We start from the raw sequence: 72089 nt of genomic DNA on the forward strand, positions 1-72089 counted from the left end.
CGCTAATTAAGGGTAGAAAGCAAGATGAGCAAGGTACAGATAGCCCTAGTGGGGGTGGGGTGAAGGAATCAAAAAAGGCTAAAAGGTAGAGATAAAACAATGGATGGAAATATATTTAAAAATCATGGAAATAGGTGGGAAAAGACAAATCTATATAAATTATTGGAAAAAACAAAAAGGAGGGGGGAAATCAGAAAGGGGGTGGGAATGGAGGAGAGAGTTCATGATCTAAAATTTTGAACTCAATATCCAGTCCGGAAGGCTGTAAAGTGCCGAGTCGGAAGATGAGGTGCTGCTCCTCCAGTTTGCGTTGAGCTTCACTGGAACAATGCAGCAAGCCAAGGACGGACATGTGGGCATGAGAGCAGGGAGGAGTGTTGAAATGGCAAGCAACAGGTAGGTTTGGGTAATACTTGCGGACAGATCGAAGGTGTTCTGCAAAGCAGTCACCCAGTCTGTGTTTGGTCTCTCCAATGTAGAGGAAACCGCATTGGGAGCAACGAATGCAGTAGACTAAGTTGAGGGAAGTGCAAGTGAAATGCTGCTTCACTTGAAAGGAGTGTTTGGGCCTTTGGACGGTGAGGAGAGGGGATGTAAAGGGGCAGGTGTTGCATCTTCTGCGGTTGCATGGGAAGGTGCTGTGGGAGGGGGTTGAGGTGTAGGGGGTGATGGAGGAGTGGACCAGGGTGTCCCGGAGGGAACGATCCCTGCGGAATGCCACGGGGGGAGGTGAAGTGAAGATGTGTTTGGTGGTGGCATCATGCTGGAGTTGGCGGAAATGGCAGAGGATGATCCTTTGAATCCGGAGGCTGGTGGAGTGATAAGTGAGGACAAGGGGGACCCTATCATGTTTCTGGGAGGGAGGAGAAGGTGTGAGGGCGGATGCGCGGGACATGGGCCGGACACGGTTGAGGGCCCTGTCAACGACTGTGGATGGAAAACCTCGGTTAAGGAAGAAGGAGGACATGTCAGAGGAACTGTTTTTGAAAGTGGCATCATCAGAACAGATGCGAAAGAAGCGAAGGAACTGAGAGAATGGGATGGACTCCTTACAGGAAGCAGGATGTGAGGAGCTGTAGCCGAGGTAGCTGTGGGAGTCGGTAGGCTTGTAATGAATATTGGTGGACAGTTTATCACCAGAGATTGAGACAGAGAGGTCAAGGAAGGGAAGGGAAGTGTCAGAGATGGACCATGTGAAAATGATGGAGGGGTGGAGATTGGAAGCAAAATTAATAACTTTTTCCAGGTCCAGACAAGAGCATGAAGCAGCACCGAAGTAATCATCGATGTACCGGAGAAAGAGTTGTGGAAGGGGGCCGGAGTAGGACTGGAACGAGGAATGTTCCACATACCCCATAAAGAGACAGGCATAGCTGGGGCCCATGCGGGTACCCATAGTCACACCTTTTATTTGGAGGAAGTGAGAGGAGTTTAAGGAGAAATTGTTCAGTGTGAGAACAAGTTCAGCCATATGGAGGAGAGCTGTGGTGGATGGGGATTGTTCGGGCCTCTGTTCGAGGAAGAAGCGGAGAGCCATCAGACCATCCTGGTGGGGGATGGAGGTGTAGAGGGATTGGACGTCCATGGTGAAGAGGAGGCGGTTGGGGCCAGGGAACTAGAAATTGTTGATATGATGTAGGATGTCAGAGGAATCACGGATGTGGGTGGGAAGGGACTGGACAAGGGGAAAGAGAATGGAGTCAAGTTAGCAAGAAATGAGTTCTGTGGGGCAGGAACAGGCTGACACGATCGGTCTGCTGGGACAGTCCTGTTTGTGGATTTTGGGTAGGAGGTAGAAGCGGGCCGTCCAAGGTTGGGAGACTATCAGGTTGGAAGCTGTGGAAGGAAGATCTCCAGAGGAGATGAGGTCAGTAACAGTCCTGGAAACAATGGCTTGATGTTCAGTGGTGGGGTCATGGTCCAGGGAGAGGTAGGAGGAAGTTTGTGACAGGAAACCAGCCTTTAAAAACCTGGTGGGCCCCACTTTGATCTGCTTACAAGTATTGTACATCTGCTTCATGCAAGCTTAAGTTACATTATGAAATCAGAGTTCCATTTGGTGACATCCTTCTGCCAGTGTTGCCTCTTTCCATGGGTTGATGCAGGAACAGTCAGAAATGGGGCAGAGACGTGAGGAAACTGGACCTTGCTCCAAAATGTTCCACACCTACCCAAATTACACCATGAAACTCACAGATTTTAAGGACCTGAATATTTAACTTCAAATCAACATAAAGTATATTATAACAGTTAATTGTTACAAGCCATACTTTATCAAAAAATGACTTTATAAAAATTTACTGGCTGAAAATCACTAAGTTGCAAAATGACTAATATAGAAAGCTATTAAGATGGCCACCGAACAAACATACGAACAAGGAGCAGGAGTTGGCCATTCAGCCCCTCAAGCCTGCTCTGACTTTTAATAAAATCATGACTGATCAGATAGTAACCCAAAATCTCACCTACCCCCTGATAACCTATCACTCCCTTACTTATCAAGAATCTATCCACCTCTGCCTTAAAGATATTCAAAGACTCTGCTTCCACTGCTTTTTCAGGAAGAGAATTCCAAAGAGTTGCTATCCTCTGAGTGAACAAAAATAGCCTCATCTCTGTTTTAAATGGACGATCCCTTATTTTTAAGCAGTGATCCCTAGTTCTAGATTCTTCCACAAGAGGAAACATGCTCTCTACATCCAGCCTGTCAAGATCCCTCAAGATCTTATATGTTCAATTAAGTCCCTCTTACTCTTCTAAACTCCAGCAGGTACAAGCCTAGCCTGTCCAACCTTTCCTCATAAGACAACCCATTCCAGGTATTAATCTGATAAACCTTCTCTGAACTGCATCCAACACATTTACATCCTTCCTTAAATAAGGTGACCAATACTGCACACAATACACCAGATGTGTTCTCACTGGTACAACTGAAGCACAACCTCCCTACTTTTGTATTCAGTTCCCCTCGCAATAAATTATAAAATGCTATTAGCTTTCCTAATTACTTGCTGTAGTTGCATTCTAGCCTTTTGTGATTCATGATGTGGGACACTCAGATCCCTCTGCACCTCAGAGCTCTGCAATCTCTCACCATTTAGATAATATGCTTCTCTATTATTCTTCCTGCCAAAATGGACAATTTCACATTTTCTCACATTATACTCCATCTGCCAGATCTTTGCCCACTTACTTAGCCTATCAATATCTGTTTGTAGCCTCTTTATGTCCTCTTTACAACTTATTTTCCTACCTATTTTTGTCTTATCAGCAAATTTTGCAACCATCCCTTCAATCCCTTCATCCAAGTCATTTATATAAATTGTAAACAGTTGAGGTCCCAACACTGACCTCTGTGGCACGCCACTCGTTACATCTTGCCAACCTGAAAAAGACCCATTTATGTCTACCCTCTGCTTCCTGTTAGCCAGCCAATCTTCTATCCATGCCTTATATTCTGTCCAATCTTTTGGCCTTCCACCTATCTTTGCACAATTATATGTTTTTTATTTAAGTTTGATACTACCTTTAACATTTCTAGTTAACCACAGATGGTGTGTCCATCCCTTGGAGTTCTTACTCATTATAATGTATCAATTCTTTAAATGTATCCCCTTTAAATATCTGCCACTGCATCTCTATTGACCTATTCCTTATCCTAATTTGCCAATTCACTTTAGCCAGCTAAGCTTTCAGGATCTCATAATTGCCCTTATTTAAGCTTAAAAACTTAGTCTCAGATCAATTCCTCTCTCCCTCAAACTGAATGTAAAATTCAACCATATTGTGGTTGCTGCTACCTAGGGGACCCTTCACTATGAGATCATTAATTACTCCCATCTCATTGCACAATACCAGTCTAGTATAGCCTGCTCTGTGATTGGCTCCAGAAGATGCTGTTCTAAGAAACTATCCTGAAACCATTCTATGAATTCCTCATCTAGGCTATCTTTGCCCATCTGACTTTTCCAGTCCATATGTAAATTAAAATCTCCAATAATTATCACGGTGTCTTTCTGACAAGCTCCATTATTTCTTCCTTTGTGCTCATCCCTACCATGTGGTTACTGTTAGGGGGCCTGTACATGACTCCCATAAGTAACTTCTTGCCTTTACAATTTCTCATCTCTACCCAAACCGTTTCCACATCTTGGTTTCCTGAACTTAGGTCCTTCTCTATTGTGTTAATACCGTCATTAACTAACAGAGCCACCCCTCCACTTTTTCCTCGCTTACTGTCCTTCTTAAATATCCTGTGACCTTCAATATTCAGGTCCCAATCCATGTCCTCCTATAGCTATGTCTCCATTATGGCTATCAAATTGTAGCATCAGGTGACTTTTGTGACTCAGGATGACCTCAAATCTATGAAAAGTTCTTAATTAAATTTCCCTGGGTGGGGTGCCCTTCCTTGAATTGATATGCTGAGACAAAGCTGTCTGTGGAATTCACATCTTCGATTGTCTATGGGCTTACCAAAACTTAAAATCCATGGACTCCCAGATTCACTGTCTCCAAACTTGAATTTTAACAAAGAGAGCTGTAGAGAAAGAGAGAGAGCTGTAGAAACCTGTAGGGATTAGACCACTGAAGGCGCAGCCATCAATGGTGAACTGATCAAAATAGAGGATGCTCAAGAGGCCAGCATTAAAGGAGCACAGATGTCTCAGAGGGATGTGCGGCTGGAGGAGATTGCAGAGATAGGGAAAGGTGGGGCCCTGATTGGATTTGAAAACAAGGAGGAGAGTTGTTAAATTGAAGCGCTGCTTAAATGGGAATGTTGGGTGAATGGAATTGATATGAATAAGGAAACAGCAGAAGAGTTTTGGATATGATCTGAAGTTTATGCAGGATGAAAGATGGGAGGCCGGCTAGGGATACATTAAAATAGTCACGTCTAGAGGTAGCAAAGGAATGAATATGAATTTCAGCAGCAGATGAACTGAAGCAGGAACAGAGTCACTCTTTCGGAGGTGGGCAAAGGCGGTCTTAGTAATGGCTTGAATATGTGGTCAGAAGCTCATCTCAAGGTCAAATATAGCACCAAGATTGTGAACAATCTGGTTCAGTCTCAGCCAGTTGCCAGGGGCAGGAATGAAGTCAGTGTTGGGGAGTGGAGTTTGTGACAGAGACTGAAGTCCTCCCAAGTTTAATTGGAGGAAATTTCTGCTCATTCAGTAATGGATGTCAGTTAAACATTCCGATAACTTAGAAACAATTAGAATGTTGAGCTGGTGCTGAGGTGGAGCTGGGTGTCATCAGCATATATGTGGAACCTGATATGTTGTCTCTGAGGGACATTATGTGGGTGAGAAATGGAGGGGTGGAGGCCAAAGGTAGATCCTTGGGGATACCAGAAACAATAATGCAGGAGCAGGAAGAGAAGGTATTGCAGGTGATTCTCTGTCTATGATTAAATAGATCAGAGTGGAACCAGGCGAGTGCAATCTCATCCAGGTGAATGACAGTGGAGAGGTGTTGGAGGAGGATAGTGTGGTCAACCATGTCAAAGTTTTAAAGAAAATTAAGAAGGACAAGGAGGGACAGTCTACCTTTGTGACAGTCGTGAAGGCTGTTTCGGTACCATGACAGAGGTGGAACCCTGATTGGAGAGTTTAAAACATGGAGTTCTGGAAAAGGTGGGTACAGATTTGAACCAACTTCCTGGAAATTCAACGACAAGAAGCCTTACAGCTTACTGAGAAACCTTCCATTACAAAACCTTCACCTCAATTAAAAGCATCAAATTATCTAAGAAACTACAGGGGTGCCATAAAAGAGAGACTGAGACAATTATACTTTGTAATTATATTGTTTTCTTCTTCATCTGGTGCCAATTTTTTGTCTGAGTGATAGTGTGGATGAATAGACTGAATGAGATATCACGCTTTTAAATCTCTGGGGCAAGTGTGTGATAATAAATATTAACTGGGTTGACTTATATAAATTATTATATTTTTAAAAATTGCAAAAAAACCTTGCTGCTGAAATTATTTAAATTGGGCCAATCATTTTGAGGGTAAGAGAATACACATACCTCACATACAGAACATACATCACAAGCAGTAGGAAAACACAAAACTCAGTCCGTGACAGCTGTCAGTATGGTTTGGGGAATTTACATGGAAGGAGTGATTAAGGGAGGATAGAAGGGCAATGATCTCAAAGGGCAGAGAACATGATGATTTGAGATGGAGGTTGATAACAGGTGATTTAAGAAGTTGCTTGGTGCCAAGGCTGAGGGAGAAAAGCAGGGAACTAAGCTCTGTGATAACAATGATTTTAAAATGAGATAAGTGGGGTGGATCAAGGTGAGGTGTTCAAAAGAGGAGAAAGTGCCAGAGGAGTAGGGGCACATTTCAAGGTGTGATTTGGTGATAAGCTTCACATCACGAACGTGATGATCTGGGTGAGGCCAGTGGTCGTAGCTATAGCCAGGGAGGTTTCAGTTAGGGGGAAAGTGCCATCAGCTCACAGCCAAGTTCCCATCAAGGCTCTACTGTTGCTGCAGTTACTCAGAATACAGTAAGCCCTCATTATAAGTCAACCCAGTTAAAGTCATTTTGCTTTCATGTTGTTTACTCTTTAGAACCTTTTTTTTGAATGACGTCACCTGCATTCTGGCCCTGTCCTCCCGCGTTGAACTCTGGGCCAGCCGCCACCATGTTCTCGGCTGTAGTTACCAAAGACCCAGGCTGCGGGGAGAGAGTGAGGCCCAAAATCCGGGAGCAAGATTACAGGGTAGGGACAGGAAACTGCCGGCTGCCAGTCAGATGATGAACTGTGCGCAACCTGGGGAGGGGGTGGGGGGCATGAGGGAGCAGTCCCCTGGCTTCTTCCATGGCCTCATCCCCTTCCCATGGTACCTCAACATGCAATCGCAGAAGGTGCAGCACCTGCCCCTTTACCTCCTCCCTCCTCACCATCCAAGGGCCCAAACACTCCTTTCAGGTGAAGCAGTGCTTCACTTGCACCTCCTTCAATTTGGTCTACTACATTCGTTACTCCCAATGCGGTCCCCTCCACATCAGGGAGACCAAACACAGAGTGGGTGACTGCTTTGTGGAACCTTCAGTTTGTCAGCAAACGTGACCCAGACCTTCCTGTCGCTTGCCATTTCAACACACCACCCTGCTCTCATGCCCACATAACTGTCCTTGGCTTGCTGCAATGTTCCAGTGAAGCTCAATGCAAACTGGAGGAGCAGCACCTCATTTTCTGACTAGGCACTTTACAGCCTTCTGGACTGAATATTGAGTTCAACAACTTCGGGCCATGAACTCTCTCCTCCATCCCCACCCCTTTTTTTTCTACATTCATTTTTATTTTTTTATTCATTTTTATTTTCATTCATTTATCTGTTTTATCCCCTTTTTTTAATCCCTCTTCTATCCCATTTTCTATCCTATTTTCCCCACCACTGTCCCCTATCCCCATCCCATTCACTACAGGGCCATCTGTTACTTGTTCCATGTTGTTCTTTCACACAATGCTACCCTTGTTCTGCTATTATAACATTCTGCTTTCTTACCTTTATGCTTCTATCAGCATTTTTTAACATTAACTACTACCTTTAACACTCTCTTTGTCCTTTAGTCCAAGATATCCTTGTCAATCACTCCTTTGTCCCCACTTATCGCTGGCCTTCTATTCAGCTCCAGCTGCTCTACCCCCACTTAAACAGTATAAATTTCAACTCATTTCCACTTCCCTTCAGCTCTGAAGAAGGGTCAAACGGACTTAAAACGTTAACTCTGTGTCTCACTCCACAGATGTTGCTAGACCTGCTGAGCTTTTGCAGCATTTTCTATTTTTCCTCCGTGGTCCCCAGCTCTGGCTTCTTCTGTGACACCCCCCACCCACCCCACTGCACAGGCTTCCTCTATGACCTCCCCCTACCCTGGTTTCTTCCATGCTGCCCCCACTGGCCTATTCTGTGGCACCTCATTGACACTGCAGGCTGTCAGGAATGGATCCAAGCTCTGGAGACAGAAAGACAGAGACAGAGTGGGAAAGGAGGGAAGGAGAGACAGAGTGTGAAAAGAGAGAGCGGGACAGAGTGAGAAAGGAGAGAGAGAAAAAGAGGGACACAGTGAGAAAGAGGAGAGACAGAGTGGGGAGAAAGGGAGAGAGAAACAATGGGAAGAGAGAGAGAGTTAGAGTGGGAAAGGGGAGAAAGAGAGAGAGAGAGACAGTGGGAAAGGAAAATAAGCAAAAAATTAAACTGAGTTTCAGGAGTGCTGTGGGCGAGTCACAGAAGCTGTGCTACCTGGGGCTTGTTTGGGTGATTTAGTGTTATCTAATTTCAATGTATATAGTATTTCTGTTATATTCAGTGATTTATTTCATTTTGCAATTTAATCTAGCTAGGACTCACTGTGCTGCAGTACAGTATTTCAACTTTTACATTTTTCTGGGCAAGAAATATCTGAAGGAACTTGACTCCGGTTTTAACATTGATTCCTAAGGGGACCTGTGATTCACATAAAGTCGTTTTGCTTAAAGTTGTGATTTTCAGGAACACAATCACAACTTTAATTGAGGACTTACTGCAAGCCTATGGATGGCAAAAGCTTTGCCCACAAGTGAATTGATATTCTGGAGTGAGGTGTAAATAGGGATGGTGTTAGTTGAGCCACTGGCAAAGTCCATAAGATGAGAACTCGGGGGGGGGGGGGGGATGGATTGGATGAGAGGGAGATTGGTGAGATTGGCAAGATCAAACCCGATGGAAAGATTGCTGAGAAAGTAGAATGGGGTGGTTGCGGTTGCTGCTCATAAGGAGTTAGCAACATGTGCCTTGATGGGCTCTTTGAAGGATGCCGAGAGAGGCAGAGAGGGAAGCTGAATGGAACTCAAGCCTGAGGCAACTGTCGGAGAGTAGGGCAGTTGAGCAGCATTGAAGAGTTGGGGATAGGGATTTGACAGGATAGAGTACCCTAGAGAAGTGAAATGCAGGGAGACATAACAACATGAGAGAAGAATCTAGGAGGGATAAAGAGAAAAGAAGTAAAAATGGGAATGGATGTCATGTACTCAGGTCCAGATCAGCAGCCAAAATGCACATATGAATGGACCCAGGGAAAATTCAAATTATAAAGGCCTAGTTATATAGTAGGCATTAGGATGCACATATCCTGGTAGTAAATGGGGAATAGTGAGTAAGCAATAAGAAGGACCGCAGAGTTAAAGTTAGAAATCCCAGAGTGAGATAAAATTGACATAGGTGGGGTTGACAAACTGTTGTTCAAGTTTGGAAACAGGTGTGCCAATAAGTGCTGAAGTTATTCAAAGATTAGAGTATTATTGAAGGATGCACTGATGGAGGTATTTCAGTCAGAATGAAGATCCAGGCCATGTGCTGAATCGGTTGCAGGGCAGAAAGATGAGGTGGAGAAATATAATTCAGCCCAGGAGAGTGGAACTCTGGCCAGGGACCATACTGTACCTGTAACTCAGGCGTGTCTCATGTAGCCTGAAGGCTGGATTATAGCCCCGTAGTCATTCTATGTGGCCCCGGACCCACTATTTATAATGCCGGAAAGACAGGTAAATGAGGTTGAAGATTCTGCAAGGGGTTGCTCCTCCAATCACCGGCCGTTATTCTCCCGCGCTTGCTGATAATAGGCTCACTAGTGGGACAGAAACAGTCTCTAATTGGATGAGCAGCAAACACCGGCAGAAGTAAGTGTGCTGGGGGGAGAGGGATTTGAAGGAGGCGTGGATAGAAGAGGCTCTGAAGCCTGGGAGAAAGAGGGAAGCTGTCTGGGCCAGGGGGACAGAGAGTCCGTGGGGCCCAGGGAGAGAAAGAAGATGCGGGGCCCGAGGGGGTTGGGGGTATTGCCGGGGCCAGCGGGGGGGCGGTGGGGAAGGGTTGTGTGAGAGAGAGAGGGAGAAAGAGTGTGTTTTGTGAGAAAGGGAAGGAGTGTGTGTGTGAGAGAGAGGGGGAGAGAATGTGTGTTGTGAGAAGGGGGCTGGGGGAGTGAGTTTGCGTGAGAGGGAGAGTGTGTATGTTGTGTGTGAGAGAGACAGAGAGAGTGAGTGAGTCAGTGTATGTCTGGCTCACTCCCAGGGCGGAATTTTCCCAGCCCGCTGGCAGCGGGTGTGATAAGTGACATGCGTGGAAAATATAGTGGGACCCACTTCACGACAGCGTTAAGGCAGGTCGCGATCTTCCACTCTGCCCCCCGGCGGCAGGACGCGTTTCCCGCCATCGATCAAAGGGGAGTTAATTCTAATACATTACATATAAATAAAAGGCCATCCCACCAGGCTCTTGGAACTCCACAGTATCGTCCGTCCATGTCGACGGGAAAGCACACCGTCTTGTTTCACAACAGCACGCAGGCCACGTGCACTTGGCGACCTTCACTTTGGGGGCACTGAGGTGAGTGAGCAGCAGTGTTCCCCACAGCTCACCTGTTGTTTACAAGTCTCAAGGACACCGGTGGGGGGGGGCGCAATTGATGCCTGGCCCTGCAGGCATACAATCTCCTCACCAAAGCTGGCCATGTAGCAGTCACTGCTGGAGGCGCTCACAGTCCCTTGCAATCTCAGCATCCTGGTTTGGACCAGTGTCCCCTATGTCGCAGGCTGACATGGAAAAATAGGTGGAAAGTAATTCCATCAATGTTTCTCCTTCATTGTGCTGCACTGGCTGATGAAACCCCACTGCTGCAGTACCTGAGGTGTTGCAATCAGAATCACATGCAAATAGGAGCTAATTGATGTCGAAATAATGAATGCTGCATTGATTGCTTTCTGCCCTTTAAATGAAGCAGCCACTACAAATACAATCATTGCAGGACCTGTATTCATGGGCAGAATGAATCATTTTTCTAATTTATGCAGTGCAAAATAATCATCAGAACTATGTATTATAATCTATATAATGAAATATTACACAACATATATTATTCCAATATATTTAAATATAAACTAATGAGAAATATATATTGTATGCTATGTAAAATATTAGGCTTGAAAATATAAACTTAATAAAATTTACACCCAAGTTACACTCTATATAATTCATAAATTATTAAATATTAATATGTAAGGAAATAAATATGTTAACATAGACCTAGAAATTTGAACAATCATTGCACCTAAACAAGTAGCCCCGAGATACTACGACTTGGCACTCATTACATCAGACCAGCCAACTGCAGATGTTTGCGATGTGTGCCTCAGCAGTTCCTCGGCAAAGACCACTGAATTTCAGGCCATTACATCGCCCTCAGGTAGGTGATCTGGTTCGGGATCAAACAGGGCCCAGAAGAGGGGGTGCACAAGGTGCAAAATACCAGTTTCTGGGGGCCAGGCTCATTATCACAAATGGTGTTCTTGTTGTTGTCTAGACTGAGCAGCCAAATTCAGACCTGACAGTCCAGCTTTACAAAAAATCAGAAATGTCAGCCTGACAGTTCTGATTTTTTTTAAGCTGATCTTTCAGATCAGTTTCACTGACAGTTGCTGCACTGCTGCCTCCGACCTTCGGGCCACTTCATGGTCCCAATTTTTTTTTAAAAGCCTGTCAGAAAACCACAAAGCTGCTCGAAGGTCAGAAGCAGTAGTCCGTACTCACAGCACCATCACAAAAGTGCTTTTGGTTGAAAATTGTAATAAATTTGTGTTGCACAGTAGACATTGAAAATATATAGTGAGAAACAGCAATCAGCAGAGCTTTCAGACTAACTGATCAAGAAAACACAGATACAATTGTGAACCATTCAGTCTTTTTTGTTCTCTGGCCTCTTAAAAGTTGTATTGCTCAGAGTCACCCTATGTTGTTCAATCATTCCACTTTGTTGATCAGGAGCCATTTGATCTTTCTAGTCTGAGATTACGGATAAAGTAGAATCCAAATAGTACACACCTTTTATGAAATAATTATATTGAATATCATGCATCCAGCCAGGAGAAAGTCTTCTATTTGTACTAAATGGAAAAGATTTTGTGCAGTTTAAGTAATCTGAATAATTTGGAAATCAATTGTCACTCAGTAGTGAATGAATACCATTAAGCTCTTACTATGCTCTGCAAAAGACCCCAATTTATACTTCATAACAAGGAATAGATTATGAATTAGACCAACCAGAACAGATTGCCAGGAGCATTCTGGGGTTTACCCCTCCAAAACTGACTTGCTGAAACAGAAAGATTTCTAAATGTGAGCAGATTAAGAAGGTCCTTATGCAAAGTGCAAAAATAGGACAGATGAGGCACCATGTGAAGGTAGAAAAATCTGTGTCAAAAAAGTATCTAGAAGTAACAGAACTTAAATAAGCTGCCATCCAAGGTCAACTGAGAACAAATGCTTAGAACATGACCCATCTAACTCCTTGAACTTCCAGAGGTATACGGAGCTTTAAAATATTCTCTCAGTAACAACCCTGACATCAACCAATCAGACATATCAGCTCCATTTTGCATGAAAAAATCTATTTCTTAAATAATGAGTCAAGCAAAAAGGATTACCATCTGTTATCAACTGCTCAAGAGACTATTATGAAACACACCATCAATATAGTAAAATGTGAGTTGCAATTTGTATAATACAATGTAATCAGTTTGCATTGCGTTTTTTGAGAGTGGTAAATGTTAGTGCAAAATCCTACAGTTAGAAAAGAAAGTATTGGATTTATATAACACCTTCCATGATCACAAAAAATCCCAAAGCATTTTGCCGTCAATGAGACTGCAATTAAACTGACAATTCCATTAAAAAAGGGTCAACCACAAAGCTGCTTGAAGATCTTTGCTGATCTCAATAACTGTCAGGTTTTTAAAAAAACATTAAGTTGCTGAGAGCGGGAACGGACAGCAGAGCAGTGATTGGAGGAGCAGTGGGTGTGGGTAAGACAGACCTTCTCCTCTAATCACAGACCCTGTCTCTCCCACACTGGATGTATACAAGTTAATTTCCTCCTTTGATTTCTTGTGGTTTGCTTGCCAAGCTGGTTTCCAGTCACTTTACATGGTGCCATTTTTTGTCTTTTCCTTTCTCCCTAATGTTGATTGGTCCATAAAAGTCATCTAGCAATGCACCTCATTTTGCATATGAAAAAGAAATGAACAAGTTATAATATATGAACAGATCTGCAGGTGTTAGTATACTGCTGAGGGCTTTCTTTTGAAGCTCTCATGTTATCTTCTCAGAAGTTTCCAAGGCCTGTTACATGCAATCTATTAGGAAAATCAATGAGTCAAGACTGTACATTCAGTGATTAGGCATTGCTCCAGTTCTTCGAATCACAGGTTCCCTCCCTCCCTCTTGCTCTTGCCACTCATCCAGAGACAAAATCGATGATTGGAGGGGCAGCAAGGACAGACGGGAGCCTATGATTGGATTGTTGGAGCGGTTATTTTGGTCGTTTCTACTGATCACCATGAAGAAGTCTTTCAGCTGCGCTTAACTCTTCGTGACAACATCTTTTAGGAGGCTGAGAAGAAACAGGAAATGAAAGAACAGGAGGGTGTCTCTGCTGATAACAAGGTTAGATCCGGGGTGGCTGTCAGTTAGCCTCACACCAGGTCGGACTTGGCCGAGCCACTCCCAGGAAACTGGAACCTTGCCCCTAGTGACACTGAGTTATCTTGAATGAGTTAAGTGAGTGCTGTCCAGTGTGTCCAGGGACGGAGGAGGGAGCTTAGACAGCAGCAAGTGAATGGGACTGTACCCTCTGCTCCTCCCCTCCCCCATGCTTTCGCTTCTGTAACTCTCCAACAGTGAAACAATGCAAACTGCAGCATGGATCTTTCTTTTCTGTCCAGGACAGGTAGTCAAAATATGTAAAAAACTTGAAAATTTTCTTGCAATCTGGGTTGCAAGTATTGAATCTTTCCCCCAAATATTAATTTACTGTGACTGCACCATGTGGATGCGATGTGCAGCGCATGTTAACGAGGGCTGAAACAGTCACCAAAGTCACTGTTATAAATAACTAATGGGATATTTTCCTTCAAATTAACAATATTACATAATGCTGCTAAAATTTGTACCCTGGTTTAATAGTCATGGTGGTATCATCTATGGGATGCACACAAACTAACATTGCATTATCATTTGGAATAAAATAAATGCATGATTGAGGGGGAGGGTTAAGATGGGGTGGTGGGGATATGAGGTCCAGAAATAGGAGAAGCACCAGGGTCTACGATTTCTCTCCTTGGCCCTGGGTCAAGGGAGCATTAAAACTATACTTACCTTCATTTAAAATTCAAATTTTTAAAACTGTTTGGCTACTTGGCATGGGGGGATGAGTTTTGACTATGTTGATTTGCATTCAAGCATTGCACAGCATCTGATCTTTTATAGGTGTAAAAAGGAGAAGTTATAGTTTATTATCTATGGTTTAATTATCATTCAATACAATTTTTCCCAATACTTTCTCAGATTAAAAACTGGTAGCCAAACAATTTCAAAAACGTGAATTTAAATAAAGGTAAGCATAGTTTTATTCTTTTCATTTCCATGGCTAATACACCAATGGAAGTTAATGGGGCTGGCTCTGAGGCTTCAACTGATGCTATTTGGAGCCAGCAACTTGGATATGTTCCAGAGCTGCCCAAGAATGACATTTCTCCCCTTCCTCCTGCATCGGAGCCTACATTTTGTTCAGTGATTTGCCGTAGGAATAAGGCTGAAATTGGGAACAAGAAGCTGCAAAGCCATATCCTACCACTCTGTGGCACTGCAGCACTATGCTACCCATTGGTGGTATAGTGAAATTGCTCATATTATGAAATAAAAGGATTTTGGTTGCAGGCAGAATATGAGTGCACTTGATACGGCGTTCAATTTCTATTGGATTTTGAACAATTTATTGCAAGATCTATGACTTAAAACATACAAATGTTATCAATTCACCAGAAGTTGGGCATTTAAAAATCGAGTGGTGCGCTGATGTAAGCCAAGAAGGTGGAATTTGACTCGGTCAATAAGGAACACAAAAATAAATTATTGCTCAAAGTGCCTGTTTACAGGAAAAAATTTAATTGTGCAAAAAAACATTCCATAAGGTTACAAATATGACTGTCCAGTTGAATCTAGTTATATTCAGAGCTACAACATTAAATCTTCAAACAATCTTAATGAAAATTAATGTAATTGACAATCGATACCATTGCTGACACATTCCAATTTTCATAACAAGTCTCTTTTAAACACAAAAAAGATGTAAATCGTTTTTAACAAAAATTGGACAATGCCAATACGTGTCAATGAAGATTGGAGTTCCATTATCAAGCTGTAGAACACTACTTTTGTATTTCCTTCCTTGAACTTAAAGGAAAGGTTTTGGATGAAATTACAAAAGATTTAATAAAAGTCGAAGTGTTTTATTCACAAGCTTAGGTTTACATATAATAACCAAATATTGAAAAGTTTTCCATACTTTTCACTTTAGTGAGAACTCACCCATTTCAAACATTATCAAGCAAAGAGAAGATACATCTCTACCGATTAAAAGCATCTTGAATGCTTAGATACAGTTCTAAAGTTTCTGTTATCCACATAATCTCATGGTCCTACAAGTTGGCTAAGACCAGGCAAAACAATCAATTCTGAATAATATTCATTTTTCATATTTTAAAAATGGTATTCAAAATGATGGCAAAGATTCACCTCAACGTTTTAAGGAATTTTCTGAGAACAACATTTGTGGAAGGAAGGCACAGAATAATTGATTTTTTAAAAGATTTTTCTGGCAGTATATAAAAGTAAACAGAAGATATGTACAAAAAGAAAGCAGCGTGCTACCCTGTGTAAATTCAATCCAATTAAAAATAGCAGCAGAGGCCAAAATGATAGCTCTTCCCTACAGAAGCAGAATGGAGCATATTCATCTCACTTGCACTGATGTGACAGCCATTTCACATAAGGGGTTCTGAACTTGGTTGCTGTTTTGAACAGACAAAATGATTCTCGGTAGCCAATAATTTTATGATAATTAGTCAATGATTCCTTCATCCTTTATATGCTGTGTCTAAATCATATATTTATCACAGTCCAGAACCATAGCTTTCTTTTTCTACAACATTTGTCACAAGTTATTGCATTCATAACCAGCTCTCAATATAAAAATAAACAAAATAGATGATAATCAATAACAGTGATAGCAGCTTCATAATTCAAACAAATCCATTGAATAGTCTGTTCATATAACTTTTTTAAGAAAAAGGGTGCTCCAATTTTTTCAGCCATCAATGAATTCCAAAGTAAACTTTTTAACTGGTTTCAAAAACAGCTATAAAGCATGCAGCTATTGCTGTAGCAGCCACTTTCAAAGAACCGATCAATTTAAGACATTTCTGACAGGGCTGGTAATATTCATCTCAAGGAAACAACTGGACTGGAAGTGACAACTGAAGCAGCATTCACCATAGTATAATTTCAGAGAATGCATTTCAAGAACATTTTATTCCACAATTGAGGTTACCAACAGTATCTACATTTTAATTATGTTTTTTTTTACAGATCCCATAAAATGTCAATAATATGACATGCAATACCAGCATACAACCAATATCATGCATAAATACAATATCTGCTCTTATTACCTAGTGCATTTTTCATCTCTAGATGCACAGTTTAAACTAAGTTTTCAAAAAATTCAAGTGAATCTAGCCCAAATACAATAGTGATTGTTTGAACCAAGTTTCGAAATTATAACAGCTGTTTGAAATCTCTACTTACTTTTGCAGAATGTTTCCAGTTAATGTTATTACATAACTTCCTATTTGAGAATTAGTAGACTTGCACATATTTACAGTATATATTTATTGTACAGATAAGTGTTCCAATAAGCCTTCATAGGAGAGTGAGAATAGCCTCCTGATACAGATCCACGACACTTTTATTCCTCCTTCCAGTGCTAAGATAGTTTGAGGTGAGCATCATGGCAATTTTACCACCTTTTGACATGCAGCTCAGAGTCAGTATACTGAAAGATTTGTAAGGCTTGTTCTATCCTGTGCAGTTCTACAAAGATGAAGTTACTTCAGGCGCTGAACAATGACTGCGTTAAGTAACTTGGCCTCTTGCAAAGTCTGCTCTTCATCCGTCAGCTGTCTATTTGGGAAAGTGGTCATCAATACAAAGGAGGAAGTAGCAAAGGTAGGGCGGTGTTGAATGATAAATTGACGAATATCACTAATTCTGTAATTAAAACAAAAACTTCTGATGAACACACCCTAAAGACTCCTGGCTGAGATTCAGAAACTCAAAAGGATTGAAGGAAAACAAGTGCTTCTTTGACTTCTAAAATAGCCATTATACCACAACTGTTTGACATTGAGGGCAAAGCAATTGGAATAGGGTTGTGTATTGTCTCTGTTCACCTTCAAGGCATTGATCTGAATTGTCAGAGTCCTCCCTGCCATCTCTTAGGGTCCTAAACAAGATATGTATTGCCAATCCTAATGGACCTCAAATTGCATGGGTCCATAGCACAAAACAATCCGTTTTCTTAATGGAACTCCATTCATTATATTGCGCAGGAGCAGGTAGGTCACATGGGTGACATTGCATATTAAAACACTATCCACGCTTAAATCACTCTCGTCGGAAGGTACATACAGGTGTCCACGTGACCAAACAAATTGCAGATGGCCACTTGAGCAAAGGAATCAAGACTGGTTACAGACACTTACTATACTGCATACTTCATTTTAAGGCATACTTGGTTTGGACCCTAAGAGTACCAATGTACCAAAGGCGTACTGTACATTTAGTACCCTACTAGATTCATAGCCTACTCCATTTTGTTTTTTTAAGCATTGTCACTATTTTGTGATCAAACATAATAGCCAATTTTCCTCCAGCCAGGTCCCACAAACGGCAAATGAGATATGACCAGTTAATCTGTTTATGTAGAGCTGATTAAAAGATAAATGTTAGCAAAGACATCAGAATTCCTTCTTCAAATAGGATTGTTATGTCTTCTGTTTCCCAAAAGTTTGAAATAACCACACTTTTAGATTCAAAATGCTGGAGCTTCATTGAGTAAATTTCTTACAGCTCTCCATGTGGCTGGTGGACTGATATTGTTGCTTCGCACCTGACTGCAATGCAGCAGCACATGTTGCACCCAGGATGTATATCTGCATAACAATTACTTCTTAGCTCCTAACGAATAATAGAATATAACATCTCTCTTTCTTTTAAAAAGATTTAATGCCTCTGTATCAATATAACTGTTCTAATCATTAAGTTCCCCTCCAAGCCAGACACCATCCTAACTTGGAAATATATCGCTGTTCTTTCACCGTCCTTGGTCAAAATCCTGGAACTCCCTCTCTAACAGCACTGTGGGTGTACCTACATGCACTGTAGTGCTTCAAGCAGACAGCTCACCACCACCTTCACAAGGGTAACTGGGGCAATAAATGCTGGCCTAGCCAGCGACATTCATCCTATGAATGAATAAAAAAGCTCAATGTTTTCATATTATATCTCACTAAAAGATGATTAACAATCAACTGTTATAATTAAACTGAACACTTTTAAAGTCTGTTATAGTTTGTTTTCTTCTCTCAACATATTATTCACAGTATTACTTAGGTGGTAGGATGTTGTTCCTCCATTTTAACAATTTAGCATTCATCACTCAGTGCTGAGTTGGCAGGTTGCACAGGCGGTGTGCACGTTGCTCCGGGCATGGTAGGAGTCATGCTTGATGTCAATAATGTTGTGTCACTTGCTGATGATGTTGCTGGTGTTGCTGATTATCTTTGCTGCTCTTCTAGCTCAGGTATAAGTCAAACATGGACTCAATTCCTTCTCATTTATTTACCGGTTTTGGTCTTGATGATGTATGACCTTGGGAGTCTCAGCTTCACCGACAACTTTTGCTGGGTTCCATAATTAGATCTTGTGCATGGACAGTTTGTCCTTTCAACAACTGAGGGAGGGATCTGTCATGCTTGTTGAAGTGTTGACCACTTCCTACCTGTGCATCACTGAGTTGCTGACTTACTCCCTTCCTGGTCATTTAGAGGAAATATCTTGCTTGTGAGAGTTGGCTTACATTCAATCACTCTGCAGATGATTTCATGTCTGCCCTGAGAGGTGTAGGCTGGAGTGACAGTAAGGTAAGGTTTGGGTCTTCCTTTGTCCCTCAGCATTTTGCAAGAGTTCTCTTGACTGTCTGTGTGCATCTTTCTATAAACCAGTGTCCCCTTGGGTAATGTGGGGATGGTGTTGAACCCATACTGCTGTTCAGCAAATCCCTTAAATTCTCTGGAGATGAATTGGATTTCATTGTCACAGGTTATTCTTTCAGGAATCCCTTGCTCAGTTAACAGAGCTTGCACTGTGAGATGATTGTTGTAGATCTAAAATCTTCAATCTTTTGGATAAAGGGAAACTTTGAGTAGTAGTCTGCAACTATGAGATGCCATTCCTAATTGTATGTGAATAAATTTACTCCCACAGCATGCCATGGTCTGGGTGGTACCTCAGTAGCTATCATCTCCTCTTTCTGCTTTGTATTTCTGTACTTCTGGCATACATTGTATGTAGACAGCATTCGTTCAATGTTTTTGTAGATGCCTATCCAGTAAATAGCTGATCTAGTTGTGAGCTTATATTTCTCTATTCCCATGTGGCCTTCACCTATCCTCTGGTGACGTTCTTTCTGCTTCATTTTGGGTATGACTATTCTGGATCCAGCCAATAGAACACCATCTTCTAGTGAGATGTCATTTCTGATAGACAAATACTGCTGTATTGCTGTCTTGCTGTGTCTTATCAGGTCATCCCTGGATCACTTGATGCAAATGCATCTGTAACTCTTCGTCTTTGTTGGTCTCTTCTCTAATTTGACCAGTTTTGGTGGAGCTATGTTCACTAGGCGATGGTTCTTTACACCTTGATCTTTTATCTTGTGTTTCTCACATGTAGACAATCAAGATAGGGTATCTGCTAGCATCATTTCTCTTTCTGACTTGTATGTCAGAGTGAAATTGTAACTCTGAAGCCTCAAGTGTAACCTCTGCAGCCTTGCTGGTGCTCTACACAGATTTTTCTTGTAGATCTGCACTAACGGACGATGATCACTCTCTATGAACGTTTTTCCATACAGATATGTATGAAATTTCTCACATTCTTACTGAGCTGCCAAAAGCTCTCTTTCTATGTTGGTATATCTGGTTTCAGCTGATGTTAGGGCTTTGGATGTAAATGTTACAGGTTTTCTGTCCTGCACCAGTGTTGCATCCAGTGTTTTTGTACTTGCAGAGTGACAGGTTGTAGTATGTCAAACGTATCTCCTTGCATACTACTTCTTAGAGCTTGTTGAATTTCCCCTCATGTGACACTGACCACTAGTCGTCAACGTCTTCTTTAATCAACTTTCATAGGTTTGCTGTGTGCTCTGATGCGTGAGGTATGAACTATATCAAGCCAAGGAAACTGCTCAACTCTATTTCTTGGAGCTTTCACCTCAGAGATGGTTATGACCTTTCCAGGACTCGGCTTGACTCTAGACCATTCCAAATAATTGGCATTCTGTCACCTTCACATCGCATTTGTCTGTGTTTAACTTGATCCCAGCTTTCCTGTTTCTCGCGAAGGCTTCAGGTAGGTGGTCATGATCTTGTGATCTTTTCCATCTATACCACAGATCTGGATATCATCAGCTATGCTGATTGCTCCTTTACATCCTCTATATGTTTTTTCTATTTTTGGATGGAATACATCCTGGCTCGCTTTCAGGCCAAAAGATTGACACACGGAATTTGTACTGACCAAAGGGTGACCTGAATATTGCCAACAGCAAAGATTCTTCATCAAGCTTCACGATCCAATAGCCAGTTCTGGATCAAGCTTGCTGAAAACTTTTGTCCCTGTCAGTCCTGGTATGATCACTTCCAGCGTTGTAATAGGGTGTGATTCCTCTTTATTGCTTGATTATATTTTTGGGATCCAAGCAAATTCTTAGCCGTTCATTTGGCCTCTCTCTTACCACAATGGAATTTATCCAATCTGCAGGTTCTGTGACTCTGGTGATCACTTTCTTTTCTTCCTTCTCTTGGAACTTTCAAGCTTTCCTTTTAATTCTATTGATACTTTACTGGTTTCTTTCGCTGGATCAATAGTAATGAGAGACTCAAAATCGACAAAGCATTCAACTGTCTCATTAAATCACTCTGAATGCATATATTTCAGATCTTCCTTGCTTCTGATTGGAGGGCACTTTTCAATGGCTATACTGCCTTCAACCCTCAGCGCTGCCTCCTTCATCTCATGGTTCAGTGAGATCAGCTGCAGTTCTTTGCAACTGCACAACCCCAGGATAGCAGGACCATTTGCTACAGTGATGTAGAACTTCCAACTAACATCTTTTCCTTTGTGTGGCCCTCTGATTTGATTGTTCGTAGCTACTTAATCTCAGTTCTCCCGTATGCCGTTAGCATAATGATGCTCAGTTTCAGAGCATCTTTCCTTGGGTAACTATTTTCTTTCAAATTTTCAGGAGAGATCTTCTGGTACAGTCTGAGTGGGATGATGTTACTATGTACTTCAATATCAATCTTGAGCTTCAGGTTTATGGCTATGGGTTTATTTGTCACTCTCTCCCTGATCTGAATGGTTGTTTGAATTTCTGTTCTCTGGGTACTGCTGCATCCAGACATTTCACGCAATTGTATGATTCCTATGCTTACTGCATTCTCAAACTCATTGTCATCTTCCAGGGCACGGATGTTCCGGTTTCTTTTCCCTTCTCATTCGCCCTATTTCTCTGTCTCTGAAAACTTGTTTCCTATCTTCTTTCTTTGTTCTGCACATTTTTTCCCAGTGATTTGGCTTTTCACAAGCTCTGCAATTTGATCTATATACAGGACATTTCCTTGTGTGTGTGAACTCATGTGGTCGTCTTCTGCTCTTGCATATCTTTGTCTGATGTGCATTCATTTGTTGCTGTTTCATTGCATCAACCTTGCTACCTTTCTCTTGACTTAACTGAAGGCTAGATGTTCGGGTAGTTAGCGTCTTCATCTGTCTCCTTGTGACTTCATGCGTTCTCAGTGTCTTAGGCTTGTGATATTGTGAGCTTGCCCTTTCCAATCAAATCTTTTTGTACTTTAGAGTGTGCAGAACACCAATTGAACTGATCTATCAGGCTTTCATCTGTTTCCTTGAAATTACATTTTCTGGCTGCATTTTTCCATCTCAAGAAATTGTCAACTGGCTCACACTGTGCCTGCTTCAGGCTTTGAAACTGACTGTGCTGAATTTTTCAAAAATTTTGTCTGGGCTTTTACTGTCATCCTTACTCTTCTCACTACTAAACAAATTTAACCGTTTCTCTCCTGCCCACAAAAGGATGTAGCGATCCTTTCTCTTCACTGGTGCCTTTTAAAAATCTATTGAATGTCAATCTGAACTTTAGTTTAAACTTACCAAACACTCCATGACATCAACTCCTTCCCAATTCATTGTGCCATGCATCATTGCTATGACAGTGGTCATTCGATTTTGCACAATTTACTTGTTTTTTTTTCTCTCTCTCCAGCACTAATTTGGGTTCATTTTTCTCAATCTAATTCAACATTAAATCCGTTTAAAATGTTCAAATCTTACTCAGACAGCTGCTCCCACCATGTTATGTCTTCTGGTTCGAAATAAACATACATTTAGACTTAAAATGCTAGAGCTTTATCAAGTGTATTTCATACAGATCTCTATGTGGCATGTGGGAGGTACATTGTTGCTTGGCACTTGAGTGCACTGCAGCAATAAATGTTGCATCCCAGATATACATCTGTATAACAATTAGTTCCTAGCTCTTTGTGAATAATGTAACAATATAATGGGGCTATAGGCTCTTCTACACACAGATAATGATGACGTTTCATGGCTGATTTGAAACTCATCAATGCAGAATTCCCTCAGTATTGTGGTAGGGTGTTATCTCGGATTAAGTGAAAATGTACTATAGTGTGGATTGAATCCATAACCTTAGTAGTGAAAGGGCGACCACTAAACTAACTTACAGATTGCTAAAATGCCGGCAGAGGCCCGAATCCGGAAGTCCCGCTTCTGAACCCAGCCTCCACCATTTTTGCAAAGGAGGGGGGAGCGATTGGGCAGATTCGAAATACCACATTCCTGGTTCATGGAGGCAGCTATCCATATAAATCAGCAGCTGCCTCCACTCGTGTGATTTGATGAGATAGGTGTCTTAAATCTGAAGTGTGCAGACTAGACCAGGCAAGAGCAGGTCTGAACCATGTGGATTCATTTGGATAGCCAGGATACCCTTTTGCAGATGTAAGGTACCCCTCTGGGTATGGTCCCAGAACGCCTCTGGGACAAGTCAGGTGCACTTTGGAAGAGGTAAGGCACCCTTTAGGAGTGTTAAAAGTAGGCATAATTAAGTGTAAAAAGTTTATAAACTCATTGGAACTGTCCAAGCTTTCTAGGGATTTAATGCCGCTGGACTTTAAATTAAAAAAAGTGTGGAAATTAAAAAAAAGTGCTTGATATTTCACTCTGTTGGTGTAAGCCTGAGGGTTATCATTATAGAATTTATGCTGCATGACTGATTTTACAACCTAATATTAGCACAGTGGGGTGCCTGTTAAGTGAGCAGTTGATTGACATCTCAAAGTGGTATAGAATAGAAATATTTGTTTGAATATGAGAGTAGTTGAATTTCAATGTATTGATTTTTTTTTAACCAATGAGAGTGTTTGTTTTAAAAATAGTGATGTCATCAATGGACATATTATTTTATATCAGCACGGCTCCTGAGGTTTGCCCATGGTGCATACAGGGTGAGTTAGCATAGCGTTGCAAGGGCAAAGGATGATGGCTGGGGTTATGGGTTGCATAAGGGTTGTAAAGGGTCAGGGGGATGAGTGGGGAGGATTGCGTTTGCATTGGGGGAATGAGGGGCCATGGGGGATGGGTAGAGGGGCATAGGGTGGCACTGAGGGCCATGGAGGGGTGGCTAGAATGGAATAGGGTGGCATTTGGGATATGAAGGACCCTGGGGGTGGGTGGAAGGGAATAGGATGGCACTGGGGTTAGAAGGGGCCAGTCAGTAGGTAGATGGGGGTAACATTGGGAATATGAGGGACCACGAGAGTTGGTTAGGACAGGAGTTAGCATGGATGGGGCATGGGGATTGTATGAGGGGTGAGGACTGGAGGAATGTTTTATGCTTTGTTCATTTTTTAAATAAAAGGCCAGCACACAGAGGAAGGTCTTCCGGCCAGCCCATCTCCGCATCCGGCAGCGCCTGCATTCATCCCGACTTCTAATGCACCCACCTTCCCAGAATGAAAATCCGACCTTCTGGGCCTCTTTCTACCAAGTCTGATTCATAGAGACAGGAAATGTCCCATCTCCGTGCTCCCAAACCGCAAGGGAAAACCTAGGCTTAAGTCCCACAGCTACTAGTATGCTTGTGGATGCATGTGAACATGTGAAAAGGGGTACTGTAGTAACATCATAAAGTGAGAACCATATCAAATCTTACCTGTGAGTTTGATTGAATTTCTGCACCAAACGACTTCCATCTGCTAGTCGAATCTGCACACTGGTTGTTGGCTCAGAATCATTTATATTCACAAAATTAACAAAATATTTGAACTCTTCCTCAGGAGAAGATGGTGTGCTAACTATGGTTGGAGTGGGGCTATACAAAGAGAAATGCAAAAAAATTCATGACTGCCAAAAGTACAGACATTTTCTGGTTTAGCTACAACTTGAGAAACAATATGCTAAAATAAGTTGTATATTTATCATCCATTTAAAGTGCTTCAGATACTGATATTATTCTATAAATACCATCAATTTCTAAGTCAAGGTCAATCTTACTTCAATTTTGCACCCCATCCACTACCTTAAACATTCACTCTCTTCACCATCAACGCACCATATCTGCAGTATACCATCAATAAGATACACTGAAGCAACTCACCAAGACTTCTTCGACAGCTTGCAACCTCTACCAGCCAGAAGGACAAGGGCAGCAGTCACAATGAAACGTCACCACTTCCAAGTCAAACATCATCCTGACTTGACAATATATTGCCAAAATTCGGAAACTCTGTCTAACAGTGCTGTGGCAATACCTTCAGCACACGGATTGCAACAGTTCAAGAAGGCGGTTTACCACCAACTTCTCAATGGGGGTTAGGGGTAGGCAATAAGTGCTGGCCTTGCCAGTGATGCCTGCATTCCACAGATGAATGAATGAAACAGCGGTTGTTGAGAATGGATAATGTTCTGCTCTCACCGCCATCAATGCTCCTTTTTTCAGATGTTAGAAACTATGAGATAGCAACAAGTCAAACACTCTTGCTGGTAGTTCACCTTTCTTTGTAAAGGTTGAAGCCTTAGTAAAACAGTTTACTTTGACACCAAGAATGGTAGCAAAGGGATGGCCATTAGATAAAACTCAGAAAAGGCAAGGTGAAAGGTACATCAGATGGAATTATTCCACACAAAGAATCTTTAGAATGTACTGCCCAGAAAGCCATCAAGGCTGATCACATCAGTAACGGCCTTCCTTACCCAAAATTATCTTGTAATCTTAAAAACATACCAGATTTGATATTTATTTACAAATGTCAACCTTAAATACTTTTCAAGCACAAGAAAGTAGGTTTGTTGTTATCTTGATTTTCTGTTTGCAGAAAAGTAATTTGTAGGCATGCTTAAAACCAACAGACATCTATTTAAGGTTTGAGGACATTTCCAAGTGGCAAATCTACCACATGGACCAACAACCCAACTAATACTCATCCCCTACCTTCCCAGTTTCTGTCCATCTCCAGAAAATGCCTTGAACTTCAATTTGTGCTTCAAATATTCTTCACTTCTGTGATCTTCCATATCTAAACTTACCTGATTTCCATGAACCAATTTTTGCAGTTCAACAGGAATCTCCCTGGATGGAACAATACACACAAAAAGCATAACTGAAATATCATTTAAGCAACAGACTTGGATGGGGTTATTTTCCCTGGAGCAGAGGACATTGAGGGGGGACATGATTGAGGTGTATAAAATTATGAGGATCGTAGATAGGGTAAGCAGGAAGGAACTTTTCCCCTTGGTGCAGGGATCAAAAAACAGGGGGCATAGATTTAAGGTAAGGAGCAGGAGGTTTAGAGGGGATGTGAGGAAGAATTTCTTCACCCAAAGGGTGGTGGGAATCTGGAACTCACTGCCTGAAAGAGTGGTAGAGACAGAAACCCTCATAACATTTAAGAAGTATTTGGATGTGCATTTGCGATGCCATGGCATAAAAGGCTATGGACCTAGTGCTGGAAAATGGGATTAGAATAGTTAGGTACTTGTTTGACCGGTGCAGACTTGATGGGCCGAAGGGCCTTTTTCTGTGCTGTAGACCTCTGTGACTTTTTGGATGCAAATAAAGAGTAAGATTAGAATGCATGATTGAGGAGCAAGAGGACAAGGGAAAATGGAATGGGGTAGAAAAGGAACGGAGAGGAAGCAAGAGGGCAAGGAGGGGGGTAGGAAAGAAAAGAAAATGAAGGGTGGAGACAGTGGGGGTAGAATGCAAAGTAGTGAAAAAAGCCAAGAGAATTAGTGTGTACAAGAAAGACAAATGGCATGCAATAATGGAGAGAGGTAGACATGGCAAAAAGCATCTGTAAAATACAAAGACCATGCAAAAAACAGATAACACATGCAAGGCAGAGACTATCAAATTTCACAGATCACATTTCTGTTCAGAGTAAAGCTCTGATCCATGTTCGAGCTTTTCTCAAAGCAGCACATCATCGAAAACATATCAGTAAATTTATTTGCAAAAGACATTAAAGTATTTTAGATTATCTTATTTAAAAAAAAATCAACTCCTCTATATTAATAGCTTCTTACCCTCTACTAATAGATTCCAAAAACTCAGCATTTGTAGGATCTGTGTAGGTTCGGAGTTCTCCATCATCCAGACTGAAGCCATTTTTCCACAGTTTCAGCAAAATCTGAACCTATGAAAAATTACGTAAAAATTCCACACAGGTTAATTGGAAAATAACACAGGACACATACAATACCCAATTAATAAAAAAGTCCCTTCATTAAGATCTCTTTTTATTTAAATAAAATCAGTAAAAATAACTTGGATTAGCTTTGGTTTCTTTCATAGTAAAACCTACCCAGATAACAATCATGAATTCAACAACTAAATTAAATCTAAATGGACCAAGCCATTTTACTCCTCATTCCTTTGCAAATGAAATGCTTAGCTGCTTAACTTTTAAATGGATCAAGCATTTAAATAATTCAGAGTTCATTCACCTAATATATTCCTTTACACTGTATTAAAATGGTATGAGGTGGACAACATTTTTAAAAATATTCATGAATTAGATGAATGTGAAACATGTCAGGAGCACACAAATATATTCATTCCTATAATTCCCTACGCAGTAAATTCTTGTTAGCAGTTACATCAGGTCACTTTTGCAATCTGCCCTGTTAGAGGTTGGGCAAAGTGATCTACCGTTTCAGCTACCACTGGTATGTGACACTGAAGGGAAGAGCAAATCTTTCCTATAATAATAAAGATAGCAGGTTCTTTAATGATGGATCAAACATTAAGAAAAGACAAAACACACTGGCCCAGATTTTGCTGTCAGTGACAAAGGAACAGCATTTGCCATCCACCATACTGACAAAGATTTGATAGGCTTTCGAGCAGAGACTTCCAGTAATCAGGGACTAGATTTCCATCATACCTTGGGGCTATTTATGTGGATGCAGGAACTGAGTTGAAAGGGCTTCTCGCCTGGAGCGGTGAGTAGTCAATTGTACTTGTTAAGTCCAAATATAATAGACTGGCTGGGGCTTTATAGTCAGCCTTCAGTTTCTTGCATAAGTGGGGGCCAGTTTAGGTGCTTGGAGGTGGGCATCCGGTGCCAGGCCAGGGTGTCAGTTCTAGAGGGCCTCAATACCTGCCTGTATGCAAGAGCTGTCAAAGGCTGCCCTGTGGAGGAATCAACAACCCCTTCCCCCCATATTTGCCTGGCTGCCAAATCAATTTTATAATTATAGATGTAAATAGTTGGAGAGAGTGCCTTCATTTTGAAGCTTCGTTCCATTACAGTCAAGTGGATTTGAAAGCCTGCCCAGTTGCCAGAACCTGTCTCCATGCCAATTAAGGAAGGCCCCAGGAAAATCCCAATGAATGACTGGTTCCCCCCCGGGATGGGTTCAGGACCGATAACCAGTCCCAACTTATGTTTCATTTCAGTTGTCTGTTCCATCATGCTATCCTCTACAGTGGATCTGGCAGAGCAAGGGATAGAGATGCTCTTCAAACAGTCAGAGTGAAGAATCACAGACACACAGGTCTGGATTTAATGCAGCCTTTTGTGGCTGGACCCACTTAATCGTGGGTGAAGTCCCACTTCAGTCTTCAGGTGGAGGTAAAACCTCCCCTGATTATAGTTTTGCCATTGTGAGATTTGAACTCTTGATACTCTTTCGAGTACAAACCTGTTTCCATCTGTTTCAGATGAAGTTACATGTTTCACAGTTTGCCATTGTGAGATTTGAACTCTTGATCTTGGTGTTACAAGCCCAGTACCATAACCACTTGGCTATTTAGGCCAAGCTAGCCTACTGCACCTGGTATTCCCAGGCAGTCTCCCATCCAAGTACTAACCAGGCCTGAGTCTGCTTAGCTTCCGAGATCAGACAAGATCGGGCGTTTTCAGACTAGTATGGCCGTAGGCAAAGTGCTTCACAGCCAAATAAGCAGTTTGAAGTATAGTCACTGTTCCAATGTAACTCTTTCGAGTACAAACCCGTTTCCATCTGTTTCAGATGAAGTTACATTGTTTCATGGTTAGCCATTGTGAGATTTGAACTCTTGATCTTGGGGTTACAAGCCCAGTACCATAACCACTTGGCTATTTAGGCCAAGCTCTCCCCGATTATGTTGGGGGAGTTGAGGAAGGGGCTGATATGGGATTCCTGGCTGCCAGTAGCTAGATGTCAATTAGGCTCATTATTTAGCCAATTGGCATTCCTGAGCTCAATGCAATTTAGTGGTGGCTTATAGAGCAAGACTTACCTACACCCTCAAAAGTCCGCCAGCCAACCCTAATGTGTTTGCCAGTGGCCTTTTGCAGAGAGTCCCTTGTAGTCAGGCACTCTGTACAATGAAGGGACGTGGCCTTTGGTATCAATCTTAAAATGACACATGGCGTCATTGCCAATGTTACGAAGCAGCACTTACCAATAAACTACTAACTGATGTTTAGCTTAGCTTCCCAACATCATTGCAGTCTTGATCCATATATGGACAAAGTGGAATTCCACAAGTGAGGTGAGAATGACTACACTTGTGTGTGGCACAAAGGAGCCTGTATAATCAAAATCAATAGGGATTGGAAGGATCTCTGATGATATTCCTTAAACTGCGAGGCTGCATGCAAGTCGGTTCCTTTAAGTTACCATGTTGCACAGCCGTGCACAGAAATTTAGAAGGCCAATGCACTTACAGGCTGCACTATGGAAATAAATTAGGAAATAAATCTCAACTGGCTGAAGCCATAATTAATACAAAAGAAGATGGTTGTGGTTGTTGGAAGCCGAACACCTTAGTCCCAGAATGCAGCTCCAGGAGTTCCTCATAGCAATGTCCTATGGCCATGTTGCAGCTGCTTCATCAATGATCTTTGAATCATCATGAGGTCAGATATTGAGATGTTGGCTGATGATAGCAATGTTCAGCTTCTTTCACAGTTCCTCAGTCAAAAAAGCAGTCAGTGTCCACATGCAGCAAGTCTTGGGAAACACCCATCCTTGGGCTAGTAAGTGGCAAATGGCATTTGCGTAACACAAGTGTCACGCAATGACGATCTCCATTAAAGATAGTCTAACCACCTCCCCTCAACATCCAACAGCATTACTAACGCTGAATCCCCCACCATCAACATCCTGGGCAATATCATTAACCCAGTAACTTATTAATATTATGGCTACAAGAAAAGGTCATAAGTTGGATATTCTGCAATGGGTGATCGCCTCCTGACTCCCCAAATCCTTTCCACTGCCTAAAAAGCACAAATTTGGAGTGTGATGGAATACTCTCCACTTGCCTGTGGTGCAGCACCTACAACACTAAAGAAGCTCGAAGCCATCCAGGACAAAGCAGCCTGCTTGGCCAGCACCCCATCTACCACCATGAACATTCACTCCCTCTACCATCATTGTAGGAAAGGGAATGTTTATTTTGTGGTTTAGTTCAAGTCAAGTAATTGAAGTATATTAAACAAGTATATTAATGAAGATGAGGAATAGTGAGGCAAGTTAATTTGTATGACTGCTTATTTGAGATAAGAGGATGTGTGTTGTCACTTTCTAATGATTAATACTCTAGCCTGGTTATCTTAGTGGAAAGCTATAAACTTAATGGGCAGAATTTTGCTGTCGGCGAGCAGGGGGCGGGGCCTGCTCGCTGACAAGTAAAATGATGCGGGATGACCTCGGGCGGAACCCTCGACGTCATCCCGCCCCATTTAAAGATTTCAGGAAGGCGGGGCACAGCCAAATCAGCTATACAGTTAAAGGACCTGCCCATCCAACCTTAAGGTTGTCAGGAAGGCCAGGAGCCCCGGCGGCAAATAGATGAAGCATGAAACCTTATCCATGGGCGGGGTGAAGTTTCATGCAGGGTTTTTAAATTTTTAATAAAGTTATTAAGTAAATTATGAACATGCCCCATCTCATGTGACATTGTCACATGAAGGGAATTTTTTTTCTTATTTTTAATATTTTTCACTGTGAAAGCAATCGCCCTGAGGCAGCACTTAGCCTCAGGGAGACATGCGCTCTTTCTTGCGCATGTGTGAAAGAGCGCACTCTCACTTTTGGGGAATCCCTCCCCGCCCGCACAGGAAGTACATAGTGCTTCCTGCCGGGTGTCACGTCACACATAAAATGGCGGTGGGGCCCACTTCTCCAGCGGGGATCATCTCCCCACCCACTAGAGATTGGGTCGGGCCCGCCTGCCCGACAGGCAGAAAATTCTGCCCAATAACAGGGAAAAGCCGTAATGAGAACACCCCCATAAATGACTGACATCTTAGAGAACCAATCAGGGGTTAACAGGAAGCGGCATCAGTAAGGTGGTCATCGCCTTCGAGACACCAATCGGATTCTAATCACGCACCATCTAACCAATCAGGGACTGATTATCTGTTGTTTGGACCAGAGCTCAGAGATGTCACTGATCATGCACAGAGGTAGTGGCTAATAAGAGTTAATAAGCAGCAACTTTAGCAGCCAGGAGCGCAGCATGAAGAAGCAAGAAAATAAACTATGGTCAACAGAACGCCTCAAGGGACAGTGCCGCAGTCAACTGGAAGTCGCGAGCCAGTACTCCAAAGTGAACTGCCTGCTTCCATTGCCTTTGCTAAGTATTACATTTTTAACTTAATAAATTCCGTGAAACTGGTGTCAATATGCTCATCCTGAGCATGGTCTGTATCTAATATGAACTAAGAGTCCAGGACTGTAACTTTAAGCTCTCCCAACTCAGTCTAACAATTATAATTGATTTAAGTCTTACAATTAAGTTAGAGTATCCCAGATCATACCCCATCGCAACATAGCTGCAGTAGGTACCATCTGCAAGATGGACTACAGCACTGCCCAATCCGCAGTCTCCACCACCTAGAAGAAGGGCAGCAGGCACATGGGAATGTCACCACATCTAAATTTTGCTCCAAGACACACCATCCAGACTTGGAAAAATATTGCTGTTCTTTCATTGTGACAGGGGCAAAATCCTGGAATACACTATGTAACAACAGTAACTGTACCTTCATCACCCAGACCACAGTGGTTCAAGAAGGCAGCTTACCACCACCTTCTCAAAAGTCAATTAGAGATGGGACGGGCAATAAATGTTTGCCTTGCCAGTGATGCCCACATCCTGTGAACGAATTAAAGAAATCTACTTTTCCCTCACTTCTTCAGTTGAGAAGTGAGGAAAACACCATTCCGAGAAATAAAATTCTATCTGGAAAATATGTCTATAACCTTCATTCTATACAGAGTACATGGTACACACTGTATATCTGTTGATGACTGCAGGCACAAATGATGCAGGAAAAATCCCTGAATGGGGAAAAATAGCAGAAACTGGTTCAAGGAATGGAATACAGTTTTGCTGCAGACAATCCTTATGGCTTTTTCTCCCACCAGTCAGTTCTTGCCATTAATTATATATGAATTGTATGCCGGTGGTGGGCATTAACTGGGGGTTCACTCATGTGTCCATAAATAAACACAGATTGAAACTGTAATTGATGGATTAGGAAGTGTATGATTGTAATGGAAATACTTATAGATTTGTGTATAGATTGGCTGTAGTTCTATCCTTAAGCAACTCGCTTTCTGGAATATTAACACTCAAAACTTACATCGAGGTTAGGATCTTGTTTTTTATCTTGTGAAACATATTCAGATTGTTCTTGCGATGATGCTCCCAGTCTGTATCCACCACCAGTGAATGGCTACAAAATAAATCAGAAGCAAATACTTACACCTTTATCAGAGTTGTTCTGCATTCGTACAAAGTAGTGGGACATTTAAATACTTTACCCAGAAAGTATTTCACACTACAATGAGCTGGGAATTTGTGGTCAGTGGTGAAGCAATGGCAATCACCGTTGATTTCAAAGAAAGTTGTCCACAAAGATCTAATCATCTTTGTGGCATGAATTTCCACTTTCCCAACAGCAGTTTAAATCTGGCACCAAGTCAAGGGATCTCCAGACCCCAAGCACCAGTGATGTCAGCAGGCAGGGTAAATAGCCAATCTCATTGAAATATTCTCAGAGTTAAAAGCACTTTATCCCTAGAAACTAAAATATTATAAACACACATGTAAAGAACAATTAAAATGTAGAATTTTATCATAATGGAGAAATTTGACATGCCACAATATGAAATTAGGTTTTCAGGGCTATTGAGCAGTAATTATGAACTTAGTCCGCTGTTAATAACCCAGATACATCTCATTCAACAAGGTGTAGCTTTTTCCAAGGGCTTTTACAGCAGGAGTAACAGCGTAAAAGTGGAAGTTTTCACTAAATTCGCTGATTGCTTTGGCATTGCAGTTGGAGGGCGGCGGGGGGAAACCACTTTCCTTAAGCATACTTACTCATTATGAAGTGCTTTGGGATATTAAAGTCAAGTGCAAATCGCAGAGTTCACTTGTAAAAATAATCAGTTGGGTTTGGGAATCAACTTGTCAGGTGGTAAAGCTTCTGAATGAAATTTTGCAAGAACCCTTCAGGGCTGCATCTCCTTCTTCCACCACCTACTCCCCTTACATGTTAAATACTGTGGTGAATACATTATTTCTTCATTGGTATTTAGGTATTTTCCATAGAGGGTAAGGAAAACTTTTTAAAGTCTTTCAGAAAAACGTTTTAAAGTCTTTCAGAATTTATTTTAACGTACTACACATTTGTTAATTAAGTTTTACATATACCTTTAATAAAATGACAATTGACCATTCATATTCATAGTTGGGACAAATATTGTCCAGATTTTCTCCCAAAACTTTAATAGGAAGATTCCTTGCACAATAAATCACTACCCTGTTGTGCACCCTAACATTTCATCTCCTTTGCTTGTTGCTTATCACCAGATGCTGTTTCTTTCATTATCTGTATCGTACTTGAGATTGTGTGAATATTAATATGGCGTAGGTTTAAAACCAGAATTTGGAGACTTGGCTACGTGCCAGTATCTAATATCCACCAAGAAAGGGCCCCACAATTATGGCAGGTAATGGTGGTTCTAATAAATTTTACCTTGTGTTAAAAATTTACTTTTCCTACTTTAAAAAAATACAGCCCTGTGACTTTCCAAAAGAGCAAAAAACAAGAACACTATTTTGAGACCACTGAATTCACAATGTTTCTATCGGCGTTTCCCCATTCACTTACCACAGCACTATTTGTCTCTCCTACACCTCCTGTCCAGTGATCCACCGGAACTGCTCCATGTTCCTTAGCTCCCTTAAAAAGATCATCCACAATTTCATTTAGGTTCTTTTTCTTTGGGGGTCCAACTATCTGCTGGCCACTATGTTCAGAACCACCTGCATAAAAGCTTGAAAAAATTAATGTACAGTGAGTGAAACCAGTGCTTTACTTTACAAACAAAACTAAAGTACACTAACAAGTAACCATTTTAATTATCACATTTGCTCTTGTTCTCTAAGCAGAGAATGCACAATTTTTTAAACACAGAGTATTCCTTCCATGAAATAATTCATCAGGGAAAAAATAGATATTTGACAGTTTCTAAGTCCAATTCAATCACTAACTAAGAAGTTGATGTATTCTACAAAATACAAAGAAATATACTTAACTAGCTCCAACAATCCTTCAGTGGGTGAATGCATTGCCTGCTTTTCAACTGAGCCGTACAAGTAATAAAGAAAGAGGAAGACAAATTTATAAAAAAATTAGCAATTAAAAATTGCCTTATGCCCTGAGGATTTCAAAAGTGTTTTCCAACTTTTACTTTTGAAATGTAGACATTGTTGTAATATTGACTAATGCAGCAGGCAATTTGCACCCAGCAAGGTCTCACAAACAGCAAATGAATAAATGACTGGTTAATCTGATTTAGATAGTGTTGGTTGAGGTTGGAATGGTGGTCAGGATGCTGAGAGAAGTGCCTCCCTCTTGAGCACTGCCACAAGCTCTTTCACATCAGCCTGCAGATAAATTTTCTTTCCATACTAATAAAGCATTGTACCGCTGGCGTAGGCCCACAGCTGATTTTATTTTGTGGCTCATAGTCTGCTGTGGTTTCTGTAACCTTGATTGAAGGGCAAGTAATGGATGGCTACTCATATTGTTGCTCTTGCTATTCTGGATGGTACTTCATGGATTGTGGGCAGGTTAGAGACCTGATTACCGTGTTGCTACTGGCTGCACAAACTGCCTTGTTTGTTGTCATGCAACAGAGAAAGATATTTTGGCAAGAGGCAAGTCATGTTTTGTTATGTCTGTTATTTTCTCAATACAGCCATCTGCTGAAACCTAGACGTGGTAGGAACAGTTTTGGTCATAACTCTGTCTTGCCTTATGAAATGGTACTGATTTCTACTGCAGCCTTTTGCAAGCAAAAATTTTGGATAAAAATTCAATTAGAATTATACTCTACTCAATTCTATTAGTTAGCTCTCTAGAAATAATCTAGGATCAGAGGACATAATCTCAGAGTAAGTGGGTGCCCATTTAAAATAGAAATGAGGAGGAATTTCTTCTCTCAGAGGGTAGTCAATCTGTGGAATTCTTTACCGCAGAGGGCTGTGGAGGCTGGGTGGTTAAGCAGATTCAAGGCTGAGATAGACAGATTTTTAATCAGTAAGGGAACCAAGGGTTATGGGGAAAAGACAGGAGAGTGGAACTGAGGATTATCAAATCATCCATGATCTTATTGAATGGCGGAGCAGACTTGATGGGCCGAATGGCCTACTTCTGCTCCTTCGTCTTATGGTCTTATTATGGTTATGGTCAATCTATCTTGACATGATTCTGAAATCCAACAGTTGATTGACCTTATGGAAAATGAAACATGATTTTTATGATTAAGTCAGATTATCCACAGAAGAATTATTTTTTGACACTTGAGATTACCTTAGTGCAAGTGAAACAGGTTCCAATCTGTCAGAAATGTCAAAAGTCCTTACCGTTGACCCTCATCAGCCGCACTGTTACTTTGTTCATTTTTCTTCAGGTCTTTCAAGGATGATATCCTGGGAGTACCAGTGCTAGGAGGGAAAAAAGTATCCACTGCTTGGATTACTAGGATAAAAGATTTAAACAATCACTGATGTAAATTTCCAGTCTGTACTTGAACTAATGCCCACTAATTAAACAATGTAACTTAAATTTTAAACTCTCTAAATGAATTAATGAGCTATTAGTGTTCACAGAAGTATATCCCCAAATCCTTTTACGCCATGGTAGCCATGCCTTCAACTGCCTAGGCCCTAAGCTGTGAAATCCTCACTCTAAACCTCTATTGACCTGTTTTCTCCTCCCTCCATAAATATCCTTGAAATCCACCTCTTGGACCAGGCTCTTAGTCACTTCTTCTGCTATCTCCTTCTTTGACTTGGGGTGGAATTTTATGCCAGCGGTATTTTATGGTCCCGCTGAAATCAATGGACTTTTGAGCGACTTGCCACATATTATGGCCCTGCCCCCGTCACGATGGGGCCATAAAATTCCGGCCCTAGTGTCAATTTTTGTCTGATTACATTTTAGTGATGTGCCTTAGTGCTAACAAATGCATGAAGCTGTTGACAGTTTCCAAGGACTTTAGAATATATGTAAGATGTGCAAGATGTTGGCAGAATTGATGCACTCGAGCACAGTGTCTGACTTTAACTAACAATGATCTCACTTGTTGGCAACTTTTACATTCCACCAATGTTTTCCAAATGTCCAACGTCTCCACTTGAGCACAAAGATCACACATAGAGACAAGAAGGCAGCAGGAAAGATTGGTAAACTGTAACCATGGAGAAATTGTGCAAGAGCAGATATCCATAATTGGGCTGACAAAACATGGTTAAACAACTGTACAAGAATCTAAGCTGCGGTTATAGGAACTAAACTATGCAAATAGATTTTCTTCCAAAAACTCATCCAGAAATGATTGCTGATTAGTGTTTTACCAGGAAAAATCCCTTTGAAATACACTATCATATTAAAATTGGTCATATTAATTACTTGCTTGAAATATACTGTTTATGAATAACTGATACATACAGATGCAATATTGTTGCAATAAACTTAGTGGGTAATATTTTTTCTATTAATTAGTCTACACAGCTTACGGTGCACACAAATGATATGGAGTTGTAAATGATAGCAATTTGAGGGAAGGCTTAAGCAATAGGAAAGAGTCAAGCCAAATACAAGGATCCAGATAATTTGGGAAGCGGAGTAGTTGACTTGTAAATGGCATTTTATTTGGACAAATGCATGGTAATGATATTAGGAAATACATAGATGGGAATATAAAGTTAATAGATCTTTGATACAGGATACAACACAAGGGAAGGATCTGGGGCATTGTTGGATAGTTCAGTGATAGAACAATGAGTGGCAGCAAGAAAGAAAGTTAAATTGTACTTGGGATGTATAACCAAAGGAAAAGAGCAAAAATCCTTGAAGGGGTCAATGAGTCTGGCAAGGAACTGATAAAACCACACAGAGTTCAATATAGAATTCTGTCCAGCTTACTATACTAAGGATATCCAGGCATTGGGAACAGTGCAGGAAATAGCAATCAAACCAATCATCTGTTAAGACAATCAGGTCAGGGGTGTGGAAAGCATCAACAATACTGGTCACATGTAGCTAGAAATGGATTCAAAATTTCACTTGAAGCGTTAGGGAATGTAAAATCTACCTGAACTTTTGACGGGGAGGAAATCATTCTTACGGTTTTGAACATCAGCCACAGTCCTCTGTTAGCTTTCAGCCTCGTAACTCACTCTCATACATATGCAATCCAAAACCTAGATACTTAGAAACTGTACTTTAATGATACAAATGGAAAATAACCCTCAGTTTATATCTTGCATAATGAAAAGTGCTACTGAAACTATCAGGTCACCTACAGCTTAGGGTATTGGCACTTCTTTTAATGACACTACTGAATGAAGCAATTAAGATAAAAGGATGGAAATAAACATATCCAACTAGACTAGCTGTACCATTACTGACTGTTTAAATGGTAAGCCCACATACATCAAGAGACAAAGCATTTTACTTCAATTACATCCAGAAAATACTTCCTCTTGCCCAAATACTTAAAACAACTACTGCTAAAATCTTTCCCGCAATCAAAAGGTTAAAAATCTAAAGCAAGCAATAATATAAATGTCCCAATCAACAAGGGTAACAGGATGGCCTCTGATTTTCCCCAGATTTTTGCACTCATAGAAGCAAGCTTTGATATACAACACATGGATTTGTGTACAGAAATAAAAAATGGCCAGAATTTGGTACAAAGTAATGGCGTGTCTAATATAGATGCAGGAATTAGTACATAAATTGTCCAGCAATTTGTGGCGAAGTAATGTGTTGCAAATTGTCATGAATTGTTGTTAGTCTTGCGAAATGGAAGCTCACCATCAATTTCATTGTAAGTTTCAAGATACTGATGCATTCAGGAAGTATTTGTCAATTAAACTTGCTATAGAAAGCTAAGGCTGGTACTTATTAGCACAAGTAAGCTTTTAATAACAAGATTGATGTTTCTGCAAGCCATTCAGCCTCTATTGCTCAGAAATGGTACAGCTGAAACTGAGGTCCCATTCCTGCAGACGGTAAATTGTTCTCAGCAATTTAAAATTTGTCAAAAATTTGCACACAAGCACACTGAATATGTATTTGCTTATAGTATTTCTGACAGCATAACTGACAGCTTTGGCAAGTTGCTCCTGACGCAAGATTTTTAGGTTTTTGTTAACATGGTGTGTGTTGTTATGGACAGAGGGGAGATGGTAGAATGATTCCCCCTTTTTCCACCTCTTGACTGACTGAAGATAGATATGTTTTAGAAGAAAAGCGTTTTAGTCCGAGTGCTGTAACTCTCAAGAACACACAAATGACAGGTTTTCTCGTAAGGTTTTTAAAAAGGATAAATGTTTATTATTCAACACCCAAAATATATTCGCAACAGCACCCATTCACAGACAGACAGACAGACAGACACACACACGTACACACACACACACAAGAAAAGTGATTACAAAAGAGGTAACAGCATTTAGGTCTTAAAAGTTCAAAAATTCACTGTCACACTTGCTTCCTTCAAGATGATGTCTTTACGTTGCAAGCCTGTGATTCCCATTTTGGTCCACAGAAGAAATTGAGGTTGGAGGTTGATGAAGATAGGTTTACAGTGGCAGATTTCTCTGGCTTCACTCCAAGTGGGGTGTCAAGCCTTGTTTGGTTCCTTAAATGGGTAGATTTGGCCAACCCAAATTCTCTGCCTCCTGATGGATTTTAGGCAGGGTCCTGTTCCTTCGGTGGTCTGGAACTCTTCTTCTTTCTTTCTTTCTGCCGCCTGCTCCCCAAAAATGTGTCTTATTAAATGTCCTTTATCAGAAACCTGGTTTCTGTCAATTGACCACAGTAGCTGTTTTTTCATTGTCCCCACAAATGGCCTCTGACATCTTGGCCAATTAACCCATTTACATATCCTTGCGATAGAAAGCGATTCTTCTCACACTCATTCTTTGGAATTCCATTCCCAAGCCAAGAAGGCTGCAAGGCCATTGTGAACAAGTTTCTGTAACTATTTGAATAATGGAAACCATTAATCCACAGGAAAGGTTTGTTGCATTTTAATGCCTTCTCAATGAAATATCCGAGAAGATCACTTACATTGTAATGTAATCCCAGACATGCAGGCTAGCTTCCAGGGTCTTGTGTAGTTTCACATATATTGACAGAAAAGAAAAAAGTCACCTGACATCACAGCTCCATTTTCTTTCAAAAGCAGAGTGTTCATCCTTCATTTTGTTTTATTGTTCAGTTTTCGTAAATCTGAGAGTCCGTATTGCATGAGTGTGACAGTGTGTGAATGTCTATTGTGTGTTTATTTTTTCCTAATGTCCCAGAAGTTTCCTACTTCTATTAGGAGAATACATAATATAAGTGAATATGCATGACAAAGACACTTTTACTACGTGGTTCCAGCTCCCATTTTTAATCCTCTATTTTATATTGTTCATCTGAAAGCATGTTTATTCACCTCTGTGATTAAAGTATAATAATTTTCATAATAAATTTCTGGTTTATTGTGAAGTAGGTTTATGTTGGGTCTGTGTGTGATTTCATTACATTTGGAGTCAAGTAGACTGCAAGTTTGAAATCATCAAAAGAAGCTAGGTGCTTCACATGCTAATGAATAAACATGGATGTTGGCATAGCATGTAAGGTGTGAAGGGAATTTGAATTTTTAGATAAATGAAGAGATTTGGATTTCAAATTTGGACTTACAGCGAGAGTGTGTGAGAGAAACTGCAGGGTCATTTACAGTGAGAGAGTGTGAGAGAAACAGCATGATCATTTTCAGTGAGAGAGTTGAGAGAGAAACAGAGTTGTCATTTCCGGTAAGAGAAATAGTGTGGTCATTTACAGCAAGAGACTGTGAGAGAAACAGCGAGGTCATTTACAACGAGAGAGCGCGAGAGAAACAACGGGGTCATTTACAGCGAAACAGCAGAGTCATTTCCAGGGAGCAAGTGTGAGGGGAGTGGGGCCTTTAACAGAGAGTATGAGAGAAACACCATGGTGATTTACAGCGAGAGAGAGAGGAGCGGGGCCACATATACCGAGAGAGTGTGAGAGAAGTAGCGTGGTCATTTACAGGGAGCGAGTGTGAGACCATTAAAGAGAGCAAGAGGGAAAAGAGCATGGACAGCAGCTGATTGGTGAGTATTTCTAGTCTTTAAAACAAAAGTAAGGTCTTTAGTTTGTGTTTAGATCGCTCATCTTTTTTTTCTCTTTTTCTTAAAGGTAACTTGTTAAATATTAGATCAATACTGGTGTGTATAAAAAAAATTACAATAAAGTGTAAAGAGTGTGGATACTAGAGTAATTAATTAATAAATTGAATAAAATAAATACGGAGATTGTGGATGAACTGGTAGTAATCTTCCAAGAATCCAAAGAAAGCAATGGCAGGACAGGTGATGTGTTGCTGTTGCAACACATGGGAATTGCTGGACATCAAGGTAATCCAGAGGGAACACATCTGTACCAAGCGTTTGCAGCTCGAGGAACTTCGGATCCGAGTTAAGGAACTGGAGTCTGAGCTGCAGACATTGCACCACATGAGCCGGGGGGGGTGGGGGGAATTACCTGGACACTTTGCTCTAGGAGGCAGCCACGCCCCTCAGATTATGTAATTCAAATTTGGTCTGTGATCAGGGACAGGACGGTGTGGCTGCAGCTGAAGCAGGTATGGGGACCCAGGGGATAGCATTCCAGGAGACTCAGCTCCTGCAACTGACCAACAGTTACAAGGTTCTTGCAAACTGTGTGGACGAAAGCGGGGGCTGCAGGGAGGATAAGCTAACTGACCACAGCATGGAGCCATTCAAATGTGGGGAGGAAATGGTAACGTAGTAGTGGTAGGAGACAGTATAATTAGGTGGATAGATACTGTTCTCTGCAGCCATGAGTGTGAGTCCCGAAGGCTGTGTTGCCTGCTTAGTGCCAGGGTCAAGGACATTTCCTCAGGGCTGGAGAGGAGGGAAGGGATCCAGTTATCGTTGACCATGTTGGTGCCAACGATATTGATAGGACTAGAAAGGAGATTCTGCTGAAATAATTTGAACAGTTAGGAGCTAGATTTAAAAGCAGAACCTCTAAGGTAATAATTCTGGGATTGCTACCTGAGCCAAGGGTAAACTGGCACAAGATAAATAAAACCAAGGAGTTAAATGCATGGCTCAGAGATTGGTGTGGGAGGAATTAACCAACCATGGTTAACCAAGGAAGTTAAGGGCGCTGGCACCAGTACTGGGGTAGAAGGGAGCTGTTCCAGTGGGACAGGCTTCACTTGAACCGTGCTGGGACCAGTGTCCTGGCGAACCGAACAACTGGGGCTGTAGAGAGGGCTTTAAACCAAATAGAGAGGGGGCGGGGATGGTTCTGTAAAGGGGATACGTAGGCTTACAAAGCCAAAGGACATGGCAGCCTTGCAGAGCAGCTATTTAGGTAATGATACCCAGAGTGTGACAGGAAGGGACAGAGTGTACAAACATTAAAAAAAAGCAGCAAATAGGGTCAAAGGGGGAAAAACTGGTAAAAACGCAACATTAATGGCTCTTTACTTAAATGCACATAACATTTGGAACAAAATAAATGAATTAACGGCACAAATAGCGGTTAATGGGTGTGATCTTATAGCCATTACGGAGACATGGTTACAAGGAAATCAAAGCTGGGAACTAAGTATTCAGGGGTAGGTGACTTTTTGAAAGGACAGGCAGGAAGGAAAGGGCAGTGGGGTAGCTTTGTTAGTACGAGATGGAATAAGTATGATAACAAGAAAGGATCTTGGATCGGAAGATGTAGAAACCATATCGGTGGAGGTCAGAAATAACATGGGGAAGATGACACTGGTGGGAGTGCTCTCGGTCCCCTGACAGTAGCTATACTGCAGAACAGAGAATAAATTAGGAGATAATGAAGGCATGTAAAAAAGGCAGTACATTAATCATGGGTGACTTTAATCTTCACATAGATTGGGAAAATCAAATTGGCAGAGGTAGACATGAGCAAGAATTCATTGACATAGTATTTGGGACAGTTTCCTAGAACAATATGTTGTGAATCCAACCAGGAATCAAGCTACTTTAGATCTGGTAATGTGTGATGAGGCAGGTTTAATAAATGATCTCAGAGTAAAGGATCCCCTAGGAAACAGTGACCATTATATGGTAGAATTTAGCATTCAGTTTGAGAGTGAGAAACTTGAGTCATAAACAACTGTGCTAAACTTAAAAAAGGGTAATGACAATGGAATAAGAGCAGAGTTGGCCAGACTGGACTGGGAAAGCAGTTTAGCAGAGTAGATAGTTGATGAACAAAGGCAGACGTTTAAGAAAATTGTTCATGACTCTCAACAAAGATATATCCCAGTGAGGAAGAAGGGTTCAAGGAAGGGAATAAACCAACCATGGTTAGCCAAGGATATTAAGAACAGTATAAAAATGAAAGAAAAAACATCCAATGTAGCAAAGGTTAGTGGTAAGCTAGAGGATAGGGAAAGTTTTAAAAACCAACAAAAGATGACCAAAAAAAGGGGGAGAAAATAAACTAAGAGGGTAAACAGCAAGTAATATAAAAATGGACAATAACAGCTTCTTTAAACATATAAAAAGGAAGAGAGAGACCGAAGTGAACATTGACAATGAGGCTGGTGAAATAATAATGGGGAACCAGGAAAGGGCAGAGGAGTTGAATAAACACTTTGCTTCAGTCCTCACGGTAGAAGATACTAATAGCATTCCAAAAATACTAAAGAATCAAGGGGCAAAAGGGGGTGAGGAAACAAATACAATAACTATCGCTGGAGAAAAAGCACTAGGGAAAATAATGGGGCTAAATGCCGATAAGTCCCCTGGGTTGCATCCTAGGATATTAAAGGAAGTAGGTACAAAGATAGTGGATTCACTGGTAGTAATCTTCCAATAATTCTTAGATTCTGGAAAAGCTCCAGAGGATTGGAAAATAGCCAATGTAACATCCTCATTCAAAAAGGGAGGGAGACAAAAACAGATAGCTATCTGCCAGTTAGCTTAACATCTGTCATTGGGAAAATGTTAGTCTATTATAAAGCTATTATAAAGTAATAGCAGAGCATTTAGAAATACATAATCTAATCAAGCAAAGTCAGCATGGCTTCATGAAGGGGAAATTCTTTGAGGAGGTAACAAGCAGGATAGATAAAGGGGAACCAGTAGATGTAATATATTTGGATTTCCAAAAAGCATTCGATAAAGTACCACACATAAGGCTACTTAAAAGATAAAAGCCCATGGTGTTGGGGTAGTATATTTGCATGGCTAGAAGATTGGCTAACTAATAGGAGACAGAGAGTTGGGATATGGGAGACATTTTTGGGATGGCAACCTGTAACTAGTGGAGTGCCACAGGGATCAGTACTGGGGCCTCAAATATTTACAATATATATTAATGACTTAGATGAGGGAAGTGAACGTACTATCATCAAGTTTGCGGATGACACAAAAACAGGTGAGAAGGTAAGTGATGAGGATGACACAAGGAATCTGCAGAGGGATATGGATGGGTTAAGTGAGTGGGCAAAAACTTGGCAGATGGAATATATAGCAGAATTTTCCAACAATTGCACTAGCTGTGGTAGCGGGCGGGTAAAATGGAGTCCAACCCTCCGACGAAAATGGTGGGTTTTCGCCCACCTCATTATTTATTCACTCCACACCTAGAATACTGTGAATCATTTTGATCCCTTTATCTAAGGAAAGATATACTGGCATTGGAAGCAATCCAGAAAAGATTCACTAGGTTGATCCTGGGTATGGAGGGATTTTCTTATGAGGAGAGGTTGAGTAATTTGGGCTGTACTCATTGGAGTTTAGAAGAATGAGAGGCGACCTTATTAAAACATATAAGATTTTTAGGGGATTGATAGGGTAGATGCTGAGAGGTTGTTTTCCCTTGTGGGAGAGTCTAGGACTAGGACCAGACGGCATAATCTCAGAGTAAGGAAGCGGCCACTTGAAAAAGAATTTCTTCTCTCAGAGGGAAATGAATCTGTGGGATTCTTTTCTGCAGAGGGCTGTAGAGGCTGGGTTGTTAAGCATATTCAAGGCTGAGCTAGATTTTTAATTAACAAGGGAATCAAGGGTTATGGTTAAAAAGCAGGAAAGTGGAGTTGAGGATTATCAGATCAGCCATAATCTCACTGAATGGTGGAGCAGACTCAATGGGCCGAATGGCCTACTTCTGCTCTGACATCTTATGGTCAACTGGATCTTAGTCTGTTCACAACTAGCCAAATAAGCAAGGCTAAGGAATGTGTTTATTTTTCCCAAAGTTTATTGACAATATATTGGTAACATGAAAGTTTTTATATTATGAGGAAGATACAGTTTCAAAGACAAATGGAATTTACATATTAAGAGAGAAACATATAAAGGAGAATGAAAGGCTATATGTCAGAAGGCTATGTAAGATCTAACAGGTCTGTGAGAAATAGCCTAAATGAAGCCTCCAGCATTTGTGCTTAAGCCCACTATATAATGAAACTGAAGTTGGAGAAAAGCCATTTGGAATTCCACTGTCAAGTGGTTATTGTATTAACTTGCTGATTCTGTTTTAAATATAAAATCCATTCTGGACTATTGCCTTAAAGGGAGTGTAACTGGGAGTCAAGTTAATTTGAAATTTTAAGAGTTATTATAGTAGTAAGTAATTGTAGTCTTATGTATGTTGCTTGAAATCTTTTATATTTTGTTAATGAATATTTTAATTTAATTTTTAAAATCTCTAAAGGTCTTGGTGGACTTATTACTTCTGAATTCAGTGCATACATCTCATAATAGATAAATTGCAAAACCACCTTGATAGCGCGACCAAGTTTCTCCTGTGGATTTAGTCCACCAGACACACATCATCTGCCACATCATAACATTTTGAACAAAGAGATTGTACAGGTCGTACATTTATCCATGGCTATGATCAATATCTAACAAAAATTATAATCTAATGGTAGGGGGCTTTTCTTCAATACATTTTCCAATCCAAAATGCACTTTTATGTGTCTGCAATATGATTCACCCAATGACAGGGCATTTTTTTAAAACATAACTGAGCATAGATGTCTCACAAAATTGATAGGATCGAATCAGCAGAGAACCACTTTATGAAACACAGCAAAAAAAAATGTTCAAATGAAGCAAATTTAGAAGGACAATAATTATAACTGGACTACTAACAAATCAGCGCTTAGGCCAATTTCTTCTCCAGAGTCAACAAAAGATCATTAGTTAAAGCTAGGTACCATTCAAATCTGGATACTTTTTTTCAGACTGAAAAATTGTTGTTCAGGCCATCAAATTATAAATATGAAATTATAAATGTAGAAATAGATTGGACTGTTGCAATAAAGAGAAAAAAACTCAAACCAAAAGAGGGCTGCAAAAGCCAACTAAAATTTTACAAAGTAGAAGTTTTAAAGAAAACTAAATATACCTTAAAATACTCCTGATATTTCTTACCTATGAACCGCAGGTTTGCAATTAGTACTATTATTAAACTTTGGTGCCTCGTGATGAACCAGTTGATCGTCATCTTCATTCTCATAAAAATTAGCCATTGCCAGCTAGATAAGAAAACAAGATAAAATAATCTAGAAAGGTGCTGTTAGCCTCTAAACAACATGGTACAAATAGAATTTGCTGAAATCAATAGATAGAATATACCTGGAAATTGTATTTCCTTATACTAAATTATACTAAAACCCCACAAAATATAAGCTTTTTCTCAAAGTACATCCCAGTTATAATAAATGATAAGCAGCAAATCTATAAATTCCAATGCACATGGTTCTTTTAAACAACTAATTCTAACCACACCTTAAAAACAATTAGAATTAATATCACAGAAACATTTACATTCAATGTTGTTTGGATAATTGATTTAAAAATAAACATTTACATAGTTATAACATCATTCTGGGTAACTGTTATAGGCTTTTTTTAACATTATATTTGAAGTTAATAAAAAAAACTGAAAATGCTAAAAATATAAACTACTGTAAATCCTCCAGTTAAAGCTACATTTGGAACATACAGAACAGTAAACTTTGTGAAGCTTCTCACTTTTGTTTCTGGTTCTCATTCTGGTATGAATATCAAAAACCTATCACCTAGTTGATGTTTATGATTTCCTACATAGCATATTTACAATTTGGTCAGATCCTCTAGAAATGACTGAGAGAGGAGAGGAAAACAAGGAGTTAAATGAGTTATTATACTTTTGTACATTTCAGTTAAGCAACAGTATTAGCAGATGCTTCACAGCAGGTCACTTACATGCATGTTTAACCAGGGAGCTACTCATGGACTTTTCATTAAACATATCAGATATTGTAGGACACTACATTGACTGAGATGACAGCAAAACAGTCACAGCTTTAAAAAACGCCAAGTTCTGGAAGTCACCTTTGTGTTCAGTCTGTGGTCAGTTTCTTTAATTTTTTAAAAAATGCCAGATGCAGTCACAGAAACATTGAGGTAAAACACTTAAGGAATGAGTGTCCTGCAGTCAACATTGTAGTAAAGCAGGCTGGGAAGTGTATCCTGCAGTCAGCATCGCAATGAAGCATTCTGGGAAGTGTGTCCTGCAGTCAGCATCGTGGTGAAGCAGTCTGGGAAGAGTGTCCTGCAGTCAGCATCATGGTGAAGCAATCTGGGAAGAGTGTCTTGCAGTCAGCATCGCGGTGAAGCAATCTGGGAAGAGTGTCCTGCAGTCAGCATCACGGTGAAGCAGTCTGGGAAGACTGTCCTGCAGTCAGTTCTTGTTGAAAATAACAAGAGTGACATCACAAGACAGTGCGAGAGAGCAGCAGAGAGATCAGAACCAGGGCGAGTGTGGGGAAGTGTCAAAAAGTGACATGAGCAAAAAGGCGAGAGCTGATTGGTGAGTAGTGGCTAAGTGTTTTTCTCTAGTTTAAAATAGATTAAGCTAAGGAAAGGTAAGAGTTCTGATTTTTAATTAAAGTACATAAATAATTTAATGTTTTTTTTATTGTATTTAACTTAAAGGGCATTTTTTTAACTAGAGGCATGGCAAGACAGCTTAGTCCCATGTTACGTACAGCTTGCAAAACGTGGGAAGTCCTAGACACTCCTTACGCTCTGACCGACCACGTGTGCAGGAAGTGCCACCAGCTGCAGCTACTTGAGCTCCGAGTTTCAGAGCTGCAGGTGCTGAGGTTTATCCGCGAGGCTGAGAATTTCGTGGATAACACATTTTTAGACATAGTCACCCCACAGCTTGCAGAAGTGCAGACAGAGAGGGAATGGGTGACTATCAGTCAGAAGAAAGGTGTCAGGCAGGCAGTCAGGAAACCCTCAGGGTGCATCTCGCTTGAGAACCATTTTTGTGTGTTGGAAAACGGTGAGTGACAGTTCCTCTGGGGAGTGCAGCCAGGCTCCTGGCATTGTGAGTGACTCAGATGCATGGGGGGTGGGGGGGTGGGGGGGGGTGGGGGGGAAATAGGGGAAGAGCAATTGTGGTAGGAGACCGTAGACGTGACTCCAGGATGGTAAGTTGCCTCCCTAATGCCAGGGTCAAGGATGTCACTGAATGGCTGCAGGGCATTCAAAAGGGGGAGGGCAAACAGACAGAGATCACGGTACATATTGGTACCAATAACGTTGGTAGGAAGAGGGATGAGGTCCAGCAAGCAGAATTTAGGGAGCTAGGAAGCAGATTTAAAAAAAAGGACCTCAAAGGTAGTAATCTCTAGATTATTTCCGGTGCTAGTGAATATAGACATAGGAGGTTAGTCCAGATGAATGTGTAGCTGCAGAAATGGTGCAGGAGTTGGGCTATAGATTCCTAGGACATTGGGACCGTTTCTGGGGGCGGCGGGACCTGTACAAGGCGGACAGGTTGCACCTGAACCGGAATGGGACCAACATTCTTGCGGGGTGGTTTGCAAGTGCTGTTGGGGAAGGTTTAAACTAACTTGGCAGGGGATGGGAACCTGAGAGGAGGTTCAGCAAGGGGAGGTGCACAGCCAAAATTAGAAGAGAGAGCAAGTGAGTCTGGAAGGCATAGAAATTATAGGTCAGTTAAGGCACAAGGGAGTTTGGCAAGGTTGGATGGTATTTATTTTAATGCAAGGAGTCTGATGAATAAGGTAGATGAGTTGAGGGCACAAATTAACTCATGGAAGTATGATGTCATTGCTGTCACAGAGACATGGTTGAGAGAGGGGCAGGATTGGCAGTTCAATATTCCAGGATATAGGGTCTTCAGGCGAGACAGGGAAGGAGGTAAAAGTGGGGGTATCACAATATTGAGCAAGGAATTACAGCAGTATGGAGGGATGACATCTAAGAAGGCTCCTCAAATGAAGCCATATGGGTAGAACTTAAAAACAAAAAAGGCACAATCACATTGCTGGGAGTGTACTATAGGCCCCCAAACAGTCAGAGAGAAATAGAAGAGCAGATATGTAGGCAAATTTCAGAGAAGTGTAAAAATAATAGGGTAGTAATAGTGGGGGATCTCAACTTCCCCAACATTAACTGGGTTAGTCATAGTGTGATAGGTTTAAAGTGAGCAGAATTCTTAAAATGCATCCAGGAGAGCTTTTTAAGCTAGTATATAGAAGGTCCGACAAGAGAGGGGGCGGTCCTGGACAGAATTTTAGGGAATGAAGCCGGGCAAGTGGTAGAGGTATCAGTGGGGGTACATTGTGCAGATGGTGATCATAACTCCATTAGATTCAAGGTTGTTATGGAAAAGGACAAGGATGGGCTAGAAATCAGAGTTCTAAATTGGAGGAAGGCCAATTTTACTAAGATCAGATATGTTTTGGCCAGAGTGGACTAGGAGCAGCTACTTTTAGGTAAATCTGCATCAGAGCAGTGGGGCTCATGCAAGAAGGAAATAGGGAGAGTACAGTGCCAACATATTCCAGTAAAGATAAAGGGTGGGACCAACAAACCCAGGATGTCGAGGGATATACAGGATTGGATAAAGAGAAAAAGGGAGGCTTATGGCAGATATTGTGGGCTCAAAGCAACAGAAGCCCTAGAGGAGCATAGAATGTGTAAGCGGGAACTTAAAAAGGAAATTAGGAGAGCAAAAAAGGGGGAGAAAAAACATTGGCAGGTAAAATAAAGGAAAATCCAAAGTTATTTTGAGCACATTAAGAGTATGAGGATAACTAGGGAAAGAGTAAGGCCCATTAAGGACCATAGTGGTAATTTGTGTGCGGAGCCGGAAGATGTAGGTAGGGTTCTAAATGAATACTTTGTGTCTATGTTCACAAGTGAGAGGGACGACGTGGGTATGGAAATCAGGCAGAAGGACTGTGATATAATTGAAGAAATTAGCATAGAAAGGGAGGAGGTTCTAAGTGGTCTGGCAGGTTTAAAAGTAGATAAATCTCCAAGCCCGCATGAAATGTATCCCAGGGAGGAGATAGCAGAGGTGCTGGCAATAATTTTCAATACCTTTCTGGCCACAGGAGAGGTGCCAAAGGACTGGAAGACAGCCAATGTGGTACCGTTATTCAAGAAGGGAGGAAGGAATAAACCAGGGAACTACAGGCCAGTCAGTCTAACCTCAGAGGTGGGGAAACTATTGGAAGCAATTCTGAGGGACAGAATTAATCTACATTTGGAGAGGCAGAGATTAATCAAGGACAGTCAGCATGGTTTTGTTAAGGGGAGATCATGTCTGACCAATTTGATTGAATTTTTCGAAGAGGTGACCAGGTGTGTAAATGAGGGCAATGCATTTGATGGAGTCTACTTGGACTTCAGCAAGGCTTTTGATAAGGTCCCGCATGGGAGACTGATAACGAAGGTAAGAGCCCATGGGATCCAAGGCAATTTGGCAAATTGGATCCAGAATTGGCCGAAATGCAGGACGCAGAGGATGATGGTCGAGGGGTATTTTTGTGACTGGATGCCATTGTCCAGTGGGGTTTCACAGGGATTGGTGTTGGGTCCCTTGCTGTTTGTGGTGTATTTAAACAATTTAGACTTGAATGTAGGAGGGTTGATCAGTAAGTTCACAGATGACATGAAAATTGATGGGGTGGTAAATAGTGAGGAGGATAGCCTCAGATTACTGGAGGATATTACAAGGCTGGTCAGATGGGCTGATCAATGGCAAATGGAATTGAATCCAGATAAGTGTGAGGTGATGCACTTGGGCAGGGCAAACAAGGCACGGGAATACATGATGAATGTAGGACCCTGGGAAGTACTGAGGATCAGAGGGACCTTGGTGTGCATGTCCACCTGTCCCTTAAACTAGCAGGACAGGTAGATAAGGTGGTTAAAAAGGCATAAGGGATACTTGCCTTTATTAACCGAGGCACAGAATATAAGTGCAGGGAGGTTATGCTGCAACTGTATAAAACGCTGGTTAGGCCACAGCTAGAGTATTGCATGCAGTTCTGGAATCTGCGTTATAGGAAGGATGTGATTGCACTGGAGAGGGTGCAGAGGAGATTTACCAGGATGTTGCCTGGGCTGGAGAGTTTTAGTTATGAGGAGAGATTGGATGGACTGGGGTTATTTTCCTTGGAGCAGAGGAGATTGAGGGGGACAAATTATGATGGACATAGGGTAGATAGGAAGGAACTTTTCCCCTTGGTGGCGGGATCAATAAACAGGGGGCATAGATTTAAAATAGGGGGCAGGAGGTTTAGAGGGTGTGTGAGGAAGAATTTTTTCACCCAGAAGGTGGCGGGAATCTGGAACTCACTGCCTGAAAGAGTGGTAGAGGCAGAAACTTTCATAAAATTTAATAAATATTTGGATGTGCACTTGCGATGCCATGGCATACAAGGCTATGGGCTTAGTGCTGGAAAATGGGATTAGAATAGTTAGGTAATTGTTTGACCGGTGCAGACTCGATGGGCCGAAGGGCCTTTTTTCTGTGCTGAAGACCTCTATGACTTAAGCATTAACAGGAAATCTCATCTTTTAATGCCCAGATGTCAATCAATGTTTTTCGTTTCTGTCAAATACCGTGCAGTTCTGTTGTATTTATATTGTCTTACATCTGCCAGACATGTTTGAAAATGCTTTGTGTGTAAGGAACTAATTTGAAGTGCCAAAATTGTTTTTGTAAATAAATCTCAGCGTAGACTTCCCTCACATTTTAAAGTCATATTTGAAAAAATCATCAAACAATGAAATAACAAAAAACATAAACCAAGGGCAACAAAAAAATCTCCTGTCAACTCATCCACAATAAATATTAACTTTGCTGTGTTTTCTTTTACCCGATCCTCCACAGTATAAGTACAGTGTCTTGGAAAAAAAATCCTAATTTATCATTTTGTCATTGAAGCATTTCCCATGGAGTGAGAAAGTAGATGAAATAAAGCCTTATAACACAGATGATTAAATATCTAACCATTATATTATTTTCACCAAACCCAGGTTACAGCCACAAATCAAAATTTTAAAAAATTTAGTAGACGTTTTATTGACTTACTAAATTGAGTCTTGTAACTATTCTATCAAAGAAGGGAGGAGTTTGACACTACAATTTAGTTTATAAATTAGCTTTAACATAGAAATTGTCCCAAGAGCTTCAAAATGAGGAAAAGGTGTTGGCAACAAACTTTTGCAGAAGGGTTAGAAGAAGTGACCAAAAGATTAGTTGAAGGGATGTGCTTTGAAAAGGCATTTAAAACTGGGGAGTGAAATAGAAGGGGTAAAGGGTTTGGGACAGATTTCCACCAAGTTGGACTGAGGCACCTGAAAAGTTTACCACCAAATGTGGAAGAGAGCAGGGGTGCACAGGAGGCCATAGCAATGGTCATAAAGCAGGAGAAAACTGTGTAATTGAAAATGAGGATTTTGTGTTCAATCCACTGTAGGCAGGTAACCAATAGAGCAATGGGAAGAGAGGTGCTGGGTAAATGAGGCTTTGTAAGGCACAGCATGCAAGCAGCAGAACATTGGGCAATTTGGAATTTATGGACAGTGATGGTCAAGAAAAGCCATTGGAGAATTCTCCCTTTTCCTACGTGGAGACTTAAGTGTTGCAGCAGCAGTGAGGCTAACATTGGAATGGAGGCAGATAATGCTGCAGGAGTGGAAAAGCAATCTTGGTAGTGGATAGCATATAGAGTTTGAAACTCAGATCTGTGTCTAACAGATTGCTGAGACTGCAAGCTGATTCGATTTCTCACTCAGGTTGAACCAAAGAGGAGAATCAATCAAAGGTTAGGGTGCAGAGATTTTAGTTGGGGCCAAAAATTATAATTATTCTCCCTGATGTTCAATTGTGGAAATTCTGACTCATCCATAACAATGTCAGACAGAAAATCTTGACAGTATGGAGATGATTATGCAATTGAAGGAACTGGGGGAGAAAGTAGAGTTGGGTATCATCAGTATACAAAAACAGAAAATGCTGGAAAAACTCAGCAAGTCTGACAGCATCTGTGGAGAGAGAAACAGAGTCTATGCCCCGAGTCCGTATGACTCTTATCCAAATGTTCTACTTCTTCAGTCATACGGACTCGGGGTGTCGACTCTGTTTCTCTCTCCACAGATGCTGTCAGACCTGCTGAATTTTTTTCCAGCATTTTCTGTTTTGGTTTCAGGTTTCCAGCATCTGCAATATTTTGCTTTTATCATCAGTATACACATTGGAGGTAACTTCATGTTAACAAATAAGTAATTAAAGGATATGAGAAAGAGAAGCTGATTTATAGGAAACACCAGAGGTGACAAAGCAGCAACTAGGGGAGTCAATACTGGAGATGTATTGCAACAATGCGGAGTGGTTTAATGCATGGGAAGTTGCACATATGTTGATTATACAGGAAAGACAATAGACGAAGTCTGCATGATTGACCATGTCCAATTCCCCCAGAAGGTTAAGAAGAAATGATGAATCAGGCACAGATGTCATTGGTGACTTTTGCCTGGACAACCCCTATGCTGTGGACAAGGCAGAGCTAAAGGGATTCAAATAGTAATGGTGGGAGAGGTAAGGGCATAGGTGGGAGGTAATGGCATACTCATGGAAGTTGGACAAGTGGAGGAATTAGAGCTTGGGCAGTAGTTGGAAGGGACAATAAGTTTAAGAGTGAGCTTTGGACAGAGTGTGGTAATAGTTTTTCCAGGGTTACATTAGGGGAAAATTTTGGAAGAATTGAACCATCATTCTAGCAAAAAGAGATCTAGATGAAAAGTCACAAACCTAATACATCAGAGCAGGAGCTCTTCCTGTTGATAACAGTAATTAGTAATGGAGAGAGGTTTGGTGAAGAAGAAAGTAAGTAAATTAGTTTCATTCTTAAGTTTTGGTTGTTTGACTTTCCTTATAAAATTCTACTATCTAATATTTACTTAGCATTGATAAAACTGTTTCTATGGGTAAATAAAAATTCTATATTCACACCCTTAAACTTCAGCTAACTAAAGAAGAAAAAAGACACACACACACAGAGGTATACCAATGCATTTAGAAGAAAAATAATGAATGTAGGTAGAGGTTCCATTGTATTCAATCAGATTTACAGTTTTGAATGCATCTCCAAATGTGACATTTTGTCAAATTTCCCTTTTATATTGTCTCGTTACTTGTTTCACATACGTTCAATAAGTGTTAAAAAATTTATAATATGAAAACAGAAAATGCTGGAAAAACTCAGCAGGTCTGGCAGCAAATGTTGAAAGAAACAGAGTTAACGTTTTGAATCCAATACAACTCTTCTTAGGAACTGAAGAGAGGTAGAAACGTAATTACCTGGAAAAACTCAGCAGGTCTGGCAGCATCGGCGGAGAAGAAAAGAGTTGACGTTTCGAGTCCTCATGACCCTTCGACAGTTCTGTCGAAGGGTCATGAGGACTCGAAACGTCAACTCTTTTCTTCTCCGCCTATGCTGCCAGACCTGCTGAGTTTTTCCAGGTAATTCTGTTTTTGTTTTGGATTTCCAGCATCCGCAGTTTTTTTGTTTTTATATAGAGGTAGAAACGTGATGGGTTTGAGAAACAAAGTGATTTGTACCTCTCTCCAGTTCTGAAGAAGTCTTATTGAACTCGAAATGTTAACCCTGTTTCTCTCTCCACAGATGCTGCCAGGCCTGCTGAGTTTTTCCAGCATTTTCTGTTTATATTTCAGATTTCCAGCATCCGCAGTTTTTTGCTTTTATTTTAATAAATTTATAGCTCTTTTAACTTGTAGTTTCTATGTGAAACATCACAATGTCCTGAACATTGCGTTTTCGTTATGAGGAGCAATGTTAAATGCTTAATACCCAAATTAAAAAATCTAAAGATACAGCGGATTCATATTTAATTCAGTGCTCTAAATTTCATTCGTAATTATATTACAGTAATTAACAGGTTTCTCGTTGCAATACAAATGGATAAAACACAAGTTATAAGCCCTCCAAGTCTGGACTAACATTAAATGGAAACTTCAAATTGCACATAAAATCCATTAATTCTAATAATACACCAAAGTATTGGATGCCACTTATGAAGGTTGTATTATTTGGGAACTAGTTCAATATATATTTTCTATCACACCGTGACTATTATCTACCTATTTTTTTTTAAAATTACACCTGCTTGCATTTCCTGTCAGTATTTCGACTGATATATTCTCATGTTCATAATGGAAACTGCAAATGAGATACCAGCCTTTGCATGAGTACAAATAAAACATGACATATTTACATAGTTTACAAGTAGGAATTTAGAACAGAAATATTGAAATATGAACAAAATATAAAATAAAATGGGGACCAAATTATATTTGCATGCTCTGGACCAAATGACCTGGATTTTGCAGTAAAAATAATGGTGAGGTTTTCACTGCAAAAAGAGTAAATCAGACAGTAACTTATGCTGATTGCACACGCATAAACACTTAACTCAGAAAGTTGCTGTCTGATTTGCCCTGCTCCTTCAGAAGCTTTGCTTTCCCAATACCTCGCCGAGAGACTCAGTATTTAAATATGTGTAATGATGATAAGTTTGAGTACTTAAGTGATAGCTAGCCCAGGAAGCCAGAAGATGTTAGAGCTTGTACATTCAAAGTGTAAGTGAATTTTTAATGGCATGGTAAGTCTGAAGTACTGCCAAGCAATCTCTCTGCCACTGAAAATTAACTTTTACAAGTGTGGTGTCCAATTCTTTAAGATTTTAATTATTGTTAGAAATTCTTTTTAAAATGTAAGAATTTAATTAACTTTCTTGACATTTTCATTGTCCCTTTTATCTCAATCATCTTTTCCTCTTTTATTTTCCTTTCTGTACATTTAAATTAACTTACTTACTACTATAACTTACATTTCCTGGTTCAAACTCTGCAGCCTGGTTATTAAACAGAGCAGGTTATATAGGCAAACAGGGCCAGGGGAGAATGCTTTGGACAGCAGTATGGGAAGTCCAGGTTACCGCACATGCTGTGGACCTTTAAATCCATAGCTCACATATTTTAGCCTGGGCAATTTCCCAGCCTGGAAATCAGCCTGACTGATAAGAATGGCTTCCAGTCAGGTACAGAACAATCCGAAGCAGGGAGGTCCAATCCATGAACTGGAGGTGGGAGGAAAAATTGTTACCCAACCCAGTGTCTTTGTATGGGACAAGGTCTGATTGGTAGTATCAGGACGGAGATGTGAATGCAAGCTTGGACGTTTGGTGGGGGCGAGTGCTCCTACTCCTCCTCCCTGGCCCACGTGGTTTACTATAAAGGCCTCCGAGGTTGTGCTTGCCTCCTTTGAACAACCAGAATTCCCAAAGACTTGGAAGTCTAATAGGCCACATTTAAACCTGTAAAATAGGTTAAATCAGAGCTACCTGTCTCTTTTAAATATTTAAACTACCAACTTTTCTCCTGAGAGTAGGGAGACTGCCCAACACTTGGCCTCCCTCCTTTAAACCCAGAAATGGGCGGGTTGCAGATTATTACATTTTTTACCTCTGACCTAACCCACCTGTATTAAGGTGTTAAAATCCAGTCCAGTATGTCTCAGTGAGGATTCTTCAATTTGATTGATTAAGAAGTTACACACACCACAGATCCCCTGAAGAGTGTGCCATGCTGAACTGGATTTACAATCATCCCAACTTTTGGAATAAAAGCCCATATAAAGTCTGTGATCAAGTGAAAGTGTAATCAATGGTTGGTGCTCTTTGTTCATTGTTGCAACCCAGGTCATTGTCACTGGTCTCAAACATAAGAAATAGGAGTGGAGTAGGTCATGCATCCCCTGGAGCCTGCTCCGCCATTCAGTAATATCATAGCTGCTGTGATCTTAACCTTAACTCCACTTTCCTATCTGTTTCCCATAAATCTTGACTCCCCTATAGCTCAAAAATCCTTCTATCTCAGCCTTGAACATATTCAATAACTCAGCCTCCACATCTCTGTGGTAGATAATTTCAAAGATTCACAAACCTCAATAAAGAAATTTCTCATCTACATGGCAACATAGAAAATAGGCGTGGATCATTCGGCCCTTCAAACCTGCTCTGCCATTCAATATGATCATGGCTGACCCTCTATCTCAACATCATACTCCTGCTCTCTCCACATACCCCTTATTACCTTTAAAAAGCCCCCTTAGAATCTTATATGCTTCCATATGATTATCTCTCACTCTTCTACACTCCAATGAGTGTATGCTCAATCTTTCCTCCTAAAACCCTTCATCCAGGAAATCAATCAACTGAACCTTTGCTGAACTGCTTCCAATGCAAAAATATCCCTCAATAAAAACAAAGTATTGGAAAAACTCAGCTATTCTGGCAGCATCCGGGGAGAGAGAAACAGAGTTAACATTTTGAGCCTATTGTGACTCTTCTTCAGAACTCATGTCGGATGAAGGGCCCAATTTTAACTCTGCGTAAGTGAACTGATTTTGGGTGAGCTAAAATCAGCCCTCAACTTGTTAAAATACAATTTTACGTTATTCCCATATTTTGGCATTGGTCTTTTTTATTTAATAATACATACCAATTAATTGTATTAATCAACAAACTTCAATTTATGTAATGTATATTGTGCTATCATTATACTCATAACAGGACAGTAAATCATGTGAAACTAGGCTAACATTTAGTTTCAGTTTTTGAGCGTCAAATAAGATAAATGTGTCAGGACAAGTACATAACACAGCACAAAAGCAAAATATTGAAAATGGTGGAAATATGAAATTAAAACTGAAAGTGCTGGAAACATTCAGGTTGGCAGCACCTGTAAAAGGTCATTGACCTGAAATGTTAACTCTATTTCTCTCTCCACAGATGCTATCTGACCTACTGAGCATTTCCAGCATTTTTTGTTTTTTTTATTAAAGGATACTTAGAGTGGTTTAAGTGCTATTCAGGACTGTGATGCTAGCCTGCTAATTCTCAAATACACCATGATCTTGGTACTACTGAGCAAGATCTTCAGACAGTGAAATGTTCCCATGATTTTGATTGGTTCCTGGGAAATTTGAACGAACAATTTTTCTGTACTGGCTACTTTACATGTGACAGAAGATTAAACAATACACAAATATATTGAAAATGTGTAGGCTTGTAGTAAACTGCACAGATTTCAGCATTAATATAGAAGAGGATTTTTACTTTTATTGATGAGATACACTCTGAAAAGCAGTAATAAATCACGATTTTTAAAATCCATTTTAATTAAACAAACTGTGACATGAAGCAAACCCTAAGTTGTCCAAAAACAATCTGCCAAGGCACATGCACAGTCAACAGAAGAGGCTAGTAATCTAGTGAGCTAGATTTCTACCAGAAAAAGGAATGCTACTTAAACTGTTGATCCAAAAGGACCATAAAGGGTACAATAGATAGGAATGCAAATAATAATGGGACAGATTTGTTGTAGAAATATCAGTAATGCTAATGCTAACAGTAACTTCAAGTGACTGCATATGCACAGTTAAATGCAGAAATCTGGAAAGTGCTATCCGAGAAGCAATGCTCCTCCAAATGATGCCTGGAAATGGCATCTAATTCTGCATTCAAATACTTTGAAAAGTGGGAAATTGATGTACTTACATAAAATATCAACTAAACTCGCCCAAAAAAGTTACAGCTTGTCCATTCCAATGCAAGTACTTTTTAATGTTGTGTTAAGTCATAATTATTGTCAAACAATCTTGGTGGCAGTAAAAAATTAAGTTTGTGTGAATACTTTAATTATTGTTGGAGTTTAAAAATAAAAGTACTTTTAAAAAATTGTCTCTTATTTCTCGGTTATGGAAATACACATTGCTGGCCCACAGGCTCCAGGTGGCCTGTCATTTTGGATAGTTGGCTGACAGGAACTTCCAGTGTAAAGGCCCATAGAAAGTCTTCGGGCAAGTGCATCGAAGGGCTGCTGCTGTTCGTTCCCCACTCAAAGCAAAATCCATCTTATTATCTGCTTTACAATGTTGAGAATAATGGTCCCCTAGGATCGACAGTTGAAGTAGCATTTCTTTCTCTGGTAGAACTCTAGCACACTATATTACTGGCCTCTTCTTTCCTTGTTCCTTGGCAGATTGTTTTTGGACAGCTTGTTTGTGGTCAACAACGAAGGAGCAGCGGTTGCCATTGATTACACTGGCACTTCATGCTGATAGTCTCACCGTTATTTTCACTGGAAAATCTGGAGTACTGTAAGGACATCTCTCCAATTTCTGAAACCACTGGGATTGCATGCACTGAGGAAAATCCCATGTATTGTCTCCATAAAATCCCGAGAAAGAAACATTTACACCAGCAACAAGAAAGATAAATTAAATTGTACTACGATAGCAGTGTTTAGCAATATTAATCACGTTCCCTTTTCGAGCATTTGATCCATTACCTTGTTAATCAGCACAAAAATGGGGGAGTAAATGTCCGGTAGTATCGGTACTAGTACCATAATCACACGATCATCGCCAATTGTTGTGTTTATCAGAGGAAGTAATGGATCAAAATGATGGAAAAGGAAACGTTTTCTCTTTCAACCGTCAGGCCCTGGTCGGTCAGATGCGACAGGGTGATTCATTATAATTCAGCCCAGATTCTCAGGGGTGTCGGCACTGCTCCACCGGCAGGAAAGTCCTCATCCACATCAGTGAGTTATTAACACTGGGATAGTGGAGCTAGAGGCAGCCAGGAGGCTGCACCGACCTCAGGGAGCTACCTGGCGACTGGAATACCCGCCGGGATCAGGAATCTGTCGCGGCCTCGAGATCATCTTAACAAAAACTCGACAAGAATCAACACCCCGAGAGCGACTCCATCACCTGCACATCCCATCCGGCCGCCTCCAGCTGAGCCCGGGCCCGTTCCTCCACCGCCCCCGTTAACCGCACCAACTGCCGTATCCTTTCCTCCCGCTCAGCCCCATCCGCCATCTTCCCACGGCCGCCGCCGGTTCCCCCTCCGTCGCTTCCGGTCCTCCCGCCACTGCTTCCGGTCCTCCCGCCGTTGCTTCCGGTTCACGCCTTCGCTTCCGGTCCACTCAACTATTTCCGGTCCTCCCGCCGCTGTTTCCGCCTGGCGCACTAGCTCAGGATTTGGTTGTTTGCAGCTTGGTTTCTGCTTCCCTAAACTGGACTAAGTTGCAGCTGAAGATAGCATAAATCTGGAAGAGGAAAAACTAATGGCAGCTGATCACCCTGTACTAACTCTGAGGGTGTAATTCTCTTTCGCATCTTCCCTCATTCCCATCTTTCAGATACGCTATCATCTCCCCCCAGGCAAATAGCCTCCCCTCACAAACGACAACATCCCCTGCTAGGTGAACAAGAAAAGGTCACTGGGCATCTTCAACTCCCTTGTACCTCCAGATTCCTTTAATGTGTGTTGCCTACCAAATCATTGCCCATATTTCCTGCAACTCAATGTTTTAAGCTCACCAATCAGGTTTCTGCCCTTTCCACTGCACTGGTCAAAGTCACAAGTGACATTCACTATGATTGTGGTAAGTCCTCCTTATCCATGTCCAGAGCCATTGGCACAGGTGACCATACTATCCATCTCCAGCATTACTCCTCATTGGTAGAACCAAGTGGAACTGCCTTCATCTGGTTTCACTCTTAGGGCACTTCTGCAATGACTTCTCTCCCTATGCTTTCACTGTTACTTGCCTCGACATTCTCCTATTTCTCCTCTGCGTGCTGCCCTTCACCAAAATCATTCAAAGTTTAACATTTACCTTGATGACACCCTAGTCCGAACTTACCATCATCTTCGCTACCCCTTCACTGCCTCCATTGTCAAACTGCTTGTACTACATCCAGTCCTATCCACTGTCTTGGGCAGGGTGACCAACTGTCCTACATTTCACAGGAACGTTTTGTACTTGAGGCAGTTTTGCCATCTTGCAGGTGTTTTGCTGCCAGGATGCTATTTGTCTATATTTTAGAGGCTGCCCGTGAATCTCCTCTTGGTTTCTGAAGATCCTTGATTTTTGCACATGCGAAATACTTACCTGATTACATTGCATTCTCCTTCCACTGGCCCACTCCAACCAGAAAATTTTGACATTATTTGCATTCAACAATGTTCAACAGGCATTATTTGTATTCATTTGTGATCATCTGCACTCAAAAGTGATCATTTAGCCACCGGTTAACCATTGTTTGACATCCCAAGTAGCAATAACTGACAACATTAGTCATCAATTGATATCATCAGTGCTCAAGCAACATCATTTGTGATAATTTAGCATCATTTAATTACCCTCAAAGTGCTCAGAAGCATTCAGCTGACATCATAAGTGATCAAAGCTTATGCGTGAAGAAAAATGATAACTTTTAGCAACAATGACAAAATTTGACTAAGTTTCAGATATCAGCTGACATCAAAAATATCATGCTATGGATTTTTCTAAGTCCCAGCTGATGCATGCTTTGTGTAGATTGTTCAACAATGCACAAATGCCAGTGGCTATGTCCTATCTATATCTCTTTATAGCCTCTTTGTCTTTTCCTTACTGCTCACTTTCCCATCAAGCTTGTATCATCAGCAAACTTAGATACATTAAACTTGGTTCCCTCGTCTAAGTCATCTTGTAGATTGTAAATATTTGGTAGTGGTTATATGCAGTGGGCAACTTCATTAGCATGTTTGCTTACAAGACAGTGATAATGTTCAATTAATTGTATACAAAAGTAATTAATTAACAGTGAAATCACATGGGACATCATTTTTATATCTCATTGTTCTTGAAGTATTTGGATGTGCACTTGCGATGCCATGGCATAAAAGGCTATGGGTCTAGTGCTAGAAAATGGAATTAGAATAGTTAGGTACTTGTTTGACCGGCACAGACTCGATGGGCTGAAGAGCCTTTTTCTGTGCTGTAGACCTTTATAACTCTATGCATGATAACCTCCTATTTAGAAAATCCAGGTTTTAAATAGCCTTTTTTGTATTTTTATTTACCTGCATTCATACTTTCAAGGAATTATGGGCTGGATTTCCATCCTAGAGGCGGGTAGTGGGAATCGGGAAACCTCCCAACGCGGCACACCGGCCTTGGGGGAAAGTGCCAGCAAAGACGGGATTTTCGTTCTGGGGGTGGGGCAAGCAGGTGCTAACTGGAGTTGGGCCCGTTGCCCCTGGAAAGAGTTTAGAGGCAGCCTCGGGGGTTGCCTAGTGCCAAGGCAGTCTGTTTAAAAGGCCTACCTCCGTGGTCTTGGATTTCATCCCTGCTGGAATAATGATAGCAAAACAAACAACAGTCCTCTAGCCTCACCCACTCACCCCACTCACTCCCCATGCCCCATCCATGCCAACCCATGCCACTTTATGCTCCCCACCCATCCTCCAATGGCACCTCATACCATCCATACCAAGTTATGCACCTCCAACCACCCTCATGGGTTCTGCTGCTATAATTGTAAGTGGTTCAGAGACCAGACAATAAATTTTGGACAAGGACACACTTGATGTAGTGATATCAGGACAATTTATTAAGCAACAAATGTTATACTTAGCAAACAAATCCTAGTTCAGATTGTTCTTGCTTCCTACTGGCTCTAGTAGTCACAAATGTTTTGTGATGCGTGTTCTCTTGTTTATTCCCATGTCATCTTTAAACCTGCGCAACAAACTTCTCTAAGCCTGTTCTTTTTATCCCCTGCAGCTAGGGCTTCTCCTCATGTCCTGATCTTGTCATCTTCTGTTAATGTTTACGTTGACTCATCGATTGTGATCCCAACCCATGACCATGACTCGTAGTCACAACTCAACAGCATATCCTTAACACACAAACAATCCAACTATAATTTGGTTCTGATTATCTCAAGCCACACAGGCAATACTTCCTCGCACATCTAAAATTAACCCTTCATCTACCAGGAACTCATACAAAATGTACATAAAAAGGAATTCATAACACGCACAACGTATAAAAAAGTATTTAAAAAATACAAAAAGTAAATAAAGGTTCACATTTCCTACCTTACCAATGGGAGACTGCCCAAACCCTGGGAGAAATAATGTAAATGGATAGTCACGCTATCTCTCCCTAGAGGTCTTATTGGTCTCTCACCGCATTTACAGTGGAGACAAGTAGAACCACCATAGAATTTTTTTTATTTTTATGAAAAAAATACAAGCCCAGAAATTAGTCAGCATAGCACCCATTTTCCAGTAGTTACACCTCCTGCTAAAGCCCCAAAATAGAAGGTGGAAGTGCACTGATTAGCATATTGGGTAAGGATAAATAAGAGGTGGCCTTACCCCTGCCCGAAACTGATGTTAGGCCCTGACCCATCCTGCAGCTCACATGGGAATGCTGACACCCTAGACTATTGAATTCCCTAGTTAAAGTTGTCGAATACAAATCAGAAGTAGTTGTGATAAAACTGTCAAATCCACACCTTGAATGTTGTATCCATTTCTGGCTGCCAAGAAACAAGGAAGACATAAATTTTCTGGAGGCAGTGCACAGAAGAGCCTGTGTCAGGCATGAAGGAGTAACAAGCTGCTTAACCTAGAAATGAGGTAGCTGAGCTGCGAGTATATAGAGATTTGTAAGTTTATATGATGTGGAAAAGATCAATATTATATGGGAGTAGAACCGGAACATAGTTTCAAATTAGTAAAAGGTAACTTTAGGATTGATCTCAGGAAGTTCTTGCAAAAAACAATTAACTCTTCTGAACCAAATGTGAAAGCATAAACCTGGGTCAGAATCTTCTGCCCTCCCCAGTGATGAGTTTGGTGTCTGGGAAGGCATTTAATCAGGTGGGAGGGTCGTGCTCGGATATCCGGCATAAAAATTTACCTCTTTTATGTTTTAAGTAAATGTTACCCAAGGTGCTAAAGCAGGCATTACCCCATATCTTACTGATTGTCACATAATCATGAATAAGACAGTGATAATAAGACAGAAAATAAGCATGACAAACAGGAAATGTCAACACTGAATGTGTGATTTATGTGGGAAGAGAAAAGGAAAGATAGATGCCCAATCACCCTGCTGTGCATGGAATCCCCAGTGCCACATGCCCTTGCTCTGCCAATAATATCGATGGCGGCTTCTTCCATTTGTGTCATTATCTGGAGGATGGTAGAAAATCATTCTGTTCTGGTGCTCTTCCTCCTGTCATATTCCAGCTTCTCCTGTAAGTAGAATGAAAGTGGGTTAATGTGTCCATATATATTGCTTTCTAAGACGTATGGAACCGCTTCCCATGGTGCGCATAATGACAGGAATGCATTTCAGCCAGGTTAAAGTGGGAACAAAAACCTCCTTGCTGCTTATTTAGTCAATCAGCAACTCCACTACTGAAATAAGGACTTGGGTCTGTGTAGCAAGGTCATCTTGCCTGATGCTGCCCAATCTCACTGCTCACTATCTACAACTGTTAAAAAAAAACTCATTTAAGGTGCTGCAGGATGCCTTTAAGTAACAGCTGGCTTGCTGGATTTTCTGCCTTCTCAATTGGTGAGCTGCCTATTGGGAGTGCATTTCATGTTGGAAGCTGGGCAGTTTAATATATTTGAGGCTAGGCCACAAAAATAACTCTTACCAAATGCCTGATTTACCCTGGAGGTGAAACTGCCTCATGTATGTATGAACTGACTGAACAACATTCTATTTGGTTTCAATGCTACCCTGCTAAAGTTCCCATAATCATTCTACCTTGAATACCCTCCAAGCATAGCCAAATGTGCAGCAATAGGCAAAATTCTGCACATCCGAGTAATCAGAAATAAAAACAAAAAACGTTGGAAACACAAAGCATCAGTCACCATCTGTGGAGCCAACAGATAAGTTAAAATAGTGGATGGAGACCCCTCTTCAAATCAAACCTCTTTGGCGTTAGTTTTTAAGGGCAACCAGCTATGTTTATATTAGTCAATTGAAAACAGCTCTCCGCAAGGACAAAGTTGGTTTAAATAATTCGGAATAATAACATTTATATGTTTATCGCTACAGAAAAGTGACTGAGCAGTTATCTGTAATGCCAATCCCATTGCAGGCATTCTGATTCAAAGCTGTACTGGATCAAAATTAGCACCTTTTGGCATAAAAACCATGAAACTGCTATTTAATTTCAGTTAATTTGGAAACTTTATATCTTTTTCACTTCATAGATCAGGAATTCCATGGCACCCTCAAAGCTCAGTTTAATACACCTTCAAAATGACTTGATAGGTTGATGTCAGAAAAAAGAATTGTGCATCTTCTCCTTATATATTCAGTCAAGCACTTTTAAAGTAGAAAATGTGATATTGGGAAACAGTCTGTGTACACATAACTCCCTTATTAAACATCTTTGCGATTCTTTGCAGAATATTCTTTTCCTGTTAAAACCGGCAAAACTGTAGCAACAGTGATGATTGAAATTCAAGGATATAATTGGAACAAATATTAATATAGACAAGCTTTTGAATTAATTTATATTTTGGATTAGGATTCTGCATCCTTTACCCAAAATTGAAATTATTCCAATCTGAACATGCCTTCAAATAAAGTTTTTTTAAATTAAATTATTAGTATCTGGGGACTGCCTCTCCAGACTGTTGAAAGATTGAATAGTTAGAAATGAATACTCCCCATGCAGATAGCACAAATGTGCAAATTTCTACATTTGGATTGAATGAAGTAATCTAATGCATGTCTTCCTGAATCAGAAAAAACAGATGCCATGGCTAGATCATTTCTTAATTAGATACTACAGACAGTGAACTCCTTACTCCAGCAGAGAAATAAAATATCAAGGATTAGTAACTTTTTAATAAGTCATTATAGAGGATTGTTATAGCACAGCCGATGGTAAATGCTGAGTTGTTCAAATCCCAAAGGGAAATTTGAAACAACTGCCACAACTTGTTTTGCAGTTTGTATAAATTTTGAGATGCGTGCCCCGAATTCAGTAGTAATAAGACCACCAAGTCTTATAGGTTTTACAAAATTAGATTAAACATTTATTAATATGAGAAATGATTGTTAAATACATTCATAAATCCACAAATTAATACTATGATAACTTCTAAATCCCCTAATCAATCCAGCTCCAAGTTACACTTCTGTTAAGGAAACAGTAAGCCACATAGGGCTGAATTTACCCTTGGCGTGCAGGGGCAGGCCCCGCATGTCTGCACATAAAATGACGCGCGGTGACGTCTGTCGAGTGTCCCTAAGTCATTACAAGCCATCACGATATTTCGCTGGACGGGTGTGCAATGATATACGACACATGCCCGTCATTAATTAACAGGCCAGCTAAGGCCCTTGAGGCGCCAACTGATGCCGATTTTTCAGCACCTGTGTGATCTTTGGCTCAATGCACGGGTGCAACGAGCAGGAGGGTGGAACACATTTATATTAACCTCATCCACGGGCAGGATAAGATGGCTCACTGGGGTTGTGAGTGTGCACAGTTAGGTATTTCCTGCACCTGCTGCGTCCCGGATGACTCCAGAGGCACATCAACAGGCACTGACTGAGCATGTGACTGGTCCCCTGCAGTCCTCCGAATGCTGGTGCCATGGGCACTCTCTGTCTCTGCCAGCCCCTCCGGCGACTGTGAAGTGCCCTCACCGCTGTGCCCCGGGACACTGATGTTGAAATTCCCACTGAGGTGCTTGTATCTGCGCTGGTGCCAGCCTCGCAGAAAAGGTGTGACAATGGTGAGACCTCAGGCCTCTCAGGTGTGAGGGGGGGGGGCCCTCTGCTGCTCCTCCTCCCAGCCCTACTCCGATGATGCTGAAAGGAAGAACAAGGACAGTGGATCAGTTAATGTGGAGACAATGTCAAAGTATATCCCTGTTCCCCGGATCATTATGCGCTCACCCTTCCATAACCAATGGTCAAGCCATGTTGCTAAATTAAATCAGTTAACATTCATCAGTGCCACGGCTGTTGGGAGAACAATGCTAACCTCACTATTGGGCATAAGTACCTGGCCATGGCACCCCATCCTCATCAACACCAGAGGACCTTGGCGCAAGGCGCTTCTCCAGATCCAGGGCCTCCTGCTCAAAGCAGCTAAGAATGACAATCTACACCTGGCCGCCACCTGTCCAGACACACTCTGCCACGTTGTGAGCATTCTTCTCCTGAAAATGAGAGACAAACATTGATTAGTGAAAATTGCACATGGACACTCTTCGCGCCACCCCAACCAGAGTGGGACATATCAGGGCTCCAGAGCCTCCTCACACTGCTGCTGCCGAACACTCACACAAAGATGCTAGGCTTGCTCCACACCCCCCCATCCCCACTCCCTCCCCTTCACCACATGCTGCCTACATTATATTAGGCATCACACGTTATATCCTTCCATAGCAAGGAGGCGCAAGCACGTGGAGCACAACAGATAGTTCTTTGCCATGCCACCTTGAAGCTCCCCTCCCAGCATGTCATCACCCTGACTTGGAAATGTCCTGGAGTTCAAACAGCGTCTAGGTGCGGCTCCACCAGGTTGCCACCAAACCTGTCATGTGGGACTCAGTGTAACACATTCTGCGCGGGGCCAATACACATCTCTTCATCACCCTCTCAGGCTGACCTCAGCATGGGCAGTATCTGCTTGCCCACCCAGTAAAGGACAGATGCTGTCAATGATTCAATGCAGTCCCTACAGTTAGACTTTTTTTGGGGGTGGGTGGGGGGGGGCGCGGGGCGGTTTGCAGCAGGGCGGACCTGCTGGGTTACAGGTGCCTACATGCCTACATGGTAATCACCCTGCCAAAGTGCAACAAGTCCTTGAAGCCCTTGCGACACTGAATCTAGGTACGCTGCACCACATCATGGGAGCTCACCACCTCCTATCCAGCACATTTCATCATGTGCAGGGGTTCTCCTCCTCCTATCCTGGGGAACCAGCACCGCCCACCATGCTGCCATCTCCTCGAGGAGGGCAGCAAGGCAGTCATCTGAAAAACGAGGGGTACACTGGCCCCCCCTACCCTACCCTCAGGCCTGGTCTGTACCAATGCCCTACTCTCCAGCCTTGCCTGCTCCGCTAGCCTAACTTCCAGCCTGATCTACCCTCCGGACTGGCCTGCTCAGCAGAAGCCCTCTGGTGAGCCCTTCCACTTGCCATTGTGAGCAGCCTTGCAAAGGCTGCCAGTGCTTCTGATAAACAGGCCGCTGGGTCGCCATTGGACCCGGTGGACAGTGCACTCTTGCCGCCGCCCGCCCACTCCTGCTATCCTCGGGAGTTGGGCATTAAGCTGGCTGGGCCTTAATTGGCCCACCCAGGTAAAATGGCAGCACGGACCCAAGTGTGGGCAACAATTGGGTCTGCGCCTGCCCATGTCCACTCCCGGTCCACACCACCCCCCAACCAAACAGAAAATTCAACCCATAGATTTTAAAAGATCCAGGCAAAGAAACATGATACTCTGAACAAGTTGAATTCAAAGTGAGTTTTCTTAACTTCAGTCCTTTGAAGGCAGCAGCTTGAGGCATAGGTGCTGAAGGCTTTTTCACACTTGTAAGATCTTAAAGTGCTTTACCTTACAGTCTTGTCTCCTTCATACACAATTCCTTCTTTTAATGCAAATACCCATTGTTCCACTATGTCTTTGGACTTTATCTCCCTAATAATAAAAACCTTGCATAGCACTAAGTTTTACCAGTAACCTTTGGGAAAGATGTTTCTAAACTTTGTTTCTAAACGTCACCCTGGCTAGGTGACACATTTCACCTCCTCCTTTGAAAACAATCTAGCTTGGTTTATTTAAAAATGCAAATATTCCCTTGACAACTATGTTTCTAAACTTCCCTATGTTTACCTAATTAACATTTCAAACCGAACTTCTCTTCTTACAGCAAAGCACCCAGATTAATTTAATTAAATCTCACATACACACACACACACACACACACACACACACACACACACACACACACACACACAAACATAAGTTTAAGGCACCGTGAGCACAAAAGGGACAGGTCACAGGTGATCTTCTGTTCAGTTATGTTTGGTTTATATGTCTACTGGTGTGGACATCAAGACCAGTAATGGTCACGTCAATGTGATTTGAATGTGACAATAACATTAAATTTGCTTTTGTTGTGATGACCTGAGTATGCTTCACCTTTTATTTTTGCTGCAAGGTACTCCAGCATGTAATGCTGGATGTGAGTGGCTCTAAAATTGATTGCACAGGCACTGAGTGGACTTTGGGTTCATATGACAGGGACATTTCGGACATCCCGAATGGAGACGACAGCCCTGGCATGAGGTGGAAGTGGATCTTTGGCAGCCTAGCTGAAGGAGCGTTGAATCAAGGCATCTTTGGTGAACCTGCCTCCCTGAATGTCACAGAGGTCTGCCACCACAAGCTCAGTGTTCACCATATCATGCACCTCTTCTGACTCACTACTGGATTCGTCCTCTGTGGCCTGTGTGCAGCTGCCTTGGGTGGCTGAGAGGTGTCATAAACCACCTTATCAATGGATAGCCCTTGTCACCCAGCAGCCATCCATCCAGCCAAGCTTGTGCACTGAAAAGCCTCGGCGCCTGGGAGTGTCTGTGGATGTAAACGTCATGGGAGCTGCCATGGTACCTTGCACAAGCTTGGTCACAAACTATCTGCACGTTCATGAGTGGAAGCCCTTCCTGTTGACGAGGGCGCCCAGCTGACCCACTGGCACCTTGATGGCTATGTGTGCATTCAATTGCACCCTGGATGCGGGGGAACCCAGCAATCACTGCAAACCGTCTGGCTTGCTCAGCCCGGCTGACCTCGTCCATATGCAAATGAATAAATGACATCATCCAGCTGAACAGAGCTTCTGTCACCAGTTTGGGTGCAACTGTGGACAGCTGATTGGAATCCACACAGATTCCCCCACTGACCCCTGGAATGAGCTGGAGGCATAGAAGTTGAGGGCTACTGTGACCTTCAGAGCCACTGGCATGGAGTTAATCTCAGACCCAATCATAAAGGAGGTCACAATCTCCCTCGAGAAGCAGAGTGTCCTTCGGCATTGCACCTCGGATATGTTGGGGTAGCTTCATCGCCGCCTATAAACCCTGGCAGCAGGATAGTGGCATCTTCTACGGCCCCTTCTGTTTTGGACTACCTGCTGCCCCTGCGCCCCTTGTGCTTGTGCCACTCCTCCCACAGGTCGCTCCCATGGAAGCTGCATTGGGATACCTAGCCTCCTCTCCCATCTACCCCTCTCTACCTCCTCAGAGGAGGTGCCACTAGCGGAAACAACAATTCCTATTACCAGGGCAAAAGAAGGCTATCTGATACACGGAAGGGTCCACACGGTCAAAATCCTCTGGGGGTCTTGGAGACAGCAATGAGAGTTCCATTCCACCAAAGCTCTGCTCACTGTAATGCCCACTCCATCCTTTACCATATTTCTGGCAGCCAGGGATTGGGAAAAGGTGGGGACATGTCTGTCTTTAACAGGAATGAGTTTCATTTGAACATTAATTTGTGGGTGGGGACATCCTGCACACCATTTCACAGCATCTTGGGGTGCAAGATATTGTATCTTAATTGTGCCCTTGTATGTGTCAAGATGCTGTCCTTCCTCTAAAAGCACAATAATGCACATCCATTGTTTTTGCACCATTTTTCATTTCTGCTGGCACTTATGTCTTCCTGCTGAGCCATTTTGCCAGTGGTTCATTTTATTTTTGTTTCCAGCACCATCACTGGCTCTAACTGTTTTCTTGATCTATTAGGAAGAGGACATGAAGGATCATGGAGGAATGACAGGCATGTCTGACTGCCCACTCATTGATACCTGAACACCCGCAACTGGTCAGGCTTTACTTTGGCAGATCATGAATGCACTTGGAAGAGACTATTCTCAAAGGAAGCTGAGACAACAGACTTGATCAGTAGGATACGCAAATACCTGACCAACCAGAATATTGATTGATCCCTCAGAACCACCCGAGCCAGAATATGCTACATTTTCAGTAGTATTGCATGAAAGAAGGCATGCCAGGAACAACCATAAAATGCACCAACCAATTTGCCAATAGTCATATCTCTAGCTATTGTTGCATTGACCTGGTGACAGCCTGGTTCTGGATCAGCAGAAATCCAGGTTCGGAGTCATGCCAATTTGTTGCCAGACCACCCATACCCACCATGCAGCATTGGGTTGGCCTCCAATCTGCCTCTACTTTCTTTCAGACCTACTACAATGCTGTCCCTATAGACTTGGTGGCGCGGAGAGGCAAACATGGAAAATACAGAAATTCAGAAAAATACATGGCAAAGTTATATAGCTCTTGCTGTTAGAAAGGTTATTTAAATAGGAATACTATATATAAAAATATTAATTCCAAAATCCAGGCTTAATATATAAATTGTGACTTTTTTGTTTTTCTACATATGTTCCTTAGTTCTAAACTTCATGATCTATATATAATATGGTACTGTAATTTTCAATTTTCAATAAATTTATGAAATAAAAGCTGAAATAATATCTAATGTTGTGACGGTTTGTTGCTTTTTGAAGATGTGAGAAAGGCCCTGTGAAGGCAGAGGATGGATTCCATAGCTAAAATAATTTAAATAAAAATTTTTTGTTCATTATTCTGTTCATTTAACCAGAAATGTATTCCATTTTCAGAGTCAGTGAATGTACTCCCAACCGAGGTGAGAACTTATTTCTGAGAGTAATCTAAAATACAGAAGCTGAATTATCTTGGAATAGAACGGTAGAAAAATATTATAAACATAACAAATCCCCTATAGGACCTTCTTCCTTCATGTTACTAGTGCTGGGTAATCCAGTGAAAGCTTCAGAGACCTCTAAGGATTGGTAATTTTTGTTTGATTTGCTTGGTTGTGCTGCTATTGCCCTGAAATTTTGATATGCCACTGGGAGTGAATCTAGCTCAGGGCTACAATATCTGCAATAAAAGCAAGATTAAAAATGGAAGAAACAGATCAAAATGCAGATCACTTTCAGCAAGCAGTCAACCACCAAACCAAGCACCACTTTCAAAGATACTGACAATTGAGAGACCTCTACCAGCATCACCAAGCATTTGTATATTGCCTGAGTGAAACACATTTTCTCTGTCTGAAAACAGATTATTGAGAAAGATGTTCAGAGGGACCCATGGCCCATTTGTTACTTCTCAACAAATCTATGCATCAGAGAACTACTAATTATGAAATATGACAGGCACATAGATGATAGGCAAAGCCAACTTCATCACCATCACCTCCAGGAAAATTTGCTGTTATTAAACATCAAAGAGTACATTTTCCTCATGGTCTAAGACTTTGTAAAAGATGTAAAGTGCATAAACTGGTGAGGAAAGCTAATCCTTTTCAATATTTTGGAATGTGTCT

At 41.4% G+C, this 72089-nt stretch overlaps 1 protein-coding gene and 1 non-coding gene across 3 annotated transcripts; both read right to left on the reverse strand.

Annotated features, from left to right (window-relative positions):
- Window positions 1-14981: 14981 nt before the first annotated feature.
- LOC121278972 (NSFL1 cofactor p47-like) lies at window positions 14982-59744 on the reverse strand. Of its 2 annotated transcripts, XM_041189606.1 has the most exons (9): window positions 59579-59744; window positions 45831-45934; window positions 35721-35801; window positions 33961-34126; window positions 32425-32517; window positions 26867-26976; window positions 25770-25907; window positions 24492-24650; window positions 14982-17161 (listed from the first exon to the last, which is right to left on the reverse strand). In XM_041189606.1, exons 1-9 carry the CDS (start codon window positions 59687-59689, stop codon window positions 16999-17001), a joined length of 1125 nt encoding a protein of 374 aa, XP_041045540.1. In that variant the 5' UTR covers window positions 59690-59744; the 3' UTR covers window positions 14982-16998. The 2 variants fall into 2 exon arrangements, with proteins under 2 accessions (XP_041045540.1, XP_041045542.1); XM_041189608.1 differs by lacking the exon at window positions 25770-25907.
- On the reverse strand, window positions 28607-28725 carry LOC121279466. Its single transcript, XR_005943407.1, has one exon. It is a non-coding gene; the product is annotated as a 5S ribosomal RNA (ribosomal RNA).
- Window positions 59745-72089: the final 12345 nt, after the last annotated feature.

Source organism: Carcharodon carcharias, chromosome 6 (assembly GCF_017639515.1).
Source record: "Carcharodon carcharias isolate sCarCar2 chromosome 6, sCarCar2.pri, whole genome shotgun sequence".
NCBI lineage: Eukaryota > Metazoa > Chordata > Chondrichthyes > Lamniformes > Lamnidae > Carcharodon > Carcharodon carcharias.

Bases quoted from the DNA above. Each gene is read 5' to 3' on its own strand.
- LOC121278972 (XM_041189606.1), bottom strand. From the start codon at position 59,689: ATGGCGGATGGGGCTGAGCGGGAGGAAAGGATACGGCAGTTGGTGCGG. The intron at 32,518-33,960 runs GTAAGTGAATGG...TTTATTTTGTAG, and splicing joins GAGAGACAAATAGTGCTGTG to CCATTCACTGGTGGTGGATA. The intron at 25,908-26,866 runs GTAAGAAGCTAT...TGTTCCATCCAG, and splicing joins TTGGAATCTATTAGTAGAGG to GGAGATTCCTGTTGAACTGC.